This window comes from Dama dama, chromosome 32 (genome assembly GCF_033118175.1).
Source record: "Dama dama isolate Ldn47 chromosome 32, ASM3311817v1, whole genome shotgun sequence".
In the NCBI taxonomy this organism is placed as follows: domain Eukaryota; kingdom Metazoa; phylum Chordata; class Mammalia; order Artiodactyla; family Cervidae; genus Dama; species Dama dama.
Window position 1 is genome coordinate 13,823,040 of NC_083712.1, and position 70,956 is coordinate 13,893,995.

The 70,956-nt window shown below is 42.1% G+C and overlaps 1 protein-coding gene across 1 annotated transcript; it reads right to left on the reverse strand.

Moving 5' to 3' along the window:
- Positions 1 to 42,545: 42,545 nt before the first annotated feature.
- LOC133050586 (zinc finger protein 705A-like) lies at positions 42,546 to 56,159 on the reverse strand. Its single transcript, XM_061134850.1, has 8 exons — positions 54,109 to 56,159; positions 53,763 to 53,833; positions 51,365 to 51,451; positions 49,702 to 49,828; positions 48,663 to 48,758; positions 48,099 to 48,178; positions 47,014 to 47,641; positions 42,546 to 45,902 (listed from the first exon to the last, which is right to left on the reverse strand). Exons 3-8 carry the CDS (start codon positions 51,374 to 51,376, stop codon positions 45,793 to 45,795), a joined length of 1,053 nt encoding a protein of 350 aa, XP_060990833.1. The 5' UTR covers positions 51,377 to 51,451; positions 53,763 to 53,833; positions 54,109 to 56,159; the 3' UTR covers positions 42,546 to 45,792.
- Between the last annotated feature and the right edge of the window lie 14,797 nt (positions 56,160 to 70,956).

Genomic DNA, 70,956 nt, shown 5'->3' on the forward strand with positions numbered 1-70,956 from the left:
CTGCAGGAGCTTCCTCTGCTGCTCCTCTTTCCTGAAACACAAACGCGTCAAGTGTCAGAAACCCAGTGTCCTTGGCACAGTTGGGACAATGGTGCTGTGGCCCAGCCCCTTTCCTAGTTTGGGGGTGACACCAGACCTGAACCCCTCTGCCTTTGTGCAGACCCCCATGTCCTTCCCTGACTCCAGAGACCCCTCCAGGGTCTCCCAGGAAGTCCCATCTCTTCATCTCTATGGCTTTGGGGCCGGTCAGGTGCAAAGTTGTGTGTCTTCCCCACACTTCTTCATGACTTCAGGCATAGTGTGAGCCCGAGTGTGGCCCCTGAGGACGAGGCTCCTGTCTCTGTCTCCCCAGCTTCCCTGTTCTTTCTAGAGATGGCCCAGCACGGTGTCGACAAGGAGAGGAACTGCCTCCAGATTTCAGCCCAGACCTTGGGTCTCACCTCCCCATCGCACACCTCTGCTTTTCTTCCTCCTCTCTCTCAGCCGTGTTAGGGGTCCCTGGGGTCAGTGGGTCCTGCAGCTTCTGTGCTTCCAGGTTCCAGGTTCTCCTTACCGAGTCTGGACCCCAAGGGCAGAGGGACCAGCGCCCCTTGCCAGCGCTTCATGGGGCACCTGAGGCTCCTTGCTGTGTGCCCAAAGGCTCCACAGTCCTTACACTTCACCTGTGGGTGGAGAAGAACCAGGTCAGTGAGTCAGCAGAAACCACAGGAACGAGTCCAAAGTGAATCCCAGGACAGATAGAGAGGGCTGAATGCTGGTTCTGGAGAAAGGACACGGTCCCTCAGGGGCCAGGATATTTATAATATTGTGGTTCCCAAAGCCTTCATCAGGAGCATCAGAGGAGGAGGGGCTGGCGGTCTAAGGTGAACAGTAAGGGCCCCATTGAAAGATCTGGATGAAGCCAGGCCAGACATAATCCCAAGGACCCCAGGTGGTTCCTCCCAGCCTCTGAATGGCCCAATCTGCTGGGGAATGAGGTCCCATGGCAGTTATCTTTGGATGGGAATGCACCAGTGAGTTATGGACCCAAAATATTCCAGGTCTAAACCCTGTCTCTGCAGTCCATGCCATCCACAGATTCCCTGCGGGTCCAAGCCTCCACTCACCATGGAGTCTTTCTCCTGTGGTGGGGATCCATCTACCTCCCTGGTCCCAGGATTTGCTTCCTCATTTTCTGATCCTGAATGAGTTTGCAGGGTCCCTACCATTCACAGCGACCAGCCATCTTCCACACATACTAGAGATTCTCCTCAATCTTAACTTTTTTATTTCTTCTGTAAAAAGAAAGAGAAAACTGTCATATTCATATGGAGAAACAAGACATCCATGCCCCCTTGACCCCAAATGGGGATCATGAAACGTCATGACTCATTTGACTTCTGCCTAGACATTTCTCTATTCTTTCCTGATTACCCACTCACAGATTAGGACCTGGACTCTGTTAAAAGTTTTAGGCAGAAATGTGCATTTGAATTTGCATCCATAAAAGACTAAGTTTAGAGACTTTGGTTATGTGTATCACAATCTAAGAGATAAAAGTGAGAGAAGATTTCCCCACATGTATATAAATAGCTGTGCTAGGAGAAGGCTATATTTAATATTGAGCCATAGGCATTTGAAAATAAAAAATATTTATTTAATTTGATAATTTAAAAAAAACTGAACTCTCCCAAATGACATCAGAGAAGGCAATTTTCAGATACAAATTCACTTACCCAAATTATTGTCTTCTCTCCTGTTTTTTGAATCTTTCATCCTCAATGTCTCATTTTTACCTAGCTAATAATAATGTGAAATATATTTTTCAACTAAAGATGAACAAATAATTTTTTAAGCTTTCAGTGCCTACAGACAATACCATCGGGTTTTCATAACTGTTTATCTAGTGTCCCACATCAATCAGAAAGCTAGGATGCTAAGTTCCTTAAAATTTGAATCTTCACATAATAATAACATTCAGAAGGATGTATTTTATCAGCCTCTGTTCTCAAATTTACTGAGATTAAGTGATCTAGATCATTGTATGTGTGTGTTCATTCACTAAGTTGAGTCTGACTCTTTGCGACCCCATGGACTACAGCATGCCAGGCTTCCCTGTCCTCCACAATCTCCCGGTTTGCTCAAGGTCATGTCCATTGAATCGGTGATTCAATATAACCATTTCATCCTCTGCTGCACCCTTCTCCTTTTGCCTTCAATCTTTCCCAGCATCACGGTCTAAATCTAAATCCTTATTTGGCACCATACCTAAAACTCAACTCAGAGTTGATTAAAGATTTGAAGATAACACCTAAGATTGTAAGCCTCCTAGAAGAAAACAAAAGTAATATGCTCCTTGTCATAGTTCCCAATCAAGGGAAAAGGGGGTAAGGAAAAAAAAATAGCATATATATTCAATGGAAATCTAATCAGCCTTTAAGAAAAAAATTGAGGTCTTGTTCTTTTCCAGAACATGGATAGACCTTGTTATGATGCTAATGAACTAAGTCAGAGGGTGAAGGCAAACACCAAAGGACTTCACTTCCGGGTAGAACAGTAAGAACAAACAAAAAAGAAACAAACCAGATGACAAAAAGAAACACAGAGATATACAGAGCAGAGTAGTGAATACCAGTGAGCAGGTTTCAGGGGTAAAGGCACGATGGTAAAGTGATCAAATGTGTAGTGACAGTGAGAGAGGAAAATTCGGGTGGTGAGCATGTGTAAGGTTTACAAACGTTGATGTGTAAAGCACAAATGAAGCACATCTAACCTTACACACAATGTTAACTCAATTTGTAAACTTAAATTATAAAGACACCTTACCCTATTCCCAGGCCCAATCACTATGTATCTTTACTATGGACGTCTTTTTCTGAGCAATATGCTGAACACCAAATTTAAAGCAAACTATCCTAAAATCCAGTCGTGCTCCTCCTCTCTGTAGGAGATGATCAGAGAGGTGGGGGAGTAATGCCCTCACTGAGGGAGATGCAGCTTTGAAGGTGGCTGAGGACCAGTCAAGGAGGAATTTCGCTTTCCCAGCTGACCTGAGGCTGCTCCAAGGTCACATGACCTTGGTGAGAGTTTCTTAGCCAAGTGACATCATCTATTACCTTTGGTCTAACCACATCTGAAGACATGTTAAGAAAAACTTCACAACTTCACTCATGTGTGGAACACAAAAAACAAAAAGAAAACAAGTAAAAAGAATTTTAAGGAAGAAAAGTGTTGACAGGATAACAAATACAAAGATACACAGACCTGAGTAGTGGAAATCAGAGAAGCCTCAGACAAAACGGGGCAGCAAATGGTAACAGAGGAAAACTGCATTTTTGGTGCTGAGGAGGTGTGTGGTTCACAGAAGCTGAAATGTATGGCTGTGAACCTATAACTTCACTAATATTATAATGGAATGATACCTAAGTTTAAAAAACTTAAAACTAAGTTGAAAGAATTTAAAGAATCAGTTCCACTGTCTAAAGCCACATCACTGTATAATTTTACTCTTGTCGTATTTCCCTGAGGGACTAGCCGAACACCAAATTTAAACCACACAGCTGTGAAGCTCTAGTCTGCTGTGAACCTCTAGTCTGTCAGCAGATGCTCAGAATCATGAGTGCTGGACACACCAGCTGAGATGCACCTTCCAGGGTGGTTGAGTAGAGTCAGTGGGGAAATTTCCCTTTCATGCTGACTTTATACTATCCTAAGTTCACATGACTTTGATGAGGTTTTCTTAACCAATCAAGGTTAGGTAAGCTATAGTCTTGGAGAAGGAAATGGCAACCCACTCCAGTGTTCTTGCCTGGAGAATCCCAGAGATGGGGGAGCCTGGTGGGCTGACATCTATGGGGTCACACAGAGTCGGACACAACTGAAGTGACTTAGCAGTAGCAGCAGCAAGCTATAGTCTAGGAGGTCGAAAAGAGTCACACATCTTAGTAACTGAACAACAGCAATCACCCTGTATTTATCAACATCTTGAAGACACATTTAAAAGAGAAATAGCTTATGAATTCACTTAAATGTGGAACACAAAACATATATTTAAAAAGGAAATAAGTAAAAAAAAAATGAGGAAAGCAAATGATACAAAAACAAACACATATTCTCACAGAACAGAGCAGTGGATGTCAGGGTAGCAGCAAGTGGATGGCCAATGAGTAAAACTGGTCCACAGAATGGTAACAAAAAAACCCCAAGTTTTTGGTGCTAAGCAATTTTATGGTATGCTGGAGCTGAAGTATATTGTTATACACGTGAAACTTATCTAATATTGTGACCAGTGATAACCTAGAAAAGAATAATTAAATCAAAATTTAAAGTATCAGCAGCCCATTGCTTAAACCACACCAGTACATAATAATATCTGGTCTACTGTCCCATTTCTCTGATGGACAGGCTGAATGCCAAATTTATTTTTTATATAATAGTAAGTTTATTCAACTCAACAGCAGTAAGCAGGTACATCAAATAATGTCAAAATGGACAAGTGAACTCCAAATTTACATAAAACAACCTTAAATCCTCCACTCTGCAGCACTCCAGCTAGGCTGGTCCCTAACCCTAACCCCTGTTGGTCAGTAGATGCTCAGAAAGGCACATGCTGGACACTCTTGAGTCCATTTGAAAGTGGCTGAGGAGGATCAGTGGGAAATTTCACTTTCCTTCTGCCTTTTATTCTGCTCTGAGGTCACATGACCTTAATGAGGTTTTTCTTAACCCAATCAAGGTTATGGATCAGCCTTTGACTCTGTCACTTCTTATAGACACATCTAGAAGAGAAATACCTTGTGAATCTACTTACATATGAAGCACTAAAAATAAAGAAAAAGAACACAAAAAGTAAAAAATATTAAAGACAGTCAATGGCACAAAAATAAATCCATATATTCACAGAACAGAGCAGTTGATAGCAGACAGTAGCAGCAGAGGGATGGCTGATGGCTCCTCTGTCCATGGGATTCTACAGGCAAGGATACAGCAGTGGTTTGCCATGCCCTCCTCCAGGGGATCTTCCCTACCCAGGGATCAAACCTATGTTTTCTGCATTGCAGGTGGATTTTTTACCATCTGAGCCACCAGGAAAGCCCCAAAATAGGTCAACAAGATGGTAAAAGAAAAACCTCTACTTTCTTGGTGTTGACCAGTTCTATGGCATACTAAAACTGAAATATAATCCTATACAAGTAAAACATGTAATATTGTAACCCAATCACACCCTAGAAAAATAATTATTTTTTTTTCTTTACTTTTATTAGTTGGAGGCTAATTACTTTACAATATTGTAGTGGTTTTTGCCATACATTGATATGAATCAGCCATGGATTTACATGTGTTTTCCATCCTGAACCCCCCTCCCACCTCCCTCCCCATCCCATCCCTTTGGGTCTTCCCAGTGCACCAGCCCTGAGCACTTGTCTCATGCATCCAACCTGGACTGGTGGTCTGTTTCACACTTGATAATATACATGTTTCAATGCTATTCTCTCAGATCATTCCACCCTCGCCTTCTCCCATAGAGTCCAAAAGTCTAATAATTAGTTTTAAAAATTAAATCATCCATGCCTCAGTGCATAAAGCCACATTTATGCATATTTTGTCTATGTCCCCAGGTTCTCTGGGGAATACACTGAACACCAAAACAAATTTTTAAAAAATCAAACAACCTGAAATCCAGCTGGGTACCTCCCATCTGTCAGTAGATGCTCAGAATGGGAGGCACTGGACACCCCCCACTGGAGGAGATGCAGCCTCGGAGGTGGCTGAGGGTCAGTGGGGAGAATTCCCTTTCTTAACTTTGTTACTGCTCTGTGGTCCTGCGACCTTGTTACTATTTCTCCTGGCCAATTAAGGTCATGTATCAGCTTGTTCCATCTGTGCCTGTAAACAAATTAAGAGAATCTTGATAGGAACACATCTCATCCCAGTGGATATCCGGGATGACTCCCTGGAAATTTCAGTTCAGTGTGGGTGTGTATTAAAGGATAACTTTCCAAGTCCTGCAGACAAGTGGGGGCATTTGCTTTGTGACAGTATTTCTTTGTTTGAAAAAAAGACATTGCACTAATTATTTTCAAAACTGACTTGTGTTAAGGCTGATAGTTTGGGGCATTTTATATTCCTGCAGCTTTATTCCATGCGCTTATGTGGTGGTAACAAGGCTGGGTTCCTGTTTAGTGAGAATGCTGGGTGCATTATTCAGGAATCAGCTGAGTAAGACAGACAGTATGATCATGGAAGAAACTCTTCATCCACTTGGCTCAGTTCAGAGGTTTGGGGAAAAAGTAACAGAGATTTCTGAGGTCTGGGAGGGCAGAGATGTCTGTCTCTTGAGCCTCAGCTGGTTTCTCTCTGCAGACACAGGTTGAGGGGCTCAAATAACGTAAGGCCAGATGTCTCTGAGACTCCCCCATGAGCTTGCCTGAGCAGGGTCATGACATTCTGGGAAACCTGACCAGTGGAGCTGAAGATCAGAGCTGTGTCACCACCAGGGCCTGAATGGGGTACATGAGGATAGCAGGACATTGGAATGAACAGAGTTGAGTTGTGTACAAAGAGCTATGGAGAAAGAGGGGACTCAGAGAATGGGGCTGAGTCTCTGCCCACTTTCCCAGAGTGTAAACCTGTGTCCCTTGTTTACAGGGGCTCAAAATCAAACAGCAACTCTGAGCTTCTTTAGCCATGGACTTTTATTGTTTGAATATTTGCAATTATTATTCTATACACAAAAGTTAATTTCTTACAAAACTCTGTATTCCATATTGCTAGGTCACTTCACTCTTCATTTAATGTCACATTTCCATCAAGAACTATTTCCCCAAATCACAATCTGCCTGATTGTGTGTTGTTGTTCAGTTGCTAAGTTGTGTACGACTCTGCGATGCCATAGACTAGCCCACCAGGCTCATCTGTCCATGAGATTTTCCAGGTAAGAATACTGGAGCGGGTTGCCATTTCCTTCTCCAGGGTTTCTTCCTGGAACCAGGATCAAACCTGTGTCTCCTGCATTCACAGGCAGATTCTTTACCACTGAGCCACTTGGGAAGCCTGACTATGTATTACAGTTTTCTTTTGGGGGTTCCCCCTCCCATACATGATCATTTTTTTCTGATGTGAAATCTAGCTGTAACTCCACTGTGGCTTTTAGGACTGCTAGATCCTCAGTGTAAGAATTTCACATTAACTGAGAAATAAATGATCACTGAAGACTTCTCTTCCTTCATGACACTGAGGGTGTGTTATATAGTCTGAGCACAGGTAAACCAGTGGGCTTGCTCTACGGAAAAAGAATTCTCATAACTTTCCATGAAATCAATTCTCGAGGATAAATTATTTAGAAGTATGCTTTGATGTTGCTCAACATACTTTGGTATTTCTCAAGTTTTATAAATAAAGTGTCTTGTTTTAGTGTTTATTTTATTTTCAAAGAGTTTCTTGTGCACATCAAGTCTGGGTCTCACCTGAGTATTTGTTAAGAGTGATTACAGTCCTAGTGATTCTCCACATGGAATGTGTGTGTGTGTGTGTGTGTGTGTGTGTGTGTGTGCATTAGTTGCTCAGTCATGTCCAACTCTTTGTGACCCCATGGACTGTAGCCCACCAGGCTCCTCTGTCCATGGAATTCTCCTAGCAAGAATCCTGGAATCTCTGCCTTTCTCCAGGCCACATGGAGCAGCTTCATACTGAAAAATTAATCATGAAAGAAGAACTAGGGGTTGCTTATCCTCTCCTCACATACTCTAGGGTCTATAAAGTTGGAAGGTGCTGCTGAAAACATTCATATTGTGTTTACAGAATGAGCTCTGCTAAGTTACCTGAGGTCAGGCAATTGACTAAAGGCATAGACAGTGCACATATGGGTCCACTTCCACAGGTGATGCCTATCTGAACTGTGGATGGAGTATGATGCCTGTAGGAGCCTCCATGTTGATTACATCACCTCAGGTTAGAACATCTATGGAGGGCCCTTCTGCTTTTCTCTCCTGTGCTGGGTTCCCTTGTGTTGTCTAAGGGAAAAAGCAGGAGCAAAGTGTTCTCCACAGAGCTGACATTCATAGGGCTGCTCTCTGCTGTGGGTTCTCTATGTTCTCTCAGTTTATTATATTTACTGAAGGCCTTCTTACACACAAGGCAAACGTGCTTTCACTCTTGTGTGGATTTTCTTGTGCATAGAAAGCCCAGAACTATAACGGAAGAACTTCCCACACTCAAGACATAGATATGGTTTCTCTCCAGTGTGAATTTTATTGTGTGAATTAAGGTCCCTTCTTTGAGGAAAGGCTTTCCCACACTGATGACACTCATAGGGCTTCTCTCCTGTGTGAGTTCTCTCATGTTCTTTCAAGGAGGAATTTCGATTGAAGACTTTCCCACACAGTTGACATTTGAATGGTTTCTCTCCAGTGTGAATCATGCTGTGTCTCTTGAGGCTGGCACATCTACTAAAGACTTTCCCACACTGATGACATTCATAAGTCTTCTCTTTTGTGTGACTTTTCTCATGTTGTTTCAAGGAGGAATTTTGACTGAAAACCTTCCCACACTGTTGACATTTGAATGGTTTCTCTCCAGTGTGAATCACCTTGTGTCGTATGAGCCTAGAGCAATGACTAAAGACTTTTCCACACTGATGACATTCATAGCCATTCTCTCCTCTGTGAGCTTTCTCATGTTCTTTCAAGGAGAATCTTCCATTGATGATTTTTCTACACAGTCGACATTCAAATGGTTTCTTTCCAGTGTGAATCCTCTTGTGTTTGCTGAGGCTAGTGCAACTACTAAAGGCTTTTCCACATAGAGGACATTTATAGGGCTTCTCTCCTGTATGAGTTCTCTTATGATCTTTCAAGGAGCAACTCTGATTGAAGACTTTCCCACAGAGTTGACATTTGAATGGTTTCTCCCCAGTGTGAATCTTCTTGTGTCTGCTGATGCTAGAGTAATTATTAAAGGCTTTCCCACATAGAGGACATTCATAGGGCTTCTCTCCTGTATGAGTTCTCTCATGCTCTTTCAAGGAGAATCTTTGATTGAAGACTTTCCCACAGTGTTGACATTTGAATGGTTTCTCTCCAGTGTGAATTATCTTGTGTCCTCTGAGTCTAAAGCAATTACTATGGACTTTTCCACACAGAGCACATTGACATGATTTACCTCTAATGTGAATGTGACCCTGTCCATTAAGGAATGAACCTTGACTAAGTGATTTTTCACACTGTTTGCTGACATTATGTTTCCTTTTTAAAGGAACTGTTGAATACTGAGGTGAAGATGTAGGAGTAAATTCATCACTCAGATCAGTACATCCAGCAGAATTCCCTTGCGAGTGAGAAACCTGCTTTGGAGAAGGAGATATGAGACTGTTACTGGTTTGCCCAAGACCAGGCAGACATTCATTTGCCTGCATGGTCACTGTAGAGCATCAGCTGGTAAATTTCCTGTTAAAATGTCTCCAGTGTTAGATGTAAACACATCTTGTGTTACTCCCCTGCAGTCATAAACATTTGCTTTTATAGCTTCCTACCTCAAATATCAGATTAATTTTGAAGATGAGCAATGTTTTTATAACTGACTTTTCCCCCTTAATTCACTGGTTGTGGTTTTGAGCTCATGATTCTTAACTGATTTCAGACTACCCAAAATTTTTTTCAGAAAGAGCTCAATCTCAAATTACACATAGGCAATGGTTCTCAATTACCAACTTATCTCACTGCCGGGTCTTTCATTTGGATGACTGGGGTTCCCACCCATGAAACTTACCATTGCCATGGTAGGGGATGTGTGCTTCCTGTAGACACTTGGCATGAGTATCATTTCTTGTTGTCTATGGGGTCTTTCACTGCCTAAAGAAATGGAAAAAATATAGATTTTAGAATGGCATTAGGAAAATAGAAATATAGATAAATACCAAAGTCCTCCATGTGAGTATGTTTCAAAAATTAGCACTCACATGGAGAAACTGTGTATATAACAAAGAAATACTCAAGGTAGTAAAATACTTTAAAAGTCATTGTCTATTAGACAAAACCAGGATTAAAATATAAAAATGTAATGTGGGGAAGAGACAGTGGGTCAGAAAAAGATGGAAAAAACATTAAATGAGAGGATCAAGACAGGAATCACTATGTGTAAGTTTAAGTGCAGCAAGTTCACAAGTATTTAAAGAAAAGAAAGTGGCAGGAAGACACATGAATTGGGATCATAGGTGCACAGAATGGTAAAAATGTGAGGAATATGCCCCAATGTCCTCACTTTCATTTAGGATAGATCACTCACGTCTCAAAACCTTCAGCTTTGCTTCCAAGGACTTAGTCACTCAATGAACAGAACCTCTTTGCAGTGAAGCCCAGGCCTCTGATGCTCACCTGGTCTCTGACCTTGGAAGCCTCCTGCTTCACTCCACAACTCTTTTCCTTGTTCCAGCTGGGAAATCACATCTGATTTGCTGATCTGATAGCCTGTTTGATTAAAAAAAAAAAAGTATGGATTTTGAGTCTGGCCTAATTATCCTTTGCTATGCTGAAGCCCAAGGTAAGGTAGTGAGGAAAATAAAGAGATAATTGAAAGTCAGTGCAGGCAACAACATCTTCACCAGACAGAATAATAAAGGTCCTTCAGCAGATCAGGAGGAAATCCAGAGCACCAGCAAGAACAGTGAGGCTGTCTAAGGGCTGATGCCCATGCACCAGTTCAGAGAGAGGTCACAGAATCCTCAGTCTTTTCCAAATGGGAAAGATCAAAAGACTCTACAGTGGGCTGAATATTTTTGAAAAACAGGATCCAGTAATGATCCATCTTACAGGAAGAATCAAAATTATATCATATACAGGGCTCTGCTCTCGAGCCTTCAAGAAGTGATTGGAACAGAAGAATTATTTTTAAAATATCTAATCCTTTTATTTATGCATTAAAATATCCATTGAATCCCCAGTTCTGTTCTGAGTCTAGAAACTGAGTAGCAACAAAAATGAAACCTGGCCAACAAAACCTTTCACTGTGGTGATGAAAAGTGCCACATAAAGAAACATCTTCCTTTTAAGTGGCCATGAGGAATATCAGAGAATCAGGAAACAGTTGCAGTGGGACACAGGGAAGCTATTTTAAATCCTTGTTTAGCGAATGAATGAATGCAATGGACACTGATGCATGTACATCTGTGTTGAAAGACTCACCTACAGAGACCAGGTGTGTAATAGTTTCCATCATCACATTTCTGAACAGGTTTTTCTGGGACTTGTCTAGCAGGCTCCACTCTTCCTGGGTGAAGTCAACGGCTACATCTTCAAATGTCACCAGTTCCTAAAACATCAGGGATATTCTGATTTAGACAGAGCAGCCTCTACTGCTGTCCAGAGTGGGAAGGTTCAGCTGAGGAAGGATGGGGACTGGGTGGATGATGATCATGCTCCATGTGAGGTCCCCCTGGTTCCCTGCAGCACTGAGCTGGTGTCTGCCTTTCAGGTACTTTCATGGATACCTATACACTCAAGAATCCTTATTTTACAGAAATATCACATGACGTGTGTTTTAGTATAATTTGGAAGTTTTTCAATAACCTGGTAATTAGGACTTCTAGAGAGGTGATTATGAAATATTCACTTGAAAATGTATTATTAAGTTTCTCTTTTTTATTAACTGGACAGATTTCCAACAATACAAACAATAACTATGATGGGCTACTTTTAAATCTTGACTTTTGGTTTAAATTATGTCCCTAGGGGCTTCCCTGGTGGCTCAGAAAGTAAATTATGTCCCTAGGGGAACTTTTGATTCTCCAAAGAGAAACTGCTTTCATAACTTGTTATGAGTGTTGAATCGCCCAATATATTGTGGTATGAACAGTTTCTGGCCTAGCAAACCTATGTTAAATACAAAACATTATTGTACTAATCATGCAAATGTCAGAGAATCATAAAGAGTTGTCTATAGTGTTCTCAAAACTGAACAGGGTTCATACAGAACTCGGTACCAGGAGATGTTGTCTCTCTCAGCACTGTAGGACTCAGGTGTTCAGAACACACTCTGAGGTCAGACGGTTCAGCAGCATGAGTCATGGACTCTCAGGCTGCAGTGAAGGACAGACTGAGACTGGCTATTCCTGTGGTGGGAGGACACCCACTCTCTGCATTCTCAGGGACCTTGACCTTAGTTATCCCTATTTCTCTTGTAATCTAACATTGTCTCTATGGTGAAGGATGAAAGGAGCCTAGTTATTGGCTTTGTTTTCTTCAGTTTTTAAAAAATCTATACAAGAGCCTAGTTTTACTCTATCTACTCGTCTTTCTCTTTTCTTTGCAGACAATACTCCTCCCTACACATTCCTTCCAGACTTCCCTGGTGGCTTAGTGGTAAAGAACCTGTCTACCAGTGCAGAAGACTCAGGTATGACCCCTGGGTCAGGAAGATCCCTGGAGAAGGAAATAGCAATCCATTCCAGTATCCTTGCCTGGGAAATCCCATGGACAAAGGAGACTGGTGGGCTACAGTCCATGGGGTTGCAGAGTCAGATACAACTGAGCAATTCAACAACAACAACAACAGCACATTCGTTCCAGTTCTCAAATATGAGTACAAGCCAGACATCCTGGAATGTGAAGTCAAGTGGGCCTTAGGAAGCATCACTACGAACAAAGCTAGTGGAGGTGATAGAACTCCAGTTGAGCTATTTCAAATCCTGAAAGATGAGGCTGTGAAAGTGCTGCACTCAATATGCCAGAAAATTTGGAAAACTCAGCAGTGGCCACAGGACTGGAAAAGGTCAGTTTTCATTCCAATCCTGAAAAAAAGCAATGCCAAAGAATGCTCAAACTACCGCACAATTACACTCATCTCACACACTAGCAAAGTAATGCTCAAAATTCTCCAAGCCAGGCTTCAACAGTATATGAACTGTGAACTTCCAGATGTTCAAGCTGGATTTAGAAAAGGCAGAGGAACCAGAGATCAAATTGCCAACATCCGCTGGATCATCGAAAAAGCAAGAGAGTTCCAGAAAAACATCTACTTCTACTTTATTGAGTATGCCAAAGCCTTTGACTGTCTGGATCACAATAAACTGTGGAAAATTCTGAAAGAGATGGGAATACCAGACCACCTGACCTGCCTCTTGAGAAATCTGTATGCAGGTCAGGAAACAACAGTTAGAACTGGACATGGAACAACAGACTGGTTCCAAATAGGGAAAGGGGTACATCAAAGCTGTATATTGTCATCCTGCTTATTTAACTTATATGCAGGGTACATCATGAGAAGCAATGGGCTGGATGAAGCACAAGTTGGAATCAAGATTGCCGGGAGAGATATCAATAACCTCAGATATGCAGATGACACCACTCATACGGCAGAAAGTGAAGAACTAAAGAGCCTCTTGATGAAAGTGAAAGAGGAGAGTGAAAAAGTTGGTTTAAAGCTCAACATTCAGAAAACTAAGATCATGGCATCTGGTCCCATCACTTCATGGCAAATAGATGGGGAAACAGTGACAGGCTTTACTTGGGGGGGCTCCAAAATCACTGCATATGGTGACTGCAGCCATGAAATTAAAAGACATTTGCTCCTTGGAAGAAAATTTATGACCAATCTAGACAGCTTATTAAAAAGCAGAGACATCACTTTGCCAACAAAGGTCCATCTAGTCAAGGCTATGGTTTTTCCAGCAGTCATGTATGGATGTGAAATTTGGACTATAAAGGAAGCTGAGCACTGAAGAATTGATGCTTTTGAACTGTGGTATTGGAGAAAACTCTTGAGAGTCCCTTGGACTGCAAGGAGAACTAGCCAGTCCATCTTAAAGGAAATCAGCCCTGAATATTCATTGGAAGGACTGATGCTGAAGTTGAAACTCCAATACTTTGGGCACCTGATGTAAAGAACTGACTCATTTGAAAAGCCCCTGATGCTGGGCAAGATTGAAGTCAGGAGGAGAAGGGGATGACAGAGGAAGAGATGGTTGGATGGCATCACCAACTCAGTGGACATATTTGAGTAAACTCCAGGAGTTGGTGATGGACAGGGAGGCCTGGTGTGCTGCAGTCCATGGGGTCCAAGAGTTGGACACGACTGAACTGAACTGAAAATGCATGATTTGAGTAAAGTATGCTAATGACAGTTTGTTGACTTTTTCAGTAACTTTCAGTAGTGCATACATATTGAGTAGTGAGAGGTTACAAACTGAAAAAATGTAAAATGATTCCCTTTTCATTCCAAACCTCACTTCTGTTCCTGTCAACACTGAAAAGCCTCACATCAGGTGGTATAACACTGGATTAGCTACACTCAGGGCTGTAACCTCTGACTCTCCAGGGCTTGTGATGTCTTCTCCTCACTGATCTCTACTACTTGCCATTACTGCTCCTAAGCCCCTCACATCCAAAAACAGTCAACAAATTAATCTTTCACCAATCAGGACAAGGGTTGAATAAGTAAAAAGAAATTTTATTATCTCTTCTGTAAATACACAAGATTAGTGCAAGCTCTCAAATTTGTTTACTATAAAGAATGAGATTAGTTTCTTGTTATTGATAGATCTGACCCATGATAACTATCCCAGAGTCCTGGACAAAGGTAATTTGAGCTCAGATATCTGAACCCTGCCTGCTTGTGCTTAGAACATAGAAGCCAGTTTGGAAACCTTGTCCATCTAATGGCACTTGGGGTGTAATTTCAGGAGGAGGCATCACTACTTACCAGGGGCTCCATCTTCAACAGCTCAGTCACCAGGAGCCTTTCTCACGATTTCAGTCACAGTCAATCCAAGCACTAGGTCGGTCAATCTGAGGATGAAGAAGAAGCCTTGAGACTCCAGACTTCCAGGCCTATCAGAATTCAAGCCCCAGCCTTCACCTGGACGTGACCCCCAGCCCCTCAAACGGAAATAAGTGATGCACCCTAAGAATCTTCTCTGCAGGGTCACATGTAAGATGGCTATAGCCGTTGTGAAATGAAAATGTCTCCTGCCATATTAATAAACAAGAAATGTCACAGCCATCAGTAATTTCTGGCCTCCATATGTGAATAAGAGCTCCCTAAATTGCAATCAAGCAGATGCTCCCACCCCCACCATGTCCCCCCCGCCCCCCCCACCCACCCACCCTGGTGATTGCTGAGAAGCTGGGGAAATACAGGCAGCAAGATGAACAAGGAAACAAGATTGGCCCCAGGGAGCTGAAGTGCATATGAAGGGAATGAATTCAGTGAGCCCAGAGGCTTGCATCTTCCCATACATAGAATGCTAAATTTCTAATCTGATACCTGATCTTTGATGTTCAGACTGCCTGCTCCCTTTGTTAAAAACTTTATATAGCCTGACTTTCCCTCTGGCTTCCTTGGAGCAGTCTCTCAGAACTAACTGAGTCACTGCCTCCTAGGCTGCAGTCCTCTTTTTGCCCCAAATAAAACTTAACTTGCAACTCTCAGGTTGTGCATATTTTTAAGTCGATGATGCCATAGGCTGCTGAACATAGAAAGCTCAAGGCTTATCTTGTAAGTCTTATTTGTAAGCCTTATTTGTAAGATATCTGTAGTTTGACCTTCTTTATTAGTATCCTGGTGTCTACTACGAAATACAGTCATAACCTGAAAGTAGAGAGTTATTTTATTTGGTGGCAATGTTTAGGACTCCGAGTCTGGGAGACAGCATCTCAGTAGTTCTGAGAAAACTGCTCCAAGGAGGCAGAAGGGGAAGTCAGACTATATACAAATTTTGTAACAAAGGGAGCAGGCAAGCTAAAGAGACTGAAGAACTCCCAGTGCTGGGAGGCTCATCCCACATCAGGTGAAGGTCCTTGTTGATATGTCAATCCAAGTGTTAATTTCCAGATTAGGCCCATTGATAAATAATAGAAGAGTCTCTGGATTCTTTATCTTCTAACCTAATAGTATCCAGAGATATTTCCCTTGTTGCCTATTACCATACCTAGAATCACACTATTACAATTACTCTATGTTATAAATGTGATCTGTTTCTTCAAGATGTTTAGCTATCATTAATTTGGCAGGAGGCCTGGTTATACATCATGTAATACAAAAGACAACAATCATAAAATAAACGGGTTATAAGTAATACTGTTAATAATAAGGTTACAAATAGGGATTTAAGCCATGAGCTTTCAGAACCAAACCATCTTCCTAAAACATCACCCATTAGAAGATTCATGTGGTATGTAAACAAAACACTCAGTTTGAATTATAGCACAGATGCCCCCTTGAGATGCTGTAAGGATATTAAAGGCCATATGCTTTTATAAGACAGCTTTTCTTATCATAGAAACCTCAGAATTTAGTAGGCTAATAGACTGGTTGCATTATTTAATGCCTTGAATAAATCTTGTTCAGGCTTCAATGTGAGAAATAACAATTTCCAATCCTACTGAAGGTGCCAAAAGAGCTGCTAAGTGGTCATACCCATGAAATATAGATCTCTTGGCCCATTGGGCTCATATTGATGGTAAATTTGCTGGAGTCACATCTAAGTTTGTACATAAGTGGCCTTGAGCCCAAGGGAATCCTAAAACAGATGTTTCTAGCCAGCCTGGTAGAAGCTAGGGACATAGATTGGACCCACAAAGCCACGGAGTCCCATTAGGTGCCAGCCAGTATATTTCTGGTCTTCTGACCTAATCTGTTCCATATCAGTCATTGTCTTTAAGAGGAATGGTACACTGGCAGTTTTCATATGATACCCAGCCTAATTTTCTAGTGCTGTTAGGTTGATTATCTTTGATATGATTAAATTGTTCCCAGCATGGGGGGGCCTTTAGGCTTAGATGACCACAGTCTGGTGTTAGCTAGATAAATCCATCCCATAACTGAGGAAGTGTCCCTCCTAATAGTCTAGAGTTTACCTAGCCCTTAAGAGAAAATTCATGTTTATGGCTATGGTTAGAATAAGTATGTTTGATTGGCCAAGTGAGTGAGCCCCATCTAGTGATATTAGCTGTAGCCCAAACAGAATTATAATTCCTTTATTCTAAAATAAACTTTCTAAGAGTCATAAACCAGTCAGAGCCTTGGAGGGAAGAAACCCACCAAGGTAAACCAGAGGTACTGGATCCTGGTAATTAACCACAACCCAACTATTTGATTGATTTCTAAAATTTGCATAAGATCATGCCCATGATAGAAAAACATTTGATTCATGTGCAAGAGTCCGAGAAACTAAGAATAAAACTTACAAACAATCATATGGGTTAGGTCCAACATCTAGGATCAGTAGTCTACTTCTGATGCTGTCTTCTTGTCCTGGCTTTGGTGTTTTCCTATTATCAAAGTATCACTTTAAAGTGAGTTTGAAGCCAGCAGTTCTCTCTATAGACCAGTCTGGTGCAAGAGCCTTTTTTAGGTGGAAAAGACGAATCCAAGAGTCAATTCCCTTCCATTTCACTGCACATGAGCTGGTCAAAAGAACCTGATAAGAGCCCTTCAATATAGGTTGGAGGGAGTCCTTTAAATGATGTCTTTTTTTCTATACATAATCTCTGGATTGGGGTTCCCAGATGCCACTAGTGGTAAAGAACCTGACTGCCAATGCAGGAGACATAAGAGATGTGGGTTTGATCCCTGGGTTAGGAAGATCCCTGCTCCTAACTGAAACAATACCTATCCATTTAATCAAGGTCACAAAGAAGATAAATATAGATCATTTAAGGGCACAGAAATTCACACAATCTATTATTAGGAGGAGCACTTATAACAGACAGAAATAATAATTCCAGGCTTGCATTAGCTCACTTAACAAAGTCCATTTACTTAGTTAACTTCAATCTAAATCCAAGTTAATCCTGACTAGGAATAAAACTTTTTCCTCAGGGTTTCACTTTTTTGTATCCAGCCTTCCATTTTTCAACTAAATAAAATTAACTAGCTCATTCATTTTTTTTTTTTAAACTAAAATGCAGTTTCATTGCTCATATCTTCTTTACTGGAAACATTTTATTTCCTACTATATTCTGAAAAGTTACTTTATTATTTCTAACAGCTTTAATTACATGTTTAAATTAGAACCCTCAGCTCTTAAAACCTTAATTTTAGTAAAATTAAGAAGCAAGCAATTATGCACTTTATATTGGCATTTTATAAATTGATGAGCTTAAACATAGTGATAATTTTAAAAATAAAATATTAGTTTTCCTATAGAGAACATCTTAGGTGGTATGAAACATTTTCATTAGTATTCTCAAATACTTTTAATTTTTTATTTTTAAATTTAGTAATTGATGTCTTGTACGTCAGTGGTCAGTCACTTCAGTCATGTCCAACTCTGTGCAACCCTATGGACTGTAGCCTGCCATTCTCCTCTGTCCGTGGGATTCTCCAAGGCAAGAGTACTGGAGTGGTTTGCCATGCCCTTCTTCAGGGGATCTTCCCAATGCAGGGATCAAGCCCGTGGTGTCTCCTGCATCTTCTGCACTGCAGGCAGATAGATTCTTTACCAATGAGCTGTTCTCCCAACCCCAGAAGTCCCAATTGATATCTCAGTATCTTTTAAATAAACTTCCACCACTAAGCTTAAATTGGCCCAGCTTTAGAATCTTAAGTTATAAAACATCTGGAAAGATCGTTTTAAGTAGACATTTCTACTTTATGATTACTTTAAAGCTTTTATCCTAAAGTTTTTAATCTCATTTACATTTATGTGAAGTTTCATCATGTCCAGTTATTTTCTTGCGAGAGATTAGTAAGGTCTTATTTATTAAATCTAGGTATAATAAAGTATAATAGTTAATTCTGATGACTATTAATGACTTCTATATTAATTTAGATCCACAAACTTAAACATTAATATCAGGTATCAACTTAATATTGACTATTTCCCAGTTCATGTGAGCCTGAAAGTCATCTTGGCTTTTCTTTAAATGTTTTAAGAGCTTATTAAAATTAAATAGATCTCTTTATAAATCCACATCTAATAAGATCTTTTAGAATTAGAAATATCTCATAAGTATAATGTGTACACAGACATAAACAAAGTAGAGATCTCATGGTTTCACTAAAAGTTTAGATATGAACCAAGTATTACAATATTAATATAAACTCACTAGTTAACAAACAGCTGGAGTACCTTAAAGTTGCTTTCTCGGATAATTAAGGCTTACTCTCTGTAAGTTTTGGCTGAGCTAACATTCTCAGCAGTTTAGATTTAAAACTGCCACTTTTTTCCCCTGCCTTGGTCTTGTAGGTCTTGCCTGCTTAACTGGGCTTAGTCTAGGTCCTTGCAGCTTCCCTGGTGCCTCAGACAGTAAAGCATTCACCTGCAATTCGAGAGACCTGGGTTCGATCCCTGGGCTGGGGAGATCCGCTGGAGGGCATGGCAACCCACTCCAGTATTCTTGCCTGGAGAACCCCCACGGACCTAGGAGCCTGGCAGGCTATGGTCCATGGGGTCTCCAAGAGTTCCACGGGGTCACAGGGTCAGACACGACTGAGCAGCTAAGCACAGTACTAGGCCCTTGCAGCTTGTATTCATTCTCTGGATTAGACATTTGTGAGAGAAAGGCAGTTTTTTTAGTTTTTTAAAGAATTGTTTTGTCACCCTAAAGTTACTAAAATCAGTGGCAAGATTTTTATCAAACTGAAATGTAATTTATGAAGTTCTATGCTCTGTAACTTTAGAGTTTTAATTTATCACATTATCAAAGGTTTGTATAAGGCATTTAGCAAAGGCCTTTCTGAGTTTACAAATTAAACCAAAGCAAAATCACTATTTTTATTTTATTAACCCTTGCATGTTAGTTCCCAATTTAGTTATTTTGTATGACTCAAGTGACTATTGGTTTCCTCAGTACATTTAATTATTATTTCCTCAGTGGCAATCTATATGCCTTATTAATCCCACAATATTAATTAAATAAGAGCTGTAACCACCTTATATAAAGCCCACTTAAATGTATTCGTTTATATACATTTTTACTAGATTCCACCAACTTCTGTATCTTTAGCTTCCATAAGGATCCAATCAACAAGCTTTGGTCTCAGGGGAGAGTTTAGAAGGCGTTTTCTTTTCGTTCCCTGTCTATTTTACCTTTTACATAAAAGGCTCTGGAATCCCCCGAGTCAAGGAAGTCAGGCCATTTAGCTTAACTGTCCCAAAATAACTGGTCAGCTATCTCAGTGTAAAGTTTTCTAGCCCCTTAAATACATAACTTAAAACTGGGGTAAATAGAACAGACTTGTTTAGCTTTTAATGTTGGGGACCAGTAGGGGGTCCCCCTTGGCTCATTAACTTCAGGTAGTGTAGTGATACCAAATCTTGTTTAATAATGTAAATGCCTATTTTATATATCCTATTCTAAATAACCATCCAAAGAATTATTTATTCATTTGAGGTAACCCCCTTTAAAAAGAAAAACAAAAATTTTTTTATGTCATTGAAATAATAGCTAGACCTCTTTTTTTTTCCCAAGTTTTTTTTTCTGATAGTCTTAATTGCTCTTACTAGCATCTGTAAGGCCCATTGAGAAGGTCTCAATGAAGCTTCCTAAATCAGTTTTTCTTGTTCAAAAAAGTTCTTAGGTTAATTTGACTTTTGTTTTATAGGTACCAACAAAACAGTTGTTTACAATGAGAGCACTCTAGATTAAAGAATTTGTTAGTTTCTCTAATTTTCAAAGGATCCATCATCTGGCCACCAGTAAATTATATCTTCATAGAGATGCAAGTGATTAATGCAAAAAGCCATTCATTAAGAGTGGAAAGCTGGCTTAAAACTCAACATTCAAAAAACTAAGATCATGGCATCTGGTCCCATCACTTCATGACACATAAATGAAGTAACAACGGAAACAGTGACAGACTTTATTTTCTTGGGCTCCAAAATCACTGCAGATGGTGATTGCAGCCATGAAATTAAAAGACGCTTACTCCTTGGAAGGAAAGTTATGACCAACCTAGATAGCATATTAAAAAGCAGAGACATCACTTTGCCAACAAAGGTCCGTCTGGTCAAGGCTATGATTTTTCCAGTGGTCATGTATGGATGTGAGAGTTGGACTGTGAGGAAAGCTGAGCACCGAAATATTGATGCTTTTGAACCATGGTGTTGGAGAAGACTCTTGAGAGTCCCTTGGACTGCGAGGAGATCCAACCAGTCCATCCTAAAGGAGATCAGTCCTGGGTGTTCATTGGAAGGACTGATGCTGAAGCTGAAACTCCAGTACTTTGGCCACCTCATGCAAAGAGTTGACTCATTGGAAAAGACCCTGATGCTGGGAGGGATTGGGGGCAGGAGGAGAAGGGGATGACAGAGGATGAGATGGCTGGATGGCATCACCGACTCAATGGGCATGAGTTTGAGTAAACTCCAGGAGTTGGTGATGGACAGGGAGGCCTGGTGTGCTGCAACTTATGGAGTCGCAAAGAGTCGGACACAACTGAGCGACTGAACTTAACTGAATTGCTTCTTAGAAGAAAAGCTATGACCAACCTAGACAGTATATTAAAACCAGAGACAAACATAGACAAACAAAGGTCTGTCTAGTCAAAGCTATGGTTTCTCCAGTAGTCATGTATCAATGTGAGAGCTGGACTATTAAAGAAAGCTAAGTGCCGAAGAATTGATGCTTTTGGACTGTGGTGTTGGAGGAAACCTTGAGAGTCCCTTGGACAGCAAGGCGATTTAAAAAAAAGTCAATCCTAAAGGAAATTAGTCCTGAATGTTCATTGAAAGGACTGATGCTGAAGCTCCAATACTTTGGCCACTTGATGTGAAGAACTGACTCATTGGAAAGGACCCTGATGCTGGGAAAGATTGAGGGCAGGAGGGAAAGGGGTCAACAGAGGATGAGATGGTTGGATGGCATCACTGACTCAATGGTCATGAATTTGAGCAAGCTCCGGGAGATGGTGAAGGATAGGAAAGCCTGGTGTGCTACAGTCCATGGGGTTGCAAAGAGTTGGACATGACTGAACAACAACAACAAAAATGCAAAAAGATCTCTTATAGGCCTAACGTGAATAAACAAATACACAAAAGAACAACCCATGAAGATCAGATAGGACATTTACAATTCAAAGACACAGAGAAATCTGAGTTTCCCCCTAGAAGGTCTTGCTTAAGGTTTTACCAAGCCAGCTTTTAATTTTTAACTGTGTGCGCGTTAAAGAGCCCCCACAATATTTAGGACAAGATTTAATGACTCCAATTAACTAGGTACTTGCAAGTATGAGTTCTACTCTTATGTCTTTCTACCATGAAACCACCTTGACGGCTCTCAACCCCAAGTATTACTGAGTTTTTTTCAATCAAGCCCCCTGCCCCCAGCACCTTTCCATTGGGTGGGTAATCACCTGTTTTTTTTTTTTTTTTCCCAACCAGGCTCCCACCCAGTGGGGATTTCTTGGTATCTTTTTTTTTTTTTTTTTTTTTACGCCCCCCCCCCCCCCCCCCCGATTTCTTGGTATCTTTCAACCGAGCCCCACTCAGTATCTAGACCATGAGTGAATATGCCCGGGATATTCCATCCGCGCCCACCCCCCCGCCACCCCGCCCCCGTAATCTTTCCCACTGGAAGGAATTAGATAACCTGCTCCACCAGCAAATAAAACTCAGAATCTCAACCAGTGTGGGAGATTCAAGAACCAGGAGAGACTTACGCAAATTGATTTGCACTTCCTAGGAGGTGGATGGGTGCCAGGGGCCACTGCTGGTGCCAAAGCTCCTGTTCCCCGTGGAGTTCAGGCAAAGGAGGGAAGTCTGCTCTGGGTCACTTCATTGGTCACCAAACTGTCAATTAAAAAATATGTACAACTTGAGATTGTGCGTTAAGATTTCTTTGGGGCAGAATGAGTACTGAGCCCAGGAGACTGCACCCCAGTTAGTTCTGAGAGACTGACTGCTCCAAGGGGGCAGGAAGGGAAGTCAGGCTATACACAAGTTTGTGAAGAAGGGAGCAGGCAGTCGGAACATCAAAGATCAGGTATCAAATTAAGGAATTTAGCATTCTATGTATGGGAAGATACAAGCCTCGGGCTCATTGAATTCATTCTATTCATATGCACCTAAGCTATCTGGGGCCAATCCTGTTTCCTTAAGGATTGGCAGATGACTGCCTCTTGTATTCTCCCAGCTCTTCAGCAATCACCGCGGGGGTTTGCAGCATCTGTTGGATCTCAGTTTTGTGAGCCCTCATTCACATTTGAAGGCCAGATATCAATGATGGCTGTGACATTTATTGTTTATTGATATGGCAGGAGATATACTCATTTCACAGTGCCCAGAATTACTCAATGTCCTCCTTGATTCAAAACCTAGGACAGCAATCAATCCCCTCGCTATGTCGCTTTAGTTGTGTCCAACTGTTTGTGACCCCGTAGACTATAGCCTACCAGGCTCTTTTGTCCATGGGATTTCCCAGGCAAGAACACTGGAGTGGGGTTGCCATTTCCTTCTCTAGGGGAATCAGCCCGACCCAGGGATCTAACCCTTGTCTCCTCCAATGTCAGGCGGATTCTTACTGCTGAGCCACCAGGGAAGCCCCTGCAGAAATGCTCCCAGTACCCAGGACAATTCAGCACCCCTTAGGGACCCCTGAGAAATACTGTGTAGCAATTGGATTAGCCAGAGCACAAGAGAGTGTCCAAGAAGGGAAGGAAGTTCTAGGAAAATGAAATCTGACTTGGCTATGGATTATGTTTTGTTTTGACTTCAAGGCAAATTCAGAGTGAAATAATCTGTTATTTTTCACTCTCAGGATTTTTACTCTATACAAAGATAAAACCATGTACATCCCTATTTGGTATTCAAGAAGCCCCCAGGTATATGCAACAGGGCATCCTAATGAGCAAAAAGGACCCAGGTACCAGGAATCCCTGTGCTGCATCCATTTCCCAAGCATCAAAACATCAGAGAAGGTTAATATTTATTAATGTTTTAAAATAATTAAATATCTCAAGAGGTTTATTTAATCCTGAGATGCTTATTGTAAAATATCTATCTCAAGACATGGAATAAATAAAATGAAGAAAATCGCTAGATGAAAGCCATAAGAGGAAATTAATTCAGAGAACCAGGAAATGAAGTATTTACAGCAACAAAAAATTATAAACACATAAGATATGGATCAAGGTGTGAATAGAACTTTCCAGGGTGATGGAAATGCTCTGTATCCACATTGCAAGAGAGTAACTGCCCCACACATGGTTACATAACACTTGAAATTTAACACTACAGAGGTGGTGAAGTATAGCTATTTAACTTTAATAATTTAAATTTTATAGCCACTTGTGGCTGCTAGTGACTGTGTTGTTGGGACTAAAAAGAAAAAGATGGGGGAAAAAGGGGGACACAAATACTTGGAGCCTTACAAGACCACATAGTTCAGTTGATAAAGAATCTGTCTGCAATGCAGGAGACCCCAGTTCGATTCCTGGGTCGGGAAGATCTGCTGGAGAAGGAATAGGCTACCCCCTCCAGTATTCTTGGGCTTCCTTGGTGGCTCTGCTGGTAAAGAATCCAGCTGCAATGTGGGAGACCTGGGTTCGATACCTGGGTTGGAAGGTTCCCCTGGAGAAGGGAAAGACTACCCACTCCAGTATTCTGGCCTAGAGAATTCCATGGCATAGATAGGCCATGGGGTCACAATGAGTTGGACATGACTGAGCAACTTTTACTCACACCAATCTTGGCCTCCCAGGTGGCTCAGTGGTGAAGAATCTGCCTTCGATACAGAAGACATAGTTTTGATCCCTGGGTTAGGAAGATCCCCTGGAGAAGGAAATGGCAACCCATTCCAGTATTCTTGCCTGGGAAATTCCATGGACAGAGGAGCTTGGTGGATACAGTCCACAGGGTCACAAAAGATTCAGACATGACTTATCGACTAAATACCAAGGCTACAGTTGCAGAGCCCCGCACCAAGGTCACCTCCGGCCCGGACCTAGCCCCTTGGCAACCCTTGCCATGAGGCCCCCTGCTCTAACCCAGTCAGCTCTCTGACACCATATTAGGTAAACAAACAAAACCTAAACAATTACCTAATGCCACACTTCCAGCAGGAATTTCCTTTGTCTTGAGACTATAAAAATTGGTTACTAAACCACAAAAAGCGTCTGCTCTCCCTGGCCGGACAGGAGGTCGGCCGGCTGTGTCCTCCTTATCTTTGCTCTTTGTTCTTAATAAACTCACTCCCTTCTGAAATACTCTGTGACTGGAAATTCTTTTAAAACCCAAGCAGAGACCACAACAAAATAGTCAAAACTAGAATTATGAGGGTGATGGAATAAATCTTGGCACAATAACATTCAAAGACCATAAGAAACTTCTGTAATAAGACTTAAGTCTAAAGACAGACCGGACTTAAGACAGTTTTAAGGGGATGAAGCCACCTCACAACTCACTGTTCGGAGAATTTACCAGAATTCAAAAATCAGAGGAGCTGGTGAAACCAAATCGATTCAGAGGCAAGCCCGTTCCTCTTCCTCCAACTTCCTCCTAAACTGTTCCCATTCAGTTTCTCCTTCTCACAGCACAGGCCTCCTCAGTTTGACTTTTCCTTTTACTGCAGCTCTAATCTGGCTACATTCCAGGGACACACCCTAACTAGATTCTCATAGGGCTTCAGCCTGCGAGCCACACCCCATTCAACTGGTTTGGATTTTCCAGACTAATATAATAAGCAAAGGTGAAAGGATTTTGTGAAGGGATTTGGAAATCCATTCACCCTTCATTCATCCATAAATATTTCTGAGTGCATTCTATATACCAGAAAACATTCTGTGTCTTGGAAATAAAACAGGACAACAGACACAATGGAATTCTATGTACATAAAGCTGGAGTTCCCTAGAGGAAACAAATACAAATAAAATGAAAGATGAAAAAATATGAAAAACTGAAATATAAACAATGAGGAGGTAACAATGTTGGGAAGGAGAACTTGACTCTTAAAACACTGACCATGTAGTACTTTCGAGAGCATGTTAATAATTTATTAAGTGTCCAAAGAAAATGGGAAGACAGTTTTATACTCTATTTCTTGCTTAGCGGGAAAATGAATAAAAATGTCCCTACATAGTACAATATAGTTAATAATTTTTACTTTCATGTCATTCACAGTTTTACATTTACACATTTGAGTGGAATTCTTACAGTTGTATAAATGGCTCTTTAAACTTAAAATTCCTGACTCCCAAGAGAAAATAATTAAGCTAGGCAACACAGTAGGTATTTCATTGTATCTGAGGACATTTTGGTTATTTCTCAGAAAAATGCCTGGCAATCCTATTAGGTTATCTTGTCAATTTTGTCTCTCATTCTCTTTAAAGATTACTTCAAACCTTCCCCATTACTATTCATTCTCTATGGACTCACCTTTTTCCTCACATTTACAGGCTATATGTAAACTATTTCACAAAGGAAATAATTTTGGATGTAGATACGTCCTGCTGCTGCTGCTGCTAAGTCACTTCAGTCATGTCTGACTCTGTGCGACCCCATAGATGGCAGCCCACCAGGCTCCCCCCGACCCTGGGATTCTCCAGGCAAGAACACAGGAGTGGGTTGCCATTTCCTTCTCCAAGATACATCCTACCACTAGATTTAAATTATTTCGGTACTGTCATTCATTATTTATGCCATCTCCTTCATAACCAGCTTCCCAGGTGGCTCTAGTGGGCTTCCCTGGTGGCTGAGAGGTTAAAGCGTTTGCCTGCAATGCGGGAGACCCGGGTTCGATCCCTGGATCGGGAAGATCCCCTGGAGAAGGAAATGGCAACTCACTCCAGTATTCTTGCCTGGAGAATCCCATGGAAGGAGAAGCCTGATAGGCTACAGTCCATGGGGTCGCACAGAGTTGGACACGACTGAGCTACTTCACTTTCACTTTCACTTTCAGGTGGCTCAAGCGGTAAAGAACCTGCTAGCCAATGCAGAAGACATGAGACTTGGATTCAATCCCTGGGTTGGGAAGGTCTCCCGGCATGCACTCGCTCATGACAGGAAAAGTGAAAGTCACTCAGTCGTATCCGACTCTTAGCTACCCCATGGACTATAGCCTGCCAGGCTCCTTTGTCCACCAGATTCTCCAAGCAAGAATCCTGGAGTGGGTTGGTGTTCATTCCTCCAGGGGATCTTCCCGACCCAGGGATCGAACCCAGGTCTCCTGCACTGCAAGAGGATTCTTTACCTTCTGAGTTACCAGGGAAACCCAGGAATTGCCTTTAATCTCAACTTCATAGTTTATTTCTACATTTGTATTCAGTTCCTATTATCTCCTGCCCCATCATGAATTTTATGCTACTCTTTACACTACTTTATTTTAAACTACTCCCTCTCTCTGAAGCCTCCTGTTAGCATTTAAATATGTTACAATATCATCCAATCTGAAATTTGAATTGAAAAGAAAAAAAAAATCATCCCCGTTGCTGTTGTTCATCATTATATTCATTTTTATCTTTCTTGTTATGAATTATTTTTGTGGTTTTTGCTACACTTTGAAGAGAAACTCTCTACAAGGAAGTGTTTCCTGCTGTATTACCTGCAGGATCCTGAGCAGCATCCAGAAATATTCCAAATCAGCCTCCAGAAGCAGGACCAGCGGTTGAGAATATATAGGCGTATACAATGGGAGCGGAAAGTGTATATTTTGCAGGCTTATGTCTCTGTTAAATTTTAGTAGATAAATTAAAAAAATTTAAAAACATCAAAAACAGAACGAGAACCCAGTTGTACCAGTCTTTGCAGACTCTTGTTGTAGGACAATCCTTACTAGTTGGCTAGTTTTGCTCTGAGTCACAAGATCATCTGAGGGCTTCCCAGATAGCTCAGTTGGTAAAGAATCCACCTGCAATGTGGGAGACCTGGGTTCAATCCCTGGGTTGGGAAGATTCCCTGGAGAAGGGAAAGGCTACCCACTCCAGTATTCTGGCCTGGAGAATTTCATGGCCTGTATAGGCCCTGGGGTAGCAAAGAGTCGGACATGACTGAGCAACTTTCACTTTACATGAGATCATCCAGAGGTGAAAGTTTAAGGCCACTTCAGATCTTTTCAGAGCGTTCTTCTGGCCTGGACTTACACATGCTTTCTAAAACCCCCGGTATACATTGCTGCTTTTGAATGTCTTAATACCCTAAAGATTTTGAACCAGAGTTTACATAAGAATCCCTGTGATTACCAAAACCAGACAAAGATGCCACAAAAAAAGAAAACTACAGACCAATATCACTGATGAACATAGATGCAACAATTCTTAACAAAATTCTAGCAAACAGAATCCAACAACATATTAAAATGATCATACATCATGACCAAGTGGGCTTTATCCCAGGGATGCAAGGATTCTTTAATACCTGCAAATCAATCAATGTGATACACCACATTAACAAATTGAAAGATAAAAACCATATGATTATCTCAATAGATGCAGAGAAAGCCTTTGACAAAATTCAACATCCATTTATGATAAAAACCCTACAGAAAGCAGGAATATAAGGAACATACTTCAACATAATAAAAGCCATATATGATAAACCCACAGCAAACATTATCCTCAATGGTGAAAAATTGAAAGTATTTCCCCTAAAGTCAGGAACAAGACAAGGGTGCCCACTCTCACTACTACTATTCAACATAGTTTTGGAAGTTTTAGCCACAGCAGTCAGAGAAGAAAAAGAAATAAAATGAATCCAGATTGGAAAAGAAAAAAGTAAAACTCTCACTGTTTGCAGGTGACATTATCCTCTACATAGAAAACCCTAAAGACTCCACCAGAAAATAACTAGAGCTAATCAATCAATATAATAAAGTTGCAGGACATAAAATTATCACACAGAAATCCCTTGCATTCTTATACACTAACAATGAGAAAACAGAAAGAGAAATTAAGGAAACAATTCTATTCACCACCGCAATGAAAAGAATGAAATACTTAGGAATAAATCTACCTAAAGAAACAAAAGAACTACATATAGAAAACTATAGAACATTGATGAAAGAAATCAAAGATGACACAAATAGATGGAGAAACATACCGTGTCCATGGATCAGATCTATAGTGGAAATGAATATACTACCCCAAGCAATCTATACATTCAATGCAATCCCTATCAAGCTATCAAAATGGTATTTTTCAGAGAACTAGAACAAATAATTTCATAATCTGTATGGAAATACAAAAACCTCAAATAGCCAAAGCAATCTTGAGAAAGAAGAATGGAACTGGAGGAATCAACCTGCCTGACATCAGACTATACTACAAAGCCACAGTCATCAAGACAGTGTGGTACTGGCACATAGACAGAAATAGAGATCAATGGAACAGAATAGAAAGCCCAGAGATAAATCCATGAACCTATGGACACCTTATCTTCAACAAAGGAGGCAAGGAAATACAATGGAAAAAAGACAACCTCTTTAAAAAGTGGTGCTGGGAAAACTGGTCAACCACTTGTAAAAGAATGAAACTAGAACACTTTCTAACACCATACACAAAAATAAACTCAAAATGGATTAAAGATCTAAATGTAAGACCAGAAACTATAAAACTCCTAGAGGAGAACATAGGCAAAACACTCTCCGACATAAATCACAGCAGGATCCTCTATGACCCACCTCCCAGAGTAATGGAAACAAAAGCAAAAATAAATAAACAGGACCTAATTAAACTTAAAAGCTTTTGCACAACGAAGGAAACTATAAGCAAGGTGAAAAGACAGCCTTCAGAATGGGAGAAAATAATAGCAAATGAAAAAACTGACAAAGAATTAATCTCAAAAATATACAAGCAGTTCCTGCAGCTCAATTCCAGAAAAATAAATGACCCAATCAAAAAATGGGCCAAAGAACTAAACAGACATTTCTCCAAAGAAGACCTACAGATAGCTAACAAACACATGAAAAGATGCTCAACATTACTCATTATCAGAGAAATGTAAATCAAAACCACAATGAGGTACCATCTCATGCCAGTCAGAATGGCTGCTATCCAAAAGTCTATAAACAATAAATGCTGGAGAGGATGTGGCAAAAGGGAACCCTCTTACACTGTTGGTGGGAATGCAAACTAGTACACCCACTATGGATAACAGTATGGAGATTCCTTAAAAAACTGGAAATAGAACTGCCATATGACCCAGCAATCCCCCTGCTGGGCATACACATGGAGGAAACCAGAATTGAAAGAGACACGTGCACCCCAATATTCATCGCAGCACTGTTTACAATAGCCAGGACGTGGAAGCAACCTAGATGTCCATCGGCAGATGAATGGATAAGGAAGCTGTGGTACATATACACAATGGAATATTACTCAGCCATTAAAAAGAATGCATTTGAATCAGTTCTAACGAGGTGGATGAAACTGGAGCCTATTATACAGAGTGAAGTAAGTCAGAAAGAAAAACACCAATACAGTATACTAATGCGTATATATGGACTTTAGAAAGATGGTAATGGTGACCCTATATGAGAGATAGCAAAAGAGACACTGATGTGAAGAATGGTCTTTTGGACTCTGTGGGAGAGGGTGAGGGTGGGATGATTTGAGAGAATAGCATTGAAACATGTATATTATCATATGTGAAACAAATTGCTAGTCCAGGTTCGATGCATGAGACAGGGTGCTCAGGGCTGGTGCACTGGGATGGGGGATGGGGAGGGAGGTGAGAGGGGGGTTCAGGATGGTGAACACATGTACACCCAAGGCTGACTCATGTCAATGTATGGCAAAAACCACTACAGTATTGTAAAGTAATTAGCCTCCAATTAGAAAAATAAAAAGGAATCCCTGTGATTGCACATGTGGAAATTGGCCTTGTATTTCTGTTGCCTCCTGGGGCTAGTAGTCCTTGCCTTCGGGGGACACTTTTCACTGTGTAACCGACACAGTGATTCCAACCATCTCCAAGAAGTCCAGGATCTGTACCTGTCATTCCCTTAAGGGAACCTGTACTCTTGTCTACCCTCTTTGTAGTTTGAGTACTATTGTCAGAATTATAATTGTTAGTATCACTAGGATGATAATGATAACTGTTACTGTTGACATTCATGATGATTTTTATTAATGCATATGTTGACTTTATGTGTTGCGTTTCAGTTATATTCATAAAAAATGAATAGAATCTGATTTTCTGAAAATGTCTGTGAGGGGTCCCCAACATAAATACTCATACATTGCTGCTCCCAGCTCCTGATACACCTGACTGAACCAAACGGTTGGAAAATGCTCCTGAAATACACCTTGTTTCCCTTCTGAGGCAGAGGTTCTCTGTGCTGGGATCTGAGGACCAAGGATGATGTCATGGGCCCTTCTGAGACTGGAAAGATTGACAAGTCCCTGTGAAGCCCAGCAATTGTCTGTAGACATCTGGAAGCTCCAGCTAGGGCATCTTTATACATCTCGAGAAACCATTACATTTCTTACTTCAACTCAGGGACTCAGAAGCAGCTCTTGATGACACAGAATGCCAGGGAGTGAATGGTGGGCATAAGACTCCAGAAATCTTCCTCAGATGCCCCTAAGGACACAAGAACCAGCTTGGAAAGGCTACCGAGAAAACTTTTCTCCCGCTTCAGAAATGTTTACCTCAAGCTTGAAAGCCAGGGAACTGCCATTGGTCAAAATGGCTGCTCAGAGACAGCTACCTAGCTCCTCTGAAGTTGATGAAAACTTTCTAGTTCACTTCTGGTGGCCAGGAAATGTTGATACTGGCCTGGAAGTCCTGAAGAAAGTGACCAGCTCTCTCAAGCAACTGCAGAACTTTGTAAGTACTCCAGGGAATCTTGGAATTTTGTGGAATTTAGTCCATTGGGATATAGCCGATGATTTTTCTTATGATCACATTGGCTTTTGTGTTTTCTTGTTTGTTGGATTTTTAAAATAATTTTTAAAATTATTTATTTTTGGCTGTGCTGGGTCTTTGTTACTATGTGGACTTTTCTCTAGTTGTTGCGAGATGGAGCTACTCTTTACTTGCGGTGTGAGGGCTTCTTATTGCTGAGGCATCTCTTGTTGCCAAGCACAGGCTGTAGAGCATTCAGACTTCAGTAGTTGTGGCCCATGAGCTTAGCTGCTCTGTGGCATGTAGGATCTTCCTGGACTAGGGACAGAACATTGGCAGGCAAATTCTTTACCACTAAGCCACCTGGAAGCCCCTGTTTGTTGGATTTTTATTTATTTGTTGTTTTGAGAAATATGGTAGATGTACCATCCACCATTCTCATCATTTCATTTCAAGGCTACAAGTCTGAAATGACTTAATACTAGGATGTTAGTGTTGTTTGTCCAGCTACTTAGATTAGGTTTCTCCAGTGTAAAGTTATGCTTATATCATGTCAAAAAATGCATTGTTTTGGAAGAATCACTATGCACAACCTTTGAGGAGTGGAGAGTTATGCTCCACCTCCTTGATTGCTGATATCCACACGAATTATCAGGAATTCCTCTCCATGGGAGATTTGTACTGTCCTCCAATTTGTTTATATAGCTAATCCTTTATACATTTATTTATTTATTTTGGCTACACCATGCAGCATGTGGGATCTTAGTTACCTGACCGGGGATCAAACTGTGTCCCCTGCACTGGGAGAGCAGAATCTTAACAACTGGACCACCAGGGAAGTCCCATTTTTTATTTAAATCAGTATGAACTCTTGGATATTTACTTTGTATCCCAGGATATAGTGAGTACAACTTTATCCTATTGCTCAAAATGTTCCAGTTTGGGCCCTTGGGAACGCTTTTAGTTGACTTCTGTTTTCTTTTGACATAATCTCCTCTATGCGTGTGTGTGTGTGTGTGTGTGTGTGTGTGTGTGTGTGTGTGTGTGTGTGTAGCTGTTCTGTTGAATTAACACTTCCTCACTTTCTGGAACTACAAGAATCTACAAATCTGTATATTTCCTGCTCCAACCCTAGGATGAACTATTTATCCAAGGAATATGGTTTGTTTTTATTAGCAAATTTGATTTCAAAAACAATAGCATAGATCTGAATGTGTTCATTGCTAGAGGGGAGTGTTTGTTTCTTGGCTTTTCAGCGGACAGTGTGAGGAAATTTTTGTTTGTCCTGACCTGTGTATGCCCACCTAAGTTGTGTCTATCAATCCACTGATCAATATATACAAATAGACAAAGATGTGGTTTCCCTAGTGACTCAGATAGTAAAGAATCTGCCTGCAATGTGGGAGGGGGGTCTCAAAAAGTCAGACACAGCTGAAGGACTAACACACACACACAGACAGAGATGCATGTCTGTAAGGAATAATTATCATTTATATTAACATGCTGCTGCCGCTGCTAAGTCGCTTCAGTCGTGTCCGACTCTGTGTGACCCCATAGACAGCAGCCCACCAGGTTCTGCCATCCCTGAGATTCTCCAGGCAAGAACACTGGAGTGGGTTGCCATTTCCTTCTCCATTATATTAACATAGACCCAGCTTAATAATCGGAGAAGGTAATGGCACCCCATTCCAGTACTCTTGCCTGGAAAATCCCATGGACGGAGGAGCCTGGTAGGCTGCAGTCCAAGGGGTCGCGAAGAGTCAGACACGATTGAGCGACTTCACTTTCACTTTTCACTTTCATGCATTGGAGACGGAAATGGCAACCCACTCCAGTGTTCTTGCCTGGAGAATCCCAGGGACGGGGGAGCCTGGTGGGCTGCCCTCTATGGAGTTGCACAGAGTCGGACAGGACTGAAGCAACTTAGCAGCAGCAGCAGCAACAGCTTAATAATTCATCCTGATGTTCTCGTCTGTCATCTACGGGCACTCGGGCTGTTCTAGCAGGCCCCCCTCCCCGATCTCCGGGCGTCCTGTACTGTGCCCGGCTGCCGGCAGAGGGCATCGGAACGTGCCACGTGGAGAACTCGTCGCCACGCGGGGACCTCGACACAGTCTCCCGGCGAGAGGACAGGAGCTCCGAACCCTCGGGACGCACCGGGACCAGGAGGTATTTCTCTCAAATAGAGGGAATGTGCTTTTCATTTTCTGGACTTTTTCCATTGTTCTATTATTCACGTTCTCGTGCACTATAAATTAGACTTCTATGCACTATGAACAAGACTTCTTTTAGAAGTATTCATTCATTAAGTGGTTTGGGGTGAAAAATCACAGCCTGCTTTAGTATTTTTTATGGATTCGGGATGGCTTCTGTAAAGAACTCTCGCTACAAATTTGGAGGAAGGGAACCATGTGGACGTGTGGATGGTGGGAGCAACCATGAGCGGCGGTTCGGTCGTGTGTCTTGCGGACACGGAAGGGTCTGGTCAGCAGTCACCCGGCCCCGGGGGGAAGGGAAGTGTTTGCAACACTACATGTGTTTGTTTATTTTTAGAGGGTAATTTTTCTGTAAAATGGAAATAGTTGGAATATTGAAAAATTGAAGAGGGTGTTTTAAAACTTCCAACCATATTTAAATATTGATTCCCCTCCCCCCACATCCAAATCAGAATATATCGTAAGTTCACTTTCCAGGCTTTAAAGAAAATTGTCTTCTCTCTCACACCTTTAAAGTAATGCTTCTCTGCGTATCTCAGTTTCAAGTTGAATTATTGCCATGACTAACTTTTTTTGTGTTGTGACCCAATAACAGTTTTTGATAATTCTGAGTTAATTTCATCTTAGGGCAGGTCTTCTGCAGAACCTCAGTGTGGTAGGAATTGTTGCAAGAAACCTAGGATACTTGCAAATTTATTAAATTGTCATAAAAGGAAATGAAGGGAAAATACTGATTTTGAAACAAAAGCTTAGCCTCAAAATGATAATCGGCTAACACTTTTTCAGAATTGTGTGTTCTTTCTTGAGACCGAGGACGGAGGGCGGGTGGCGGGGTCGGGAGGAACTGCGAACAGGAAGGACGTGCCAGGCTGCCATCACAGATAGCCTGAGACATCTCAGTTCTAATTTTTTTTTTTTTTAAGGAGAAGTAATTATTTATTTATTTATTTATTTTTGGCTGCCCTGGGTCTTCACTGCTGCATAGCAGCTTTCTCTAGTTGCCGTGAGCGGGGCTTATTGTCTAGTTAATGGTTTGTGGGCTTAGTTGCTCCGTGGCGGGTGGGACCTTCCCGGGTCAGGGATTGAACCCATGCAGGCAGATTCTTAACCACTGGACCACCAGGGAAGTCCCTAAGTTTTACTTTTTAAAATATTAGTTAAGACACACTTTATTTATATTGAAAACATTTGTAAGTTGTGACTCTTATTCTGAAAGGGCATGATATTTTAAAAATTTGTAGTAGTGATTTACATACTTAGGGTGTAGGTAAATATTCTTGCAGAAATGCATCCTGGGTTGACTCTCTCTTACTTTGTATTAAAATATGAACTCTCCATAATCACCAAAATGTTTGCTTCTTGGCGGTGTCACCAGTGTGTTTTTATCTGAAAATTTTTTTTTAACAATTTCAAATCAGGTGACAGGAAACCAGCTAAAGGCTCAGAGTTGCTGAATAATAATAGTCACTTTTACTTTTTTTTTTCCTGTGACTAAGAGAATCTCCATATGGCAGGAGTCAGGTTCTCTTAGGATTTGCCTCCAGTGAAAGTGAATGAAGTGAAAGTCACTAAGTCGTGTCAGACTCTTTGCGACCCCATGGGCTATTCAGTCCATGGAATTTTCCAGGCCAGAATACTGGAGTGGGTTGCCTTTCCCTTCTCCAAGGGATCTTCCCAATCCAGAGATCAAACCTAGGTCTCTTGCATTGCAGGCAGATTCTTTACCAACTGAGCTATCAGCTGCCAGGGATGGGATTAAATAATCCATCTGAATAACATGTCTAATTAAACTGTAAAGCCGCATGCTTCTGCTTTGTTATCTCATTATAATGAGGATGTTAATATCTTCTTTATGACTGTCAAGAGCCAAAGACTTATTGCTGCCCCTTCGAGAGGAGAGCCCCCTCCCCATTTGTCTTTGCTCCCTCTGCAGGTACCTGTGGGTTGTACTGAGGTGGGGAGCATTACCATGTGAAGGTTTGCAGATTCAAGATGGTGGGTTTTTCTGGGGATGTTAGAAATGACTGGAGTCTCTCGGGTTCTTCCTCTTCCCTCAGCTTTGTCTGCTTAGTCATTGAACTGTCCTTTGGTGAGAATACACATGAAGACAGGGCAACTAAATTCCAGACAATGCAATCCCAGTTGAGTAGGACTTGCTCCTTCTTGTAAATTGATACCTATCTTTCCCCCCCCCCCCCCCCCAGGGGATGAGTGGGTTTTGAGTCTTGGGCTGGATTTCCTGGGGCCCCCATGAAATTAAATTACTGTCAGTCAATTTTCCTCAGGACTCTGGGAGGCTGAGGGCAGGCCAGGGACTGATCGAGAAATAATTCCCTACCCAGTATTTACACTGCTTTATTCCATTCCTCACTCCCTTAAGGATGTCCTTGAAGAAAAGGTAAAAAGTTATTTCCTCGAATTTATCCCACATTAGGGTCTGCAGTGGGCTTAGGCACATGGTAAACACAGGCAACAGAAAGGAGTAAGAGCAAAAGTGTCTAGTCCTGCAGCTGTTTTTCAGGTGAGTGTAGTCCATCAAGTGATTTGGATGTTGCAGGGGAGGGCTCTGCAGCATGGAGATTGGGTTGAGAGGAGGCAAGCGAGAGAGCAATAAGGAATCATTAGTTTCCCCCAATTTTAAATTCATTCAAAATTTTATAGCATATACTTGCACATTTAAATAACTTAAAAAAAGAAAAAAAAAATATCCTTACCCATTTGGTCCCCAACAACCCAATTTCCTTCTTTGTAATCAAAACTTCAAACAGAAAGAAATGTCCGGTACTGTTTTCTTACTTTGGGCTGTGCATTAAGAAGAAGGATTATAACAGAATAAACCTGGGGTCCTGTAGCAATTTTTGAAGGGCTGGAAAGATCAGGTTCTGCTGAGAGGCTTCTATTTCCTGTTAGCATATAAACAGCTTGGTGGTACAGGACGGACCGTGATAACCCATGCTTGAAGGTCCCAGAGAAGACGGAAATGCAAGGTCTCATCACAGGAGGGTCCGGCTAGGACACTCCTTCTGTGTGGCAGTCTTAGGGCCTCTTGGGGTTTGCTTCTGAACTGTATGTCTTATTCTCTGTCGTGAACATATGAGTTGTGCAGAGATGGGAGAGGCCATCTAATTATCGCATTCTCCAGGAGGGTGTTCAGTTCTGCAGAATTTGGCCACTTCTTTGCCAGGTTATTTCCACTACAGTTACCTCATTCCCTATAATGATGTTTTGTTTTCAAAGAAAGTGAAAGTGAAAGTCACTCAGGCGTGTCTGATTCTCCGCGACCCCATGGCCTATACCCCCTGGAATTCTCCTGGCCAGAATACTAGAGTGGGTAGCCTTTCCTTTCTCCAGGGGGATCTTCACAATCCAGGGATCAAACCCAGGTCTCCTGCAATGCAGGCAGATTCTTTACCAGCTGAGCCACAAGGGAAACCACTTTATTTTCAAAGTAGTGTGTATTTTTGTGAGCATGTGTCAGAGACACATGGCACGTCAGCATAGAGACATGTTTGACCAGAACCCCAAACAAGGTTGAGCTTTTTCTTACACAGCAATCTGACCGCAGACTGCAGACTACTCTGTATAATATCCTCCCATGGCACTTTGTGGGGAAGGCCCTGGATGCACAAAATGTCCATGTTTTAGGAATCAGTGACCCTCAGGGATATCGCTGTAGACTTCACCCAGGAAGAGTGGGCCCTGCTGGACACCTCCCAGAAAAAGCTGTTCAGAGAAGTGATGCTGGAGAGCATTAGTCATCTGGTCTCTGTGGGTGAGTCTGTCAACATTGAGGCATTTTTTAAACAAGTATCCAGAACAGCTTCTACATATTCCCTTCCCTTCTCAGCCCTCATTGACATTCTTTCATGGTTCTTAAAACTCCTTGAAGTTAATTCGTTTATTTATTTACTTATACCTGTTTTTGTCAGCCCCAAACAATATAGTTTTCCTGACCACTCTTCCCTGTCTTTCTTGCTTCTTTAACAACCAGGAATTCAATAAATATTTCTAAATAAATGAAAGTGTTAAATATTTACTAAATAACTCTGTTTACGCACCTGATAATTACAAATTCATTAATGAAAATTATACCAGTGATTTATTTCCAAAGAGAAATTAGATTGTTCCTGTGGAGCTTCTGTGTTTTGGATTCTGTTTTATTTTATTTTATTTTTTTGGATTCTGTTTTAAAAGTAAAGTTTATCCTACTGTTGTTGTTCAGTCACTTGGTCGTGTTTGACTCTTTGTGACCCCATGCACCTATCCTACTGTGGGAAGATTTAATTTCTCCATTTAAAGCACTGAGGCTTCTTCACTCTAGCTTTGACCTTGGGCCCACACATCAGCAAGAAGAGCCCCCCTGTGTTGGCCCAGTGCCAGGATGTTGTTCCTGCTCAGAAGGAACAGCTTCCTGAAAGAAGCTTTAGTGTTGGCAGTATCAGAGGTGCTCTTCCTGGGCTGTTCTCCGGTATTCACCATGTCCTTCCTTGGCAGCCTGCCCTGAAATTAAAGAATGTGCATAGTTCTTTAACCATGAATGAAATCCAAGACAAAAATACCTTTTTTCCCCTATAAACAGGGTATCAACTCCGCAAATCAGATGTGATTTCCCAGCTGGAGCAGGGAGCGGAGTTGTGGAAGGAAGAGAAAGGTTTAACCATGAATGAAATCCAAGACAAAAATACCTTTTTTCCCCTATAAGCAGGGTATCAACTCCGCAAATCAGATGTGATTTCCCAGCTGGAGCAGGGAGCGGAGTTGTGGAAGGAAGAGAAAGGATTTCCCCAGTGCCCGAGTTCAGGTGAGTTCCAGGCTCCCGCGTGTTCAGTATCAGGAAGACCCTGATACTAGAGGAGCAGATGCCTGGAAATGTCAGCAGCAGAGTTTCCTGAGTGAATTCTGTTTTCAGGAAAGTGGTGGAGGCCACTGCGACCTGTACTCTTCTTTTGCATTTTCTTTTGGCCTCAGAAAGGAACTGTTCACATCCTCTTAAAGTTTTGTATGGTGTTCTTTTGTCCTGTTTTCTTCCCTTTGAAAAATTTCCTTCTCTTTACCTTATCAACAACCAATCTTGATTTTCTCTTATTTCAATCCTGAAAATACTTTTTAATTTTCAGTTTTCTAAAATGGGTTTTAACTCACTTTACCTCTTTTTCATGTTCTTGCTCTGTGTCAGGGTCAGTATTTGAAACATCACGCAGGCCTCGCATGCTTTCAACCGTTTTCTTCCTCCAATGCCACACTAGCATTTTTTAACATCATTTTAGACAAAAAAGTAATCCTGTGAGACAAGAAAAAATATTCCTGCAAGATACCTACAGGGAAGACCTACCTAACTGTGAATGGTAAGTCTCAAGACGGTGAACCCATCCCTCCTCATTAAAGGCATGGGAACTGAAAGCTAGGACAGCATGGTTAGTTGAGGTGAACTTAAATGCTGCTGCAGCAGAAAGTTTTAGATAGTTTCAATTTAGAGAAAAAAATTAATTCATCCTCGAAACCATAGCCTGAGTACTTATAAAAGAATTGCATAAACATGACTTTGAAACTAATGAAATATTTAACAGATTTGCAGTTGAGATATTATGAAACAGGAAATCTCTCTGTGTTGCAGAAAATAACACGCAATGAGTATGTAAATAGCATTCAACAGGAGCCTGTTTGTGGCATGGTCAAACTAGAAGTCGTGTAGAGAAAATGAATGTCTGTGAGAAATCTTTAATAGCTTCTCATCTCCTTGGAACAGCAGAGGTTTCACACTGGAGAGGATATACATGGATATAATGATTTGGGGGACATTTTCACTCACAGATCTACAGAGACAAGACATGTGCTAAATCATATCGGGGCGGGGGGGGAACCTGTAAATGTAATAAACATGGGAAAGAATTCCACCAGAGCACTCAGCTTTCTGTACATGAAAGGACACACACGAGAAAAACCCTATAAACCTAACAAATGTGGTAAATGCTTCAGCCGTCAATTCAGTTCAGTTGCTCAGTTGTGTCCGACTCTTTGCGACCCCATGGACTGCAGCACACCAGGCTTCCCTGTCCATCACCAACTCCTGGAGCTTGCTCAAATTCATCTCCATCGAGTTGGTGATGACATCCTCTGTCATCCCCTTCTCCTCCCACCTTCAATCTTTCCCAGCATCAGAATCTTTTCCAATGAGTCAGTTCTTCGCATCAGGTGGCCAGAGTATTGGAGTTTCAGCTTCAGCATCAGTCTTTCCAATGAATATTCAGGACTGATTTCCTTTAGGATGGACTGGTTTGATCTCCTTGCTGTCCAAGGGACTCTCAAGAGTCTTCTCCAACAACTTCAGTCACAGGGCTAATGTTTACTTGCATGAAGAATTCATGTGGGAGAGAAACCATATAAATGTAAGGTATGTGGGAAGCAGTTCAGCCAAAGCACTTACTTGCATTCACACCGAACAACTCACCCAGGAGAGAAACCCCATAAATGCAATGCGTGTGGCAAAGAATTCCATCAGTGCATTCAGCTTTGTATACACCGAAGAACACACACTACAGAGAAACCCTATAAATGTCATGATTATGGGAAGTGTTTCAGTCAAAAGGCTAACTTACATTCACACAAAAGAAGTCCTTTGTAATAAACATGATAAAACTTTCTGTCATCCTTTCCTTCATCTTTAGTCATCGAAAGAGAATCACACTGGGGAAAAACTAGGAATCCTTTGGTTAAAACTTTGGCCTTAGATAGCATGAGAGAGTTCACACTAAAGAGGAATCCTACATATGAAATAAATGTGGCCAAAATTCCAGGCATATGTCCAATCCTTAAAGAAAATAACCATGTGTTATGGAAAAGCCTTCAAATAGTTCTTTAACCTTAGAACTCACACTATAAATGTAATGAAGGACTGTCTTCATCCTCAATTTTAATGTTTATACACACCAGAGAACCTACACAGGGACAAATTGTGTGTCTGCAACTAATGTGGAAATGCCTTCAAAGACTAGGGCAGCAGGTGAGCCAGAGCTTTCAGGGTGTCTGCTCTGCACTCTAGGTCCAAGAGGAAACAGAAATGGAGTGAAAACCTGATGGAAAATATGAGAGCCACAGAGAGCTGGAGGAGGATGGGAACTGGGCTGGTGGTAACAGCGATCTTCAGCAAAGGGATGAGCCAGGGTCCAGGCAGCCAGTGAGCCCTGGTTCATTCCCCTCAGGGCTGATCCCTCCACAGTTTCTCCTGATGTTGGTCTCTCACCTCCCCTTGCACTAGGAACAGATGTCAATTTTCTCTCTGCACCCCAGCTCTACCCTGCCATTCCCATACCCACTGCCCTCAGCTCAGTCTCAGAAGCTGCTTTCATGCCCGCCCTGTTGGATTCAGGGCTGGTAGTGCTGAGCCTGCCTTACTCTAGATGCCAGCTTGGAGTGAGATATTCAAAGGCTGATCCGTGACCTACACTCAGGTGCCATGGTGGCTTCCCTAGTCTCATTTGAGAACATTCCAAGTAGTAAGTGAATTGATGCAAAATAGAAATTTCTATCACAGAAGTCATTTTGTATGGAGCATTCATGACAGTGAAAAACTAGTTGAAATGAAATCAAAACAAACAAAAAAAAAAACCCTTTGGCTTTTACTCTGAGAATTAACGTGTAAACTGTGTGATGTAACAATGACAGTGCCCGTCGGATCCGACAGGCCTGTGTGGGTGTGCCCTGTGTGGGTGTGCTGGGGGCACGCTCACAGCACACGCTCTGGGCACTGTGTCACTCTCACCCGGCCTAGTGGGCTGAATCTCCCAGAGGAAAACGGCCTCAAGTGTTTACAGTTTATCTCACAAACTACTGTACAAAAATACTTTGTCTCCTGCTTTCTGGGGATCAGTGGTCATTTTCTCCAACAGGGAGGTGAACTTTCTATTTCCCAAACTTCCCTAGTTTTTTAATTTGGTTGAGAAGAATAACAAGGAAAGTTATGAATAATTACTGAATGCTCTTGTATAATCCCTGTAACATAGTACAGGAATATGTGCTGTTTGTGATTGTCATGATTAAATCTGGATTATCATATTTAGAAGATAACATTAAAAGTTTACTTTTTTGTGCCATGTGGTTTGAGGGATCTTAAGTTCCCCGATTAGGGATTGAACATAGGCCAGGGTAGTGAAACCACCGAGTCCTAACCACTGGACCATCAGGGAATTCCCAAAAGCTGATTTTGGAAATCTATTACAGTTTATTTCTTAGAGAACCAGCAATAATGGAAAAATAAATGTGTTTTATGCATAATGTACACTGCTAATTCATGCGATAATACGTGGATTTTTATGTTCCAGGCATATAAAGAATAAAATAATGTCTATTTTTAATTCTGTCTTAGGGTCTGTCATCTAGCAACATTTCATGCTAGGCTCATTCACATACCCACATAACTGTTAATGTACAGAGGACATGCCTCCAAAAGAACTGAAATCAAAATATTACATAAAATGAAAAATTTACATCAAAATATAACCAATTATTATGGAATTTAAGGTCAATGGTATTAACCTAACAAATTTTTTTTTAGCACACATAGATTAAGTTGTAGATTAAGATAGGCTAGTTAATAGTAATAAAACATTTCAGATAAAGTGTTCTTTACCAGGAAATGATATATGTAAAGTATGCCAAGTGTGAATTACTTGACATTTCAGATGAGGACATTAACCAATACTAGGAATTCTTCATAAATAAATGGTGACAATAATTTTATTACATGGAAAATTAAAAGCCATTAAAATATAATTTCAGATAACTCATTCTTTTGTAAATGTACACTTTTTAAAAAGTTAATCAGCAAAGAGGACTTTTAGAGCAGTGAAAATACTGTATGACATTATAATGATGGATACATGTCATTATACATTTGTCCAAATTCACAGAATGTACAACACCAAGAGCAAACTGTAATGCAAACTGTGGACCATGGATGATTGTGATGCGTCAGTGTAGGTTCATCTTTATTAAAAAATGTACCATCTAGTAGTGGTGTTGATAATGTAGGAGACTGTGTGGTTTGGGGGAAGGAGCAGTCTCTGTACATTCTCAATTTTGTTGTAAACCTAAAACTGGTGTTGAGAAATATCATTTTATTTGTTGAATAAATAATATCTCACACAACTTTTATATAACTATTACTGAGAATGTTAGAAAGCATTCTATTAAAATTTTAACATATCTTTCAAATTCTGATATATTAGTAGACTATGTTAACAGTACTTCATTATTTGATAGTATCATTAATTACTGCATAATTCAGTATAAGCATATATCACATTAATGAAGTTGTAATTTGTTTACCACTAAAATATTCCATCATTAATGTTTTCATTAATTACTATATCATCAATATTGTAATTACTATCATTTAAATTCACCTTCTACTTTCATACTAGAAGTTCTAGTATAGGTTGTCCAAAATCTTATTGGTTTTTCTTTTGAATTCCAGACATGACTGTAGCCGACATGCCATCGAATCCTGCTGTTCTAGACCCTGAGGGCTCTCACTGCCTGGGGGCTGCAAGAGGAAATTGACTTTGTTTTCATCTCAATCGTGTTTGATTTATAACACTGTAATTAAAAGTTTTTAAAATGTGAAAATCCCTAAGAAATATTGTCTTTATTCAATGCAGTAGAACGTGAATATAACTATAGTTCTCGGTCAATTCAAAGATGCTTTTCGGAAGGTTCCATAAGCGTGTGATCATGAATCACCAGTTGGTAACCTTTCTCTGGGCTAGTTTTCCCTAAAGGACAGATTTGTCTTCAGGAACTAATAAACTGAGTAAGGCGTACCTTTGAATATTAAATGTGGTGGTGATATTAATCTTTTGAGTCCAGCACAGTTATCACCTGGAGGTTGCCCTCCCATATGGAAAAGACTAGAAACTGGGAGGTTGTTCTCTTGGATGGCTCATAATAAGACTGTGACTAGGCCCTGGGCATTGTGATGAGGAGGGTTACAGAGCAGTGGGTAAGGGGAGACCCATGCACGTGAATGGCTTTTTCTCTGATCAGGCAACACTAGAGCCAGTTTTAGACAGTTCTGCCTATCATTCAATATCTCATGTATTCAAACTTAGAGGAGTTTCTAGATCTTACACATATCTTATAGAAGAACTTCTCAAAAGATTTGAGGACCTGCTTTCTTACCTATTACTAGGTTTTAGTTCATGTTATTGGGGAGGCTTCTCACTGCTGTTTACCTCACAGGAAGTGAAAACCACCCTCTCTGCTACCTACCTCTGCGTTTTCAGATGGTGGTTTTCTTTCCTTGGTGTAGTCCATCATCTCACGCTGTAGTTACATATATATACAAGGACAGAGTTTCTCAGTTTAAGAAGGTGGATCCTCAAATCTTGCACGGTGATGCAAGATAGTAAGAGCGAGCAGTGAGGGAAGGGTGAGACAGAGTTGTAAACTTCCTGGCTAAGCTTTAAAAAAAGCACCAACACAGAGATCTGGTGATACTGGCAGAGTATTTTGTGTGGAGGGGGGGCTTTTTGGTTTTGGCTCTAGTGTTTAAGGAGATCTCTCTCAAACCACAAGGTGGCCACTAAAGTAATACAGACCTCAATGGTGTATCATACATAACAAAACCTTTTACACAAAGTTCAGAAAATCAATAAACAAATAAGCACAAACCACATCAAATGTCAACAAATCTCAGGAAGGCAGGAGAGTCTCATTTCTAGACACATTGTAATATTCAAAATATCCAGTACTTCATGCAAAGAGACAAGAAAATACATCCCATCCTTAGGAGAAAAAGAAAATTAACAGATACTGTCCCTGAGGAAGGACAGACATTGGAGTTACTAGAAAAAGGCTTTAAACAACTGTCTCAATGTTGCTCCAAGAAGTAAAGGAAACAGGCAAATGATGCTTCATCAAATCACGAGTTTCAATTAAGAGGTTTTTTTTTTTTTGGCTGTGCCCTTGGGATACGGGATTTTAGTTCTCCAACCAGGGATTGAACCTGGGCCCTCTGCAATGAGAGCAGAGTCCCAATCCCTGGACCACAAGGGAATTCCCAACATAGAGATTATAAAATGGAGTAAATAGATATTCTGGAGCTAAAAGTACTATGGGCTTTCACCTGTGTTTATTAAAAATATTAATAGGGACTTCCCTGATCACAGCCGATCCCTCTCCAGCCAAAACACCAAGATGTTGAATTTTGCTCATCATCCTCACACATGACCTGTTTCCACCCTAGCTGAACAGTAGAATCACCTTTCAAAAAAATTATGTTTCACCCTGAGATGTGCTTATTTAATTGGCCTCAGACCATGATTTGGTGATTGTGTTAGTTTTGGGAAGAGCACCCATCTGCTTAGTATTCTCTTGAGAGTACCTCCCCTACAGATACAGGCTCAGTGTAGAAGTGTGTTGAAAGGCAATACATTTCCAAGCCCTGGGAGCAAAAAGCAGGGGAGACCTCCTTTGAAAAACTTTCATTTCGCTTGGGGAAAAGAACATTAAGTTAATGATAAGAAGGGCTTCTGTGGTATCTGAGAGGTTAGGGGATATTATATTGCTTGGGTCTTCTTTCCAGGGCCACTGTGTGTGTGTTGGGGGGGTTGGAGGGTGGCACAGCAGCCTGTTTGGAGGCTGAGTAGGTGCATAACTAAGGACTCACCTGAATAAAATGTGGGATGGGGTTGTACAATGAACTCTGCCCCCAATTAGTTCAACTCAGAGGCTTCACAGAAAAATCTTCCTAAGGAGTGTTCTTGGCCTGGAACAGCAGAGCTGCGTCTCTCTGGCCCCATGTAGCTGCCCCAGGGCAGAGCCAGGCTGGGGACTACTTAGCGGTTCACACTAGGTGTCCATGACACTGTCCATACGGTGGGCCAGGGTCAGGCGCCTGAGAAACCAGCCAGTGGGCTGAACACTGCCACCAGGGTGTGGATGAAGAGAGCTGATGGTGGGAAGCTGGAAGGAGTGGAGCTGAGCTGTGTGGAAGGAGCTGTGAGAGAAACAGGGAAGACTCAGGGTTAGGCTGAATCTTACCCACATGTCACCAAGTGCAGAGCCAGATCTATGTGTTTACAGCTGCATGAAGAAGACTAGAACTTCATCAACATGCTAGATTTTTCAGCAATAGACTTTATTATTTAAATATTTACAAATAATAATCTATTGAAAAAAGTTTAGTTTCTTACAAAATTTGGCATTCAGTGTTCCCAGATCACTTTACTATCTTGGATTTATATGTCAGATTTTTCTTCATAAATAGTTCACCCAAAATTCTGAATTATTTGCTAAATTGTATGTTAAAAGCTCTTTTAAAGGGTTTTTCACCCCCCCGCCTTAGTTTTTTGAAATCTAGATGAGGTTTTCTCCACTTGATTTTAGGATCACTGTTTCTTCAACATGAGAACCTTAATGTTGATTATGAAATGAGGTCACTGAAGACTTTCCTTCTTTCATGACACAGAGTGTTTTATACAGTCTGAATCCACACATGTACCTCAGGAGTGGATCTTATGATTTGTCATGATTTTTCAGTGAATCACTTCTTTAGGATGAATTATTTAGTATTTCTCTTCTTACTTCCTGTCATAGTGATTATTCCTTCACTGACTTTTTTTGTGCACATCAACTGTGCTTGGCTTAATGTTTGTTCACAGTGATTAGACCTAGAGGCTTTCCTAGATGGAGTCTATTCATGTTGTTTACCATTAATTATAAATGAAAGCATTTTCACATTGATTGTAGACTTGGATTCTCCCCTATGCAAATCCTCCACTATGTTTAAAGTTTAGAGCTATTGTTAAAGATGTCCACATTCCTTATATTTACAGTGCAAGTTCTCTCATGACATCTATGACCACACAACAGACTGAAGGTTTTGCTATATAAATGTCACACATGTGGATTCTCTTTCATATAAATTTGCATATGTCAAATAGAGTAAGGATAACTGAAGGGTCCTCCCCACTGATTAGTGTTTTACAGTGATTACAGCTTTCTTTGATGTGACTCTCTGATGTGTTCAAATATTAAAGCTATGGTTGAAGTCTTGTTCATGTTTATTATGTTTATAATACCATGTCATCTAAGGTCAGAATACTTACTGAAGACATTCATAATTTTCTCTCCATTGTGGGTTCCCTCATGTCGCCTAAGGGCAGAACACTGACTGAAGGCTTTTCCACAGAGATGACATTCATACGGTTTCTCTCCAGTGTGAGTTCTCTCGTGACGTCTAAGAGCAGAACATTTACTGAAAGTTTTCCCACAGAGTTGACATTCATACGGTTGCTCTCCAGTGTGCGTCCTCTCATGCTGTCTGAGGTTGGAGGATTGACTAAAGGCTTTTCCACAGAGATGACATTCATACGGCTTCTCTCCAGTGTGAGTCAGATTGTGTTTTCTAAGGTCAGAGCTTTGAATAAAGGCATTCCCACAGATATGGCATTCATACGGTTTCTCTCCAGTATGGGTCATCTCATGTCTTCTAAGGCTAGAGCAATTGCTGAAGGCTTTGCCACACAGATGGCACTCGCATGATTTACCTCTGGTGTGGATCTGCTTATGTGGATTAAGGTATGACTGGTCACTATGGGATTTTTGATACTCTTTGCTGATATTGGGTGTCTTTTCTGTGTGAGTTAACAAATGTTGACTCAGTGTGGAGCTAGGACTGAAATCTTCTCCCAAATCATTACATTCACAGGGATCCTCTGGAGCGTGAAATGTCTGCTTTTGGAAAGGAGATGAAAGGCTGTTAGTGGTTTGTCTACATACATTCATACACTCCTTGCTCTACATACGAATCCAAAACACATCATTCAGTGAGAGCTTCCATTTACAATATTTCCAATATTACCTGCATACACACACAGTGATTTGCTTTTTATGTGTTATAAAGACTTTCTCTAAATAGTATCCCAACTTCAGTTTGAGCTTGTAGGTTAATTCTGAAGACTGCAATATGTTTCAAAGACTAGACATATGAACAATATTTATGCATTTGCCCATCCTCTCTCTCTTTTTTTTTTTTTAAGATCTGAGGTTATGGTTTTGAGGTCAGGTTAATTTCTTCACTAAATTCAAACCATTTAAAACTTTTTGCTCAGAAATACCTTAATCCAAATTATTAATACCCACTGCCAGGTTTTTAATGTTGAGGACCAGGGTTAACACTCAGGAAACTTACCATTGGGATGATTGTAGATGTGTCCTTCTTGCTGATATGCTGTGTGGCTAACAATTCTTCTTTAAAGGCACTTTCCCTGCCTAAAATAATTGGGAAAAAAAAATTAGAATGGCATTAGGGAAATGGAAATGTTGAAAAACTCTGACTTCTATGTTTCAAAAACTGGCATGTCGATGGGGAACACTCCAAGAAACAGAAACACATTATAGGGCATTGACAATTAGTAAAGATTTTCAGGACTGAAATATGAAAAATTTAAAATGGAGATGAGATGCTGAGTAGGTAAAGAGGGAAAACCTTCAGAGGGGAGGATGGGAACAAGAGTTATTAAGTGAAAGTTTAGTAAGTATATGAATGTCCTTTTCCCTAAAGCCAAAAAAAAAAAAAAAAGATAATGGCAGGAGGACACATGAGTGAGCCTGAAATAACAACATTTAAAGAATTTTGCCCTAGTGTCCTTCACCTACATCTTAGAAAATATCACTCAGTTAACAAAATCTTCAGTTGATGTTTTCTAAGTATGTACTCAGTATCATTGACTAGGCACAGGCCCCTGATGCATACCTGGACTGTGGCTTTGGAAAAATCCTCTTCCTTCAATCCACAGCTCTTCACCTTGCTCCAGCTGGAAAATCACATCCAATTTGCAATGCTGATACCCTGTTCATGGAAAAAAGGTGGATTTTGAGTTTTGTGCTAGTAAAAGCACATTATCATCAAGTCCAGGACAGGCTACTGAGAAATAACAAGGCTGACCACTGAAGTTCAGCTCAGGCAACAACACCTTGAACAGAGAAAACACTGAAATACAGGTTGTGTGTCCAAAACAGTGAAGACCTCTAGATGCTGATGTCCATGTTCGAAGACAGGACACACAGAATCCTTAGTGTTTTCCAAAATGCAGAAATTAAATGTCCCCATAGTAGGTTGAATATTATTTTCAAACAGATGCCAATAAGTTCCATAAGTATAATCAAGGTTTTACCATTTTCTCTAGTCTGCTGTCAATCCTCAGCACAGTGACTAAAGCAGAATAATTAGAAAATATTTACTCAATTTATTGATACATCAAAAATATTAAGTTCCCAGGTCTGTTCTGAATATTAGAGACTGAATAGGAAGAAAGAGATTACACTCTTTCTTCAAGATTACATTTAGTAGGGTGACAAACTGGATGTTAAGTATTCCATAAAGAAACAACTTGAATGTAGTTATGAGGCCTACAAAAGCATCAGGACAGAGACTGGGTGAGTATGTAGAAGCTGTTCTAGAAACTTATTGACTGAATCAATAAATACCTACCTACCTACCTACCAGGGCTTCCCTGGTAGCTCAGACGGTAAAGCGTCTGCATACAATGTGGGAGACCCAGGTTCGATCCCTGGGTCAGGAAGATCCCCTGGAGAAGGAAATGGCAACCCACTCCAGTGTTCTTGCCTGGAAAATCCCATGGACTGAGGAGCCTGGTAGGCTACAGTCCATGGGGGTGCAAAGAGTTGGACACGACTGAGCGACTTCACCTCACCTCACCTCAACTACCTACCAACCAACCTACCTACTTATCTACTCACCTGCATACATACATAATTGTTGACAGACTCACCCACGAAGACCAGATGACTGATATTTTCCAGCATCACGTCTCTGAACAGTTTTCTCTGGGATGTGTCCAGCAGGGCCCATTCTTCCTGGGTGAAGTCTACAGCTACATCTTCAAACGTCACTGATTCCTACAACATGGATATTATGGGATATTAACAACTCTATTAACATCCAAGGCAGGAGGGTTGATATGACAGCGCTGAGTAAGGGGGTGGAGATGCCGGGTGTACAGAAGGATCAAACCAAGTGTGGGGTTCCCATTAGTTCATGCTGAGCTGGTGTTTGCTTTTCAGATATATCACAGAGATATACACAGCCTGAATTAATACAACTTTGTCATAAAGAAATACCACATGAAGTGTGGTATGATAAAACATGAAAAATTTCCCCCAAACTGGTAATTATGAGGTCAGACATGTAATTAAAACCTTCACTTGAAAATTCATAAAACTCTCTTCTTGATTAATTTCAAATAACTTACAGACATATCACAAGGCAAACATTAACCATGATTTGCCACTTTTAAACCATAACTATGGTTATATCATTCCCCTGAAAGAACTTCAGACTCCTCATCTATTAAATGGTTTACTAATGTGATATGAGTACTGAAAGATCCAATGAACTAATGGATGATGTTCTTCCTATCTAAGTAAACATGCATTAAATATAAACCTCAGTCTATTACTCAGTAAACTGTCCAAGAACCTTGAAACCATCTCCATCATTCTTCAGAAATGAAAAAGTTTCATATAGAACTTGGTATCAGTAAGTGTGGTCTCACTTGGATGTTGACAATAAGGTATGAGGTCAGATAGTTCAGTAGCATAAGCCAGGGACTCTGAGAGAGCTCTCTTGAAGGACAGTCCTAGCCTGACCATGCCTGTTCTCAATTTTCTCTGGGACCTCAAACACCACTCATCACTCTCTCCTGTCTTCAGCTTGCCTCTCTGCTAAAGAATAACAGAAGCCTCTTGACTGAGTTGGGCTATCTAGCTCTTCAAAACTATCCACAGGGTCTTAAATTTTTACTTTACTATCCTCCTCCTGAACATGCAGCCACAATAAAGGAAATAATACCCTCTATATATTAACTTCAGTTACCAAGTATGAAAAAAAGGTTAATTTTCTTTTTAAGAAATTCCTAAAAGAGCAGATATATTCTATCAAAACTTTAAAGTTAGAAAAAAATAAATAAATGATTCCTCATGCATTCTCTGTCCTCAACTTCCCTCGTCCTCCTTTCAGAGCTCCCCCCCAACCCCCAGGACTGGTGAAGACTGGACTCACTGAACTCAGGTGATGAGACCTCAGCCTCTCCACTGGATGGTAAACTTCTGCTCCTCCCTCATCGCTGGTCAGCACAACCTTAGGCCATTACAGCCAATAACATGATTAACAAGTGAATTATTCCCTGATGAGACCAGGGACAGATTAGAGAAAGAATACTTCTCTCACCTCTTCTATAAATACACAAGCTGCACGGAGGCTGAAATAAATCAGTGTGATGTTAGGAAGGATACTAGTTAATAGATTTCACTGGTGCTCAGACCCATGAATACTTTTTGATTGCACTTAGAACATCCATCCAATAAACAAAACCTGCCCATCTCCTCTCAGGAGCAGGGTATGAGTTTCATCAGAAAAAGGCATTCCCTACTCACCAATGGCTGCATTGTCAATAACTCAGTTGCCAGCAGTCTTTCTCTGGGTTTTCACTCACAGACAGTCCCAGCATTAAGCAGGCAAAGCTGGGGATGGAGAGAAAAGTTGGAAGACTCCAGTCCTGTGCACAAGTTCCAGTCCAACATCTCATGAAACCCCAAACCTTCACCTGGTTGTTGACTCCCAGTCTAACCAACAAACATGCAGTGCACACTCTATGAGAAACACACAGAGGATGCTGCTGCTCTCCCAGGGTAGCCGTTAACAACAACAACAGGAGTACAGACAACTTATGGACACGTATGGACAAGAACATCAAAGCTCAAAGTATTGAGCTTCATATCAATAAGTCACTTCAATAACTCTGTGATATCCAGAGTTATTCAATTCTCTCCCTGACTCCAAACCATAGTGACTCCTGATTCATGCCACATGTAGATTTTGGTTTTCATTTGTAGGTAACACTGGGAATTCTCAGATTTCATTATTCTTGATGTATGCTCTCACAATGGTTCTTCAGCATTCATGGGGGCTCTCTGAAAACTCACTCCCTTCCAGCTCTCCCTTAACCCTTCTAGATCTGTCCCCCATGAACTTAGAAGTCAGTGAACTAAAAATCTGCATTATGATGGAATTAATTTAAGAATTTATTCCATTTGGAGGAATCATGGCACCTATCCTGCCAGCCTTGTTCTTAACATCCCCTGCACCAGAAAGTAGCAGGAGTCCAAGAGTCACAGTGGACCATCATGGACTGTCTCAACCCTGCAGGTCAAGGATGGCTGGAGTTTAGGAGGAAATCTAGTTAATGCCACCTGATTACCTTAGTAAAGGGGTAGCTGAAATTCTTGAAATCCCTGCATTAATCTTTATTAGCTGCCATACGCCTGCATTTCATTATATACACACACACATGTGTACATGCATACATATATATATGCACACAAATGTGTGTGAGACACACACAGAGAAAGCATTTATAAAGTGTAAATTCTCCCCTTTGTTGTTGTTTAGTTACTAAGTCATGTCCAACTCTTGCGACGCCACAAACTGCAGCCCTCCAGGCTTCACTGTCTGTGGGATTTCCCAGGCAAGGATGCTGGAGTGGGTTGCCATTTCCTTTTCCAGGGCATCTTCCCAACCTAGGGATTGAACCCATGTCTCTTGCATTGGCAGGCGGATTCTTTACCACTGATCCACCAGGGAATTCTCCTCTAAAACACCAATAATAACTAAATATATTTTATGGAAAAATGATGATAATGGGTCATAAATAAAAGTAAGATTAACTCACCCATTTGTAACTGAGGTCCACAAAAGAAAAAAAAAAGATACATTTGCATCAAATATGACTCTGTGCTTGGATATTTAAATACTCACTTAGTCCTCACAGTAACCTGGTGATTTTATCAATTTAACAGATGACATGGATAGTTTAAACCTCAACTAGCAGAGACTTTCATTAAATCCAACCAGAGGTAAACCTTTCCCTTCCCCTCTGCCCTGATCTACACAGAACTCTACCACTCTCTGAGGCCATTCATCTCACTTGTCACTAGATATTTATTTATGCTCTGTCCTCCCATGGTCTAAATCTCCCTAAGAATGATACGATTAGGCAAGTTCACCTCTGACCATTATGTATGAATTATAAACACAGAGAAATGTCCATTGTAAGGTAACTTGCCCTCTGTGCCTTGCCCACAAGTGGCTGCAGTCCTGTAAACAATTATTTTCTGATTATAAACTCCTTTCCAAAATAATGGAGTCTGTCCTTCCTGGTAAAAATTCTAATATTTACCCCAGCCCATGGAAAAGCTAAAGAAGCCAACTATTAGGGATACAGTCACTCACCACCCAAAACTACACAGCATATAACTATCTTTCAGGCTCACATGTGTCTGGCTCCAAAGTCTGTTCCCTGACCAGAGTTTAATGTGAGTTCTGTCCTTTCATGGTTTAAAACGCCTCTGAAAAATCAGAACCCCAGAGGGATAAACATTCAGCAGGCAGGGGATGGATAAAAATGGCGTAGGGTGTGTAGGCGAGCTGGGATGCTTCCAGAAGGCTTTATGCTTGAGATCACAGAGTTCCATACTCGGTGACCGCAACCCAAATCCCACGAACCTCGGGGAGAGAAGCCTGACAACTGGGGCTTCTCCCTGCAACAACCAAACACTCTGATGACCAGAGGCCTAAAATCAACTGCCTTCAGCCAGAATCAGGGAGAGGAGAGACTGAGATGCAGGGCCTTTGGACAACACCAAAGCTGCACTCAGCCATCAGATATACCCCCTCCCCCCTGCAAGGAGCCCAGCGCGGGTTCTGTGTCAGAACTGCCACGCCGGTTTAGAGCAGAGACCTTTGATGGTTTTCCCAAGTAGAATCCATACATACTCTGTAAGATGTCAGGTACATGTCTCCATGGAGCAGAATGTTCAACCAGCATCTTCCAAAGCTGACAGACCCTGCAGAGGGAGAAACCGGACATTCCTTCATTCTCTGAAACTGAGGCAAGTCTGTGGTTTCACCTCTGAGCTCCTGCCGTCCTACACACAAGGCCAGGAAGTGGCTGGACACCCCGCTCCAGGTGGGCCCTAAGCTCTATCCCAGTGTTCCTCCTTACTGTGTGTGGACTGGGTCCTATGTTCTTCACCCCTTAGCACCTGCCTCTATCCTGAGCTCTGAGGTACCGGCTCTTCAGAAGAATGAGGACACCTGTCCCCCCGACACTGGTCCATACCTGGAAACCTGAATCTTCTCTGTGATACACAGGAGGGAGAATGCTGTCCGCATCCCAGAGACAAGCAGTGCCAGGGTGGTTCTCAGGCTCGCTCGCTGCCTGTTGTAGGCACACACTCTGAAGAGGAACAAGAATCTTCTGGGGCGAATTGAGGGGACCAAGGATCTGGAGGGTGATTTAAATGTCTGGGGGTGGGGGTGAGAAATAGAATTCTGGGCACTGTTTCCTCTTATTTTCCTCTGTGAGTCACCCAACAAGGAGGATAGTACTGTCAATCAGATCTGTAAGAAAAGCCTCAGATTAATGCAAGGATCTGATAACTGGGGAAAGGCTGTCAATACTGAGGACAGTTCACAATGTCCAGAAGCTACTCCGTCAACACAGTTTACGTACTGAGTCAAAAAGAGAAGGAAGATCTAGTAAGACTACTCAGGCATTGTCCATGGGGTTAGGTAGGTTTTGACCTCAAGGCAGATTTAAATTGAAATGTAAAATAATTTTCTTACTTTTAGAGTTTTTCTTCTAAGGACATAAAAGATATCCAGGGAACCCCTATGCACACAAAACAGAACAGCCCTGTGAATGGCAAGGAACATATCTAGCTATCACTGTGCTTTCCCCACGCTTCCAAACAGAAGGCATCAAAGGTCACCAGTAGGTGAGAACTATAAATAAAGGTAGCCCCATGGGAGCTGATACCTTTCTCCAAACTATCACCATGAATTCATGTGGCTTAAGGAGAACCCAACTCAATGAAAAAGACTTAGAAAAAATAACCAAAGCAGTAATTATTAAAAAGACTAAAGTGTAAGAGAGACTGGCATGGAAAAGAGACTGAATATTATATTCAGATTCCTTTGCCTTGGAGCAGAACATCATTTATAAAAATTATACAATAATTTTAGTGTATAAAATTAGTGTATAAAATTTAATAGTTTGTATTAAAAACCTTAAAACAAACTATTAAACTATTAAAAACCTTAATTAACAGAACTTCAAAGCATATCACAAGAATGAAAATAAGAAATTATAAGACATCAGAAGGAAAAATGACTTGACAGGGCTCCAAAACTTCTGAAGTAAAATAAAGATTTATTAGTAATTTAAGAGAAGAGACCATATTGGGAGAGCAGAGAAAAGAGAACAGACAGTGCTAAAAACTCATTCATTTATGTGGATGACAGGCTTTAAAATGAGCAAGAGATAAAAGAATTAAGTAAAAATCAAGTAAAAACTATTGAAAGGATCAGAGAGAAATTGAAAACTGTGAAAGACAAGTCTGCAACTTAAAAAATCCACATTAACGGTAAAGATAACAAAGGAAATGATATGACAAAAATAATGTTATGATTTAATTCAATAAAGAAGGATTAAAACATATAAAAAAATACACAGAACAATACAGTAGAGACAACAGTCTTAGATAGTTGACAGGAGACGTGGAAGGAGGGAACGGAGAGCTATTGCTCCCATCATAGGACCATTATCATTACTGACATTCATCACCGTGACGGTGCTTATTACAACAATTATGATTTATCATTGTTGTTAAAAAACACTGACTCACCTTTCTCTGTTCACACAGGGCACCAAGTTTCCTGAACGGACTACAGAGGGTTCCACAAATACATACAAATACACTGATGCTTTCAAGTCATTCCAGGGTCCTTTCCAGAAATGAGTGTCCATCAATTTCCCAAGTTTCTCTCAGGAGGCCAGAAGTGGCCATTTTGACAGAAGAGACTAGATAAGGACATCCTGGCCTGCCTGAGCCTCTGGAAAACATTCTAAGTCATATTGGGGACCAGCAACCATTTGATCCTGCCTGCAAAGCCTGGGAAGGAAGCCCACAGCTGACCAGGCTCAGTGAAAATTTTCCTAGAGTCCTTGGAGGCCCTGGAATAGATACAACAGGAGAAGAATGGAAACTACAGAGGAGGTCCTTGCCACCTGGAGGCTCCGTAGCATTTTCTAGGTGCGCCCAGAACCAGGCAATTGCTCACCTGCTCTACATCCTACGAGTATAGAGGAGGGCAAGAAGGGACCATCTAGCTGCCCACTCACAGCCCCCAGCTTGGAAGCAAGATCTCAAAGTACATACCTCTAGGCTGGGGTGGGGGGGCAGATGGCAGAATGTGTAGCAAGACAGTCAGGGCTGAGAAAGGCTCTAGTCTTCTTGTTCAGAGTAGGTGGGGCCCTGGAGGGCTGGGAAACAGGGCACAGTCCCTGAGTCTGGCCTTCTTCCCAGGAGGCCAGATTCCCAGGAAGACACATACACACATACTTAAATGAATATGAGTGTACGTGTATATGAGTATACATCCAAACTGTGGAGACTTATTATCTCCATTTATCCCAAAGGAGAGACTTCAGTTCACCCACTGCATCCATCAAATTTGACTGTGTAATTAGCCCCAGGGAAAACTTTAGCTAAATGCAAAAGAGAGTATGTCGAATAGGCCATATAGGCTTACTGCAGTAAAGTTAAAGTGAAAAAATAAACAATAATCAGTAGTAGAAACAAACTTTTCAAAAGACAATGATAGTTTAAACAATAGGGTTACAATACAATCAAATGACCACTGCCAATTAACAGTTAGTTACTGTCACCATGAAGGATGAACATGATCCATACCGCAGAACAGGGCCACGGTTGTTATCTTGAAAAAAAAAAGTTTATTTAGACTTAACAGAAACAAAGGGCTTGAAAATGAATGAGCCAGTTGTTCAACCTTATAAATCAAGAGAAACTAAAAGGAAACAAGAGTAAATTGACATTTCAAATTGTTAGGAATTAAGATATTAGTAAAAGTTAAAAGAAATACAAAAGATTAAATAAAAGATTAAAGAATAAAATGAAGAAACAGATTATTTGACAGAAATCAATTAAGTAAAAGTTTTGATAGTCAAATCAAGGAATTAAAAAAGACACATGAAAAGCTTATTTCTCAGGCAAGATCAGTCTTGGGATCACTCCTCAGTGTGGAGAACATGCCTTCAGGGCTTCGACTCAACACACCCTTTCCAATGCCACAACCACACAGGGGAAGGAATTTACTGAGTGGCCTAGATAGTCTCCTGCTGTCCAAGGATTCAAAAGCAATAAACAGGAGATGGACAGGTCAATTTTTCTGTCCGTTTCTTCAGAACACCCTCCCACCCTACAAGAAGCCCCACATATTTGGTGGCAGCAGTGGGTATGTGAGCTGCACTGGCCTTCCCTGTAGTCACAGACCCCATGGTCTCCTTAGCATCTGCCAAGCACAGGGTCACCTCAGGGGAGGATGGAAGAGATTTCCCTTCCTCTTACTCCTGAGCTGCTCCGTCTCCCTCCAATTCCTGGCTCCTTAACTCCTCAACAGCACTCCTGTCCTTTCTTCCAGCTACCTTCACAGAGGCAATGCCCTCTAATCCCTTCTCATTGGAGAGATACTTTTGACCTGCATTTAGTTTAAAAAGTCTAGACCCGACTTCCCTGGTGACACAGCAGATAAGAAGCCGCCTGCCAATGCAGGGGACATGGGTTTGACCCCTGGACTGGGAAGATTCTGCATGTGGTGGAACAACTAAGCCCACGAGCCACAACTACTGAAGCCTGTGCCCCCTAGACCCAATGCAACAAGAACAACATAAAAAGTCTGGATCCTCCCTTATCAAGCGGACTCACGACTTCCTGCCAGTGATGGAGCAGGCTAGGGGGTCAGCAGGAGAGGCCCTCAGACGGGAACCAGCACCATCCCCATGGGAACAACATGGCCTGACTGGGAGAGTAACAGGGCCTGCCCTTCTCAACCCTGCCTGCCCCTAAAAATCACATCTCCTAATTCTGAGCAAGAGCCACTTCCTTTCATGACTTTAATACCAATAAACTCAAAGGATTTAACTCCTCTTTCCCAGAATATCACACTACAGCTATCAAAAAACATATTAAGAAGACCTAATGAGTAGCACTGGAAAAGATGAAAGAAAGGAGTAGCACTGGAAAATGTGCAATGGAAAGAGCGCAGCAGCTTATTCACCCTGAGCAGAAGTGCTCTCTTCCAACTAATTCTGAGGACAATGCAGCTCACCCTTGATCACTTTCCAAGACAAGACGAAAGGATGTCTGGAGGGGCCTCTCTGAAGAGGAGACTGTGAAGAGATGCCCCGGGGAGCAGCAGGGCCCCAGGACCAGGCAAGGCCGGGGAAGGGGACTCAGGAGAGGACAGGGGTCTGCAGAATCCAGAAAAAGGGCCCAGACTTGGTTGGAAAACTCAGTTCACAGCCCACTAAATTAAGAGCTCATCTAAGGGGATACAGATGTTGAATATTAGACTAAGGAGTTAATCTAGGGTTTGACTGTGAATATAAAAAATTACCAATATCTTTAGCAAGAACACATTGAGGTTGCATAAACTTATTTAGCATTAAGGAATATTTTCAATATATGATATAAATTGGAAAACCACTGAGACATCATCAACTGAATCTGACACAATACACGTGAAAGGGAACTAAGTTGGAAATTTAAGAACAAAATGAATGAATCTGGGATCTACTTTTCTTTTGCCCCTCGCTGCTACTGTGGCTCATAATAACTCCCTCCTGCCATTCTGCCCTTTTCTATCTGTCTGTGGATCATCTTTTTGTGTCTTTTCGTTCACCCCCCCTGCTTTTTGTCCAGGTCACTCTCCTTCACTCTTTACTGTGTCTTTCCAAGCCCAGGGGACCCACTCAGAGTCTTGTGAGTCCCCAAGCTCACACTGCCCCCTGCTTCTATCTCACGCTGTCTCCCTGGTTCTCTCTTGATCTCCCTTCCGCCTCATCCCCTTGCCCCACCTACGCATTCACAGGACGAGCACGCCTTCCAGTGGGGCCCTGGGAACGTAAACACACCCTGACAGGCTCTGCCAATGGGATGGGATCTGAAACCACTGGGTGTCACACGACAGGGGTGGCCGGGCACTCCCACCCCGGGTCTCGGGGGCCTGTCTGAGGAGATGACTGCGAAGAGATCGCCTGGGCAGCAGTAGGGCTGGGGCCCAGGACGAAGCAAGGCTGGAAAGGAGGAGTCCAGAGAGGACAGGGGTCTGCGGGACCCGCGGTCAGGAGCAGGCGTGACGGCCCGACTCCGCCCTCCAGGGCCGGGGGACACGCCGGGAGGGACCTGACCAGGCGCGGAGAGAGGAGGGAAGACGGGGACGAGGACCTAGGCTGGAAGGTCGGGGCGAGGACCAGGCGCGCAGCGGTTTTACCAGAAACAGGTGTGGGTCCGGCCCCCGCGGCAGAGCGCCTCCAGACTAGGCGGGACTCCCCGCGGCTGGGACGGTAACAGCCGCGGGGGCCCGGGAGTGTGGAGGACCCGGCGCTGAGCGCGTCAGCGCGCGAGTTTGGACGCGAACTACTGAAACTCACTCGGTGAACCGGGCCGCCAGTCCTGGAGATCTGCTTCCCGGTTGGCAGGAAATGGCGCCGCCGGGGGGCGTGGTCATGGGGGGGCGGGGCTCTGGGGGCGTGGTCGCGCCTCCTCCCCTCCCCTGGGCGTTTCCGGTTGGTGGGTACCGCGTCTCTCAGTCTCCATCGCCTCGGGACCTTGTCCCGTGTCCGGCCCCTGGCGCCGCGCCCACGTTCCCTCCAGTCAGATGTTTACGGTGCTTTCAGGTAAAAACCTAGGGTTCTGAGGCCACTTATATTGAATGCAGAGATCTTTCCTTCTCAAGAAATAGAAAAGGATTTAAGTCAAAAATCCTTTCTGGGAGCGTGTCCTGTGAGTCCTGTGATACATTTGACATTTGGGTGGGAATGACATCCCACATGTTGTGTAAGTCATTACTCTCTTAATATATTGTAGTTTCACATTTTCGTTTGTGTTTATTATCGAAGTTACTTGAAAGTAACAAAGGACACCAAGTAGCCCCTCCCAGACCAAACTCTGACCACCCCCCCACCCCCACCCCCAGCCCCTGACAGCAGCTGTAGGACTTGAATGTCCAGCCCAAATCCTGCTCTTGTTCCCTAAATTCTCCTGAGAGTACCCAGCCCCCTACTTCCCCGTTCCAGGATCTTCAGCAACAGGATGATTTGTTCACTAACAAGTGGTCTAGTGGGCTCTAGACTACTCACCAGTGATATGGTGCTATGAACTGAATTGTGATCCCCCCTCCCCTCAGTTTTCATACGTTAAAACCCTGTTCCCCCAATGTGATGGTGTTTGGAAATGGGATCTCTGGGAGGTAATTAGAGTTAGGTGAAGGTGTGGGGGTGGGGGGAGCATTGGAGGAGGTCACCAGGAGAAGATGGAACCACTGGTCGACTCAAGAACTGGACCCAGGCAATTAGAGTTCCCTCATCCCCTCCCCTGTCTTTGAAATGTATATTCTGCTCTGTTCCCTCACTATGGTCGTTTCTAGGAGGCAGCTTTGAGAGCAATGTGGTGTTGAGACCATCTGGATGGTGTGTGTGACTGAGGCTTCATTAAGGCCTCTCTAAATGCTTAAGCTTCTGGGAGACTGGTGTGGAGATCTACTCACCTTGTAGCTGCCCAAGACAAGCCTCACATGTAAGTTCCCTTTCTTATTAAAACAGTCGCCTACCATTCTCGGGCCAGGCTTCCCTCATAGCTCAGTTGGTAAATCATCTGTCTGCAATGCAGGAGACCCAGGTTCAATTCCTGGGTCAGGAAGATCCTCTGAAGAAGGAAATGGCAACCCATTTCAGTATCCTTGCCTGGAGAATCCCATGGATAGAGGAGCCTGGCAGGCTACAGTCCACGGGATTGCAAGAGTCGGTCACAACTTAGCGACTAAACCACCACCATTCTCGGGCCAGAGGGTACCCTGATATTTAGTTAAATATTCTTGTGGGTGTGTCTCAAGGGTGTTTCTGGGTAAGATGGAGATCTGTGTTAGTAAAGTGAAAGAAGCCCTCCCAGGGCTGGGGAGGGAGAACTCATCCAAGCCTTTGAAAGTCTGAATGGAACAAAAGACTGAACAAGAGGGAACTTGCTCTCTCTGCCTTTTTGTTTTCAAGCTGGGACATCTGTATTCTCCTGTGTTCAGATTTGGACTGTGTTGACTGAAAAGACGCTCAACTTGAGAGCTTCGAGTTAAGTTTTATTTGGGGCAAAACGAGGACTGCCGCCTGGGAGGCAGCACCTCAGGGAGCTCCGAGAGACTGGTCCAAAGAGGCAGTGAGGAAGGTCAATACATAAGATTTTGGTGAAGGGGGAGTTCAATATAATTATTTCAGTTCAGTTCAGTTGCTCAATCATGTCCAACTCTCTGCATCCCTATGGACTGCACCCCGCCAGGCCTCCCTGTCCATTACCAACTCCCGGAATTTGCTCAAACTCATGTCCATTGAGTCAGTGATGCCATCCAACCACCTCATCCTCTGTCATCCCCTTATCCTCAATACCATTAAACACTCATTTTACAAGAGGTTTTCTGCTAGTTAGGTGGAGCTGATGTGATCATGAAGGGATTTAGTGCTTTTCTAGATATGAAGAGATGCAAGAGTTGGGATCATGAAATCAGCTTCTGAAAATATCTTAAGTATCTAAAGACATGTTTGTTAGGTTAAATGAATAGTCTTGTTTAGGCTTCAGAGGCAAAGCAGAGCAGGTCTCTGACCTTGCTTCCAACCTGCCTGGACACTGCCCTGGGAGTGACTATGAGTGACTGCCTGCTATGAGTGCAAGACATGCAGCACCATAGATAAAATGGGAGAGAAATCTTGAGATTGTTGAGACCCTGGAAGAGGCCTGGCCAACCAAGCCTCAGACTTAACTACATTCCAAGTTTTACACAACAAAACAAACAACATTAACATGAAACCAGAGCTACACTGCCAAAGAATGCTCAGACTACCTCACAATTGCACTCATCTCATATGCTAGTAAATTAATGCTCAAAATTCTCCAAGCCAGGCTTCAACAACACGTGAACTGTGAACTTCCAGATGTTCAAGCTGGTTTTAGAAAAGGCAGAGGAACCAGAGATCAAATTGCCAACATCCACTGGATCATCGAAAAAGCAAGAGAGTTCCAGAAAAACATCTATTTCTGCTTTATTGAATATGCCAATGCCTTTGATTGTGTGATCACAATAAACTGTGGAAAATTCTGAAAGAGATGGGAATACCAGACCACCTGACTTGCCTCCTGAGAAATCTGTATTCAGGTCAGGAAACAACAGTTAGAACTGGACATGGAAGAACAGACTGGTTCCAAATAGGAAAAGGAGTACATCAAGGCTGTATATCGTCACCCTGCTTATTTAACTTATATGCAGAGTACATCATGAGAAACGCTGGGCTGGAGGAAGCGCAAGTTGGAATCAAGATTGCCGGGAGAAATATCAATAACCTCAGATATGCAGATGATACCACCCTTATGGCAGAAAGTGAAGAAGAACTAAAGAGCTTCTTGATGAAAGTGAAAGAGGAGAGTAAAAAATTAGCTTAAAGGTCAACATTCAGAACTAAGATCATAGCATCCAGTCCCATCACTTCATGGGAAATAGATGGGGAAACAGTGAAAACAGTGGCAGACTATTTTTTAGGCTCCAAAATCACTGCAGATGGTGACTGCAGCCATGAAATTAAAAGACACTTGCTCCTTGGAGGAAAAGTTATGACCAACCTAGACAGCCTATTAAAAAGCAGAGACATTACTTTGCCAACAAAGGTTCATCTAGTCAAGGTTATGGTTTCTCCAGTAATCGTGTGTGGATGTGAGGGTTGGGTAATAAAGAAAGCTGAGTGCCGAAGAATTAATGCTTTTGAACTGTGGTGTTGGAGAAGACTCTTGAGACTCCTTGAACAGCAAGGAGATCCAACCAGTCCATCCTAAAGGAAATCAGTCCTGAATATTCATTGGAAGGACTGATGTTGAAGCTGAAGCTCCAATACTTTGACCACTGATGCAAAGAACTGACTCATTTGAAAAGACCCTGATGCTGGGAAAGATTGAAGGTGGGAGAAGAAGGGGACGACAGAGGATGAGATGGTTGGATGGCATCACCGACTCAATAGACATGAGTTTGAGTAAACTCCGGGAGTTGGTAATGGACAGGGAGGCCTGGCGGGGTGCAGTCCATGGGGTCACAAAGAGCTGGACACGACTGAGCGACTGAACTGAACTGAACTGAGAGCTGCACAGATTGATGATGATATCAGTTTGTGACCCTCCTGGGATTATAAGCGGGAACCTGAACTGCAGTCTTTTAGGTCTCACCCACAGAGTGGACATGCTGCCTGGGACCTTTTCCCAGTTGGGACTCCAGATGTGCTGTGCCATGGGACTCCCCAGCACTGATTAAGTCTGGATGTGGGTCGAAACCCAATTTAATGTTAGTAGTTGAATTAATATTCATTCAATTCAGTTCAGTCGCTCAGTTGTGTCTGACTCTTTGTGACCCCATGAATCGCAGCACGCCAGGCCTCCCTGTCCATCACCAACTCCCGGAGTTTACCCAAACTCATGTCCATCGAGTTGGTGATGCCATCCAGCCATCTCATCTTCTGTCATCCCCTTCTCCTCCTGCCCCCAATCCCTCCCAACATCAGGGTCTTTTCCAATGAGTCAACTCTTCGCATGAGGTGACCAAAGTACTGGAGTTTCAGCTTCAGCATCAGTCCTTCCAGTGAACACCCAGGACTGATCTCCTTTAGGATGGACTGGTTGGATCTCCTTGCAGTCCAAGGGACTCTCAAGAGTCTTCTCCAACACCACAGTTCAAAAGCATCAATTCTTCAGTGCTCAGCTTTCTTCACAGTCCAACTCTCACATCCATACATGACCACTGGAAAAACCATAGCCTTGACTAGATGGACCTTTGTTGGCAGGGTAATGTCTCTGCTTTTTAATATGCTATCTAACTAAGTTGGTCATAACTTTCCTTCCAAGGAGTAAGCATCTTTTAATTTCATGGCTGCAATCACCATCTGCAGTGATTTTGGAGCCCCCAAAAATAAAGTCTGACACTGTTTCCATTGTTTCCCCATCTATTTGCCATGAAGTGACGGGACCAGATGCCATGATCTTAGTTTTCTGAATGTTGAGCTTTAAGCCAACTTTTTCACTCGCCTCTTTCACTTTCATCAAGAGGCTTTTTAGTTCCTCTTCACTTTCTGCCATAAGGGTGGTTATCATCTGCATATCTGAGGTTATTGATATTTCTCCCGGCAATCTTGATTCCAACTTGTGCTTCTTCCAGTCCAGCATTTCTCATGATGTACTCTGCATATAAGTTAAATAAGCAGGGTGACAGTATACAGCCTTGATGTACTCCTTTTCCTATTTGGAACCAGTCTGTTGTTCCATGTTCAGTTCTAACTGTTGCTTCCTGACCTGCATACAGGTTTCTCAAGAGGCAGGTCAGGTGGTTTGATATTCCCATCTCTTTCAGAATTTTCCACAGTTTATTGTGATCCACACAACCAGCTTGAACATCTGGAAGTTCACGGTTCACGTATTGTTGAAGCCTGGCTTGGAGAATTTTGAGCATTACTTTACTAGCGTGTGAGATGAGTGCAATTGTGTGGTAGTTTGAGCATTCTTTGGCATTGCCTTTCTTTGGGCAATATTCATTAGTTAACATTAATTAATTATTAATACTCATTAATTAATATGAATTAATATTAATAATTATTGGATTGATATTTGTATATAATGAGTGGGTTATTTTGTTAAGAAATTCTTTGAACCTGAGATGAAAGTGAAAACTTTTGGCAAAACAAACACAAATTTACAATGACCTATGATAACCAAAATGTTAAGATTTTTAACAGTATATGTCTTGTGGCATGTTTTACTTTTCTTTGTAAGACTTTTTTTTTCCTTAAGATTTCACCCCAGTTTGAGTACATATCCAAAATCCACTATTCTATTTTGCCATGTTTGAAATAGTACTTCTCATATTCCTCTGAGCAGCCTAGCAAAACAGCCCTGGTCCCCTGAGAGGCCCTGGACTGTGAGAGAATACATTTCTCTCCTTCTGAATCACCAAGTTTGTGCTAATTTGTTTGGCAACCTTAAGAAATCAAGGTTGCCTAAAATGTCCTAAGTAAGATGCCATTTATGACGTCTTTCATTAAAAAAAAATTTTTTTTGTTAGTTTTGGCCGCATCAGGTCTTTGTTGCTCGGAATTGACTTTCTGTAGTGTGGTGAGTAGGGCCTGCTCTAGTTGCGGTGTGCGGGCTTTTTATGGGAATGCCTTCTCCTATTGCAGAGCTTGGGCTCTAAGGCGTGCCAGGCTCAGTAGTTGTGCTCTGGCTTGCTTACTTTCCCTGTAGCATGAATCCCCTGGGACCAGGCATGGACCCTGTTTCACCTGCATTGGCAGGTGGATTCTTAACCACTGGATCACCGGGGAAGTCCCCACCTTTCAGTTTTTAATTGAAAGATTTTTAAGTTGATTAAATAAAATTGATTTTAGCCTTTGAAGTGATTTCCTAAATTTTGCAGAATCTTAGGTAAGATGCAAATAGTATATACGCATAGGAGCTGTAAAGGAAAAAGCTTACAGTAAATTCAACAGATAGAGGTCAACTTGTGGAAATTTTGGTATCCAGGATTTTCTTTCTATATTTACATCTGCCTTAACACACACACACACACACACACACACACACACACACACACTTGGTTTGAATGATATTACACCATCCATAAGCATCCATTAAGCCCCACACCGTAATGTAGCCAGCACCTCCTGGCTGACCTTCTGCCATCTGTTCTGCCCAGACCTGCAGCAATCCAGATACCTGGGTTTGCATTCTATTAGAGAAGGTGTAGACAAGAGTTGTTCATGGTGCTTCTGACCAGCAGGGGTGTCATTGGCCTGCACAAGCATTTCATAGGCTTCCTGGAGGACAGAAAATTGTGCAGTGGCTCAGGCTGGCATAGCCCCATCTCTGTGCCTTGCAGTGCAGCACAGGCATTTCTTGGGCCAATAAGGGGACAGTGAACATGTGCAGAGGCTCAGATGAGCCCAGGACTCCCACCTTGTGCCTCTGCTTTTGGCAACAATGATCCTGGGTCCTGAGCTACCGTAGAAAATCTCAGGATTCTCAGGCAATCAGTAACATATTTTTCAGCCTTTCCAGGATGGCAAGAACAGTGCCAGGACCCCCTGGTGGAGTTAGACGTTTGGGGTGGCTCTGGAGAATGAAGGAGGCTTGCTGGGTCTTCCAGGCCTGCGCAAGACAGTGCTGATCCTTGGAGGGAACTTGCTCACATCCTAGAGGCTCAACCAACCTAGGGATGTCCTCCACTGAACCCCCCACCAACAGGGTACCTCAGCAGGGGGACAAGGAACATTTTAGGGGGCTAGTCTTACGAGAGGAGACCAAGTGGTAAAGCCTCGGTGTACATGTCTGAATTTGGGGGAAACATCTGTAGTGGTCTCTAGTGAATGGGACCCTCCTCCTGAACAGAGAAAGTGTATTTGATGTTATACAACGACCACTACCGAAATAACCCACCATAAGGCTCATAGTAAATATAGTGATGAGAACAACAGCAATGATATGGTGCTGGTCACAGTGACATTCATGTAATGATAATGACAAACCCAAGGGGATGGGCGATTAGAGCACAGACTCCTCAGAGTAAATGACTAGGTACTCACACCTAGTCCTTGTGGGGTATTTTAGACCTGGACTCCTAGTTTTTCACACAGGAAATGCCTTAAAGCAAACGCAGGCAGCCTGCTGGCATAAGAAATCAACCAGGCCCAAGGCATTGGTGAACTTGCTGTAAGGCATGTCCAGGCAGGATGGTTCATGCCTTCAGTTCCTGGTTTCCCCCCCCCCCTCCCCGCCCCCGAATGTAGACAGGCATGCTCAATTTCGGGGTCACCTTGAATTTCTGTGTGTAGCTTCTATTAGAAGAGCAGGGCTTGAAAGGGAAGATCAAGAACCAAGGTCTGGAACAAGGCCACCGGGACAGAGTCAAGCTCTAAAGATATTTAGTCCTTGGTCAGTTTACTTAAACTCATAGTGATCCTTCCAAGTAGGGCCCTGTTGCTTCCCTTTGCCTGGGTCTACAGGACTTTGTCATGGCTCTCTCTTGCCAGCATTTTAGAACCACTAACTCTTGGAGAACTTGAGCAGAGGAGTTTTAGAGACAAAAGAATTATTAGGAAAATGTCCCATTTTCTATGACTCTGATCCTATTCATTTTCTGTATTTTTAAAAAATACTTAGTTGGCTGCACCAGCTTTTAGTTGTGACATGCGGGATCTTTTTTTAAGTTGCTTAAAAAGATCCCACTTAAAAAGTTCCCAGAGCAGGGACTGAACCCAGGCCCCCTGCAATGGGATCATGGAGTCTTAGCTACTGGACCTTCAGGGAAGTCCCTGATCCTGTTCGTTTTCACTGATGGGACAGAGATAGTTCCAGAGCCCTGCAGAGCCTCTGACAGCCACTTCACCTACGTCAGCCTTCACCTGACCTGGTATATGATTCATATGATCAGAAGCGATGATTCCAAGGTCAGGTGACTTTCCATGGGGCTCCTTCTCTATGTGTAGGTCCTGGGGATTTTGTCTTGGGCGCAGGATTCTCTCAAGCTCTCATGTTCTCTAAACTTAACCAGGTTTGTTTTTTTTAATTATTTATTTGTTTATTTTGGCTGTGCTGGGTCTTCGTTGCTTTGAGGGCTTTTCTCAGGCCGCGGTGAGTGGGGGCTACTCTTATTGCGGTGCTTGAACTTCTTATTGCAGTGGCTTCTCTTGTTGCGGAGCACGAGCTCTAGGCCACACGGACTTCATAGTCCTGGCTCATGGGCTCAGGAATTGTGGTCCCCCCTCCAGAGTGCAGGCTCGGGAGTTGTGATGCACAGGCTCAGTCGCTCTGCAGCGTGTGGGATCCTCCCGGACCAGGAATCGAACCTGCGTCTCCTGCATTGGCAGACGAACTCTCCACCACTGAGCCACCAGGGAAGTCCCTTCCTGTGCTTTTATAAATTTGTTTTGTTACCTGGGGAGATGTGGTTCAAGAAAGAATAAAGCGGCAGAGGAGAACAACAGAAGTTCCTGTGCGTGAGCAGATGGCGTGATGTCCCTCAGCAGCACACTAGGGCCAGTGGGATGTCTTTGTTTGGATAATGAGGACATTTAATACTTCGTCAGGGATACCCAGGGTCATGGAGGTCCCATGAGAGCAGAATGGGCTTCTAGGGAGGACAGGGAGTCCTGGTTATGCTGGCTGCTCCGTTCCTCAGTGATGGGAATAGGCAGTTTGAATGGAAATAATTGTCAAATGGGAACATAAGCTACGCTTATATTGACAATAGAATGGAAGATTACCAACAGCTGTCCTTCTGTTTTAGTTAAAGTAACTTAGGCTAGTTTGAGGAACCCATGGTTTTAAAGAGCGACTGGGCCTCTTTTCTGTGAACCCTCTCGAGACTCCAGGAACTAGTCAGTACCTCCTCTCCGGTTCTGAGCTCCCCTGGGGCTCCCATCAGCTCCTGGAACTTGCCACCGCGTATGTTAGTTTGCTGGACATGGGTCTGTCTTGACAACTAAAATGGCACTTCCACCCCTTAAGCTGAGCAGGAAGGTGAGCCATTTGTTCATTTCCATTCAGCATCTCCTTTCCAAATGGAAAAGTGCACAGCAGTGAAGTAGCAGTGGGTACAAAGCCCAGACTTCGGATCTGAGTTGTTCCTCTTGATTCTGGGACTCCCTGGAGGTAAGGGGCAAGAGCAGTGACCACAGTGTATCTCAGATGCTCCTCTGTTTATCAGTTTCAGATGTTATAGGGCAGGAGACTTGGTTAGAAAGCTTGTTTTAAAAATTCATTTTGTTTGCTGAGGATTTCCTAGTATGAAGCATTAGAGTGGGCATAAAGCTCTGATTTTATACATATTCTAGGTGATTAGAATCAACTTGGTTCTGGAAACATTGACTAAGATGAAGGCTACTTCTAGCTCTGCTATTGTAGTGTTCCAAGTATTCCTATAAAACTGAGTATGAATCTAATACCAGTTTCTATGATTGAACAACTTACATGGGGTGTGTGTGTGTGTGTGTGTGTGCTATGTGTGCTCATGCACACACATGCAGCATGAAAAGGTGAAACTATTTCTTATTCCACACAAAGCCCAAACCCAACTGTATAAGTAAACCTTAGGTAACTGACAGTGAGAAGTCACTAGTTTGATAGAATATAGAGACTGAAGATGGTGCAGCTCTGAACGCCCAACAATGTTAGTGAGGAGAGAGAAGGGAGGATGATAATTACAATTTGCAATTGTAATTTCAAAGATTCTAATGAGCAATTTATAGATTGAGCATTATATAATTCTCAATACATAGATTGATGTAATGAGTGAATTGTGTGATTTATGAGGCAAAGAAAGCTTTCCTGAGGAAGCCATTTTTCACCTGAGTGTCTGAGTAAAGGGTATCAATATTGACTAAAATCTAGAATATTAAATGAAGATCAGTTTTGGAAAGAAAGTAACCTATTGAAATAAAGGTAAGTTACTTTTGAGGTATCTATCAGAAATCCATTTAGAGAAGACCTAACCCTTGTGGCTCAGCTGGTAGAGAATCCTCCTGCAATGCGGGAGGCCTGGGTTCGATCCCTGGGTTGGGAAGATCCCCCGGAGAAGGGAAAGGCTACCCACTCCAGTATTCTGGCCTGGAGAATTCCATGGACTGGATAGTCCACGGCGTCACAAAGAGTTGGAAACGACTGAGCAACTTTCACCAATAAACTTCAGCAAGAAGTTCAAGTTGGAAACATAGTGTAGAGTTTTTCTTAGACAGGCTTCACTCAGGTAAGCAGAAACCATACTGAATATTTGAAACAGAGTGGATCTACTGCAGGTAACTGGTTGCACAGGGCCTGACAGGTCGAAAGGGCACAGAGACTAAAAACCAGAGGACAGAGTTCCTACCTCCAGGCCACAAGGATGAATGATGATCAGAGATCTTTGGAGTCGACTCTGGCATCTTTTTTTTTTTTTTTTGGCCACATTGTGCAGCTTGTGGGATTTTAGTTCCTGGACAAGGTCTTGAACTTGGGCCACAGCACTAAAAGCCCCAAAGTCCCAACTGCTAGGTCATCAGGAAACTCCTGACCCTGGTATCTTTAAGAAGAGAAGAGTGACTAAGAGGTGTCTAAGAGGTCCCTTGTCTCAGTAGACAAGTCCCAGTGGTGTGATGAAGGCTGAAGATGTTTCTATAGATTAGGAAGCAGCTAGGGTGACAGAAAACATATAGTACCTTTCAAGTCATTTGGTGAGGAAAGGGAGAAAAGAGAAAAGGAGAGAAGGTAGAGAGAAAGTCTAGGTAAATTTAGATTCTCAAAAGCAGTTAGTTTTATCCAAGCCTGTTGATCAGGCACTGCTGGGAAAGCCAGAACCGGAGACCATCCCTCTGATTCCAACAGGTCACGTCCTCAACCTGTTGCAGTTTTCAGAAATGAGCCATAAAGATAAGTGATAATACCAGAATATTGTCCAAAAAAAGTTTATTTCTCAAAGCCTTTTACAAATTGTCTTGCCCCAGGAAAGTTTGTTTTACCACATTCTCTCCTATGTATTAATATATCTTTCATAGGAAGCAAGCTTAACCCAGGAGATGAGGGAATTCTCTAGAGCAGAGCTGAGGGATTTTGCCTTCTTCTGCTTCGAAAGGGTATGGTGTCAGTCTTCTAGGATGAAAATGGCCCATGAGATAGGTTTTGCTCTGCCTGAAATCTGGGACTCCATATTTTGGCAAAACAGGATAAAGGCAAGCCTCAATTTGCTCCAAAGAGCAAGGATCCCATGAGAGATTCTGGAAAGTGCCCACTTTTTTCTTTTGCAGCTGCTTTCAACTTTTTGTTCACTCTAACTTCTCATTTGAGCT

Excerpts from the sequence above, each read along its gene's own strand:
- LOC133050586 (XM_061134850.1), bottom strand. Across the intron at positions 48,759-49,701 it reads CAGTCATCTGGTCTTCGTGG|GGTATCAGCATTGCAAATTG; the intron begins GTGAGTCTGTCA and ends TTCCATGAACAG. Across the intron at positions 48,179-48,662 it reads TTTCCAAAGCCACAGTCCAG|GCAGGGAAAGTGCCTTTAAA; the intron begins GTATGCATCAGG and ends CAATTATTTTAG.